Genomic DNA, 72,089 nt, shown 5'->3' with positions numbered 1-72,089 from the left:
CAACAAAATGATTATGACATCATCCAATGATTATGACATCAAATGATTATGACATCATCAAATGATTATGACATCAACAAAATGATTATGACATCATCTAATGATTATGACTTCATCAAATGATTATGACATCAACAAAATGATTATGACATTATCCAATGATTATGACATCAAATGATTATGACATCATCAAATGATTATGACATCAACAAAATTATTATGACATCATCAAATGACTATGACATCAACAAAATGATTATGACATCATCTAATGATTATGACATCAAATGATTATGACATCAACAAAATGATTATGACATCATCTAATGATTATGACATCAAACGATTATGACATCATCAAATGATTATGACATCAACAAAATGATTATGACATCATCAAATGATTATGACATCAACAAAATGATTATGACATCATCTAATGATTATGACATCATCAAATGATTATGACATCAACAAAATTATTATGACATCATCTAATGATTATGACATCATCAAATGATTATGACATCAACAAATTGATTATGACATCATTCAATGATTATGACATCAAATGATTATGACATCAACAAAATGATTATGACATCAACAAAATGATTATGACATCATCTAATGATTATGACATCAACAAATTGATTATGACATCATAAAATGATTATGACACCAACAAGATGATTATGACATCATCAAATGATTATGACATCAACAAAATGATTATGACATCATCAAATGATTCTGACATCAACAAAATGATTATGACATCATCTAATGATTATGACATCATCAAATGATTATGACATCAACAAATGATTCTGACATCAACAAAATGATTATGACATCATCTAATGATTATGACATCATCAAATGATTCTGACATCATCAAATCATTATGACATCAACAAAATGATTATGACATCAACAAAATGATTATGACATCATCAAATGATTATGACATGAACAAAATGATTATGACATCATCTAATGATTATGACATCATCAAATGATTATGACATCAACAAAATGATTATGACATCATCTAATGATTATGACATCAAATGATTATGACATCATCAAATAATTATGACATCAACAAAATGATTATGACATCATCAAATGATTATGACATCAGCAAAATGATTATGACATCATCTAATGATTATGACATCAGCAAATGATTATGACATCAACAAAATGACTATGACATCATCTAATGATTATGACATCATCAAATGATTATGACATCAACAAAATGATTATGACATCATCCATTGATTATGACATCAAATGATTATGACATCATCAAATGATTATGACATCAACAAAATGATTATGACACCATCTAATGATTATGACATCATCAAATGATTATGACATCAACAAAATGATTATGACATCATCTAATGATTATGACATCATCAAATGATTATGAAATAAATAAAATGATTATGACATCATCCAATGATTATGACATCAAATGATTATGACATCAACAAAATGATTATGACATCATCCAATGATTATGACATCAAATGATTATGACATCATCAAATGATTATGACATCAACAAAATGATTATGACATCATCCAATGATTATGACATCAAATGATTATGACATCATCAAATCATTATGACATCAACAAAATGATTATGACATCAACAAAATGATTATGACATCATCAAATGATTATGACATCAACAAAATGATTATGACATCATCTAATGATTATGACTTCATCAAATGATTATGACATCAACAAAATGATTATGACATTATCCAATGATTATGACATCAAATGATTATGACATCATCAAATGATTATGACATCAACAAAATGATTATGACATCATCAAATGACTATGACATCAACAAAATGATTATGACATCATCTAATGATTATGACATCAAATGATTATGACATCAACAAAATGATTATGACATCATCTAATGATTATGACATCAAACGATTATGACATCATCAAATGATTATGACATCAACAAAATGATTATGACATCATCAAATGATTATGACATCAACAAAATGATTATGACATCATCTAATGATTATGACATCATCAAATGATTATGACATCAACAAAATTATTATGACATCATCTAATGATTATGACATCATCAAATGATTATGACATCAACAAAATGATTATGACATCATTCAATGATTATGACATCAAATGATTATGACATCAACAAAATGATTATGACATCAACAAAATGATTATGACATCATCTAATGATTATGAAATCAACAAATTGATTATGACATCATAAAATGATTATGACACCAACAAAATGATTATGACATCATCAAATGATTATGACATCAACAAAATGATTATGACATCATCAAATGATTCTGACATCAACAAAATGATTATGACATCATCCAATGATTATGACATCAAATGATTATGACATCATCAAATGATTATGACATCAACAAAATGATTATGACATCATCTAATGATTATGACTTCATCAAATGATTATGACATCAACAAAATGATTATGACATTATCCAATGATTATGACATCAAATGATTATGACATCATCAAATGATTATGACATCAACAAAATGATTATGACATCATCAAATGACTATGACATCAACAAAATGATTATGACATCATCTAATGATTATGACATCAAATGATTATGACATCAACAAAATGATTATGACATCATCTAATGATTATGACATCAAACGATTATGACATCATCAAATGATTATGACATCAACAAAATGATTATGACATCATCAAATGATTATGACATCAACAAAATGATTATGACATCATCTAATGATTATGACATCATCAAATGATTATGACATCAACAAAATTATTATGACATCATCTAATGATTATGACATCATCAAATGATTATGACATCAACAAAATGATTATGACATCATTCAATGATTATGACATCAAATGATTATGACATCAACAAAATGATTATGACATCAACAAAATGATTATGACATCATCTAATGATTATGACATCAACAAATTGATTATGACATCATAAAATGATTATGACACCAACAAAATGATTATGACATCATCAAATGATTATGACATCAACAAAATGATTATGACATCATCAAATGATTATGACATCAACAAAATGATTATGACATCATCTAATGATTATGACATCATCAAATGATTATGACATCAACAAATGATTCTGACATCAACAAAATGATTATGACATCATCTAATGATTATGACATCATCAAATGATTATGACATCAACAAAATGATTATGACATCATCCAATGATTATGACATCAAATGATTATGACATCATCAAATCATTATGACATCAACAAAATGATTATGACATCAACAAAATGATTATGACATCATCAAATGATTATGACATGAACAAAATGATTATGACATCATCTAATGATTATGACATCATCAAATGATTATGACATCAACAAAATGATTATGACATCATCTAATGATTATGAAATCAAATGATTATGACATCATCAAATAATTATGACATCAACAAAATGATTATGACATCATCAAATGATTATGACATCAGCAAAATGATTATGACATCAACAAAATGATTATGACATCAGCAAATGATTATGACATCAACAAAATGACTATGACATCATCTAATGATTATGACATCATCAAATGATTATGACATGAACAAAATGATTATGACATCATCTAATGATTATGACATCAAATGATTATGACATCAACAAAATGATTATGACATCATCTAATGATTATGACATCAAACGATTATGACATCATCAAATGATTATGACATCAACAAAATGATTATGACATCATCAAATGATTATGACATCAACAAAATGATTATGACATCATCTAATGATTATGACATCATCAAATGATTATGACATCAACAAAATGATTATGACATCATTCAATGATTATGACATCAAATGATTATGACATCAACAAAATGATTATGACATCAACAAAATGATTATGACATCATCTAATGATTATGACATCAACAAATTGATTATGACATCATAAAATGATTATGACACCAACAAAATGATTATGACATCATCAAATGATTATGACATCAACAAAATGATTATGACATCATCAAATGATTCTGACATCAACAAAATGATTATGACATCATCCAATGATTATGACATCAAATGATTATGACATCATCAAATGATTATGACATCAACAAAATGATTATGACATCATCTAATGATTATGACTTCATCAAATGATTATGACATCAACAAAATGATTATGACATTATCCAATGATTATGACATCAAATGATTATGACATCATCAAATGATTATGACATCAACAAAATGATTATGACATCATCAAATGACTATGACATCAACAAAATGATTATGACATCAAATGATTATGACATCAACAAAATGATTATGACATCATCTAATGATTATGACATCAAACGATTATGACATCATCAAATGATTATGACATCAACAAAATGATTATGACATCATCAAATGATTATGACATCAACAAAATGATTATGACATCATCTAATGATTATGACATCATCAAATGATTATGACATCAACAAAATGATTATGACATCATCTAATGATTATGACATCATCAAATGATTATGACATCAACAAAATGATTATGACATCATCAAATGATTATGACATCAACAAAATGATTATGACATCATCAAATGATTATGACATCATCCAATGATTATCACATCAAATGATTATGACATCATCAAATGATTATGACATCAACAAAATTATTATGACATCATCCAATGATTATGACATCATCCAATGATTATGACATCATCAAATCATTATGACATCAACAAAATGATTATGACATCAACAAAATGATTGACATCATCAAATGATTATGACATCAACAAAATGATTATGACATCATCCAATGATTATGACATCAAATGATTATGACATCATCAAATCAATATGACATCAACAAAATGATTATGACATCACCAAAATGATTATGACATCATCTAATGATTATGACATCAGCAAATGATTATGACATCATCAAATGATTATGACATCAACAAAATGATTATGACACCATCTAATGATTATGACATCATCAAATGATTATGACATCAACAAAATGATTATGACACCATCTAATGATTATGACATCATCAAATGATTATGACATCAACAAAATGATTATGACATCATCTAATGATTATGACATCAAATGATTATGACATCAACAAAATGATTATGACATCATCCAATGATTATGACATCATCCAATGATTATGACATCAAATGATTATGACATCAACAAAATGATTATGACATCATCCAATGATTATGACATCAAATGATTATGACATCATCAAATGATTATGACATCAACAAAATCATTATGACATCAACAAAATGATTATGACATCATCAAATTATTATGACATCAACAAAATGATTATGACATCATCTAATGATTATGACTTCATCAAATGATTATGACATCAACAAAATGATTATGACATTATCCAATGATTATGACATCAAATGATTATGACATCATCAAATGATTATGACATCAACAAAATGATTATGACATCATCAAATGACTATGACATCAACAAAATGATTATGACATCATCTAATGATTATGACATCAAATGATTATGACATCAACAAAATGATTATGACATTATCCAATGATTATGACATCAAATGATTATGACATCATCAAATGATTATGACATCAACAAAATGATTATGACATCATCAAATGACTATGACATCAACAAAATGATTATGACATCATCTAATGATTATGACATCAAATGATTATGACATCAACAAAATGATTATGACATCATCTAATGATTATGACATCAAACGATTATGACATCATCAAATGATTATGACATCAACAAAATGATTATGACATCATCAAATGATTATGACATCAACAAAATGATTATGACATCATCTAATGATTATGACATCATCAAATGATTATGACATCAACAAAATGATTATGACATCATTCAATGATTATGACATCAAATGATTATGACATCAACAAAATGATTATGACATCAACAAAATGATTATGACATCATCTAATGATTATGACATCAACAAATTGATTATGACATCATAAAATGATTATGACACCAACAAAATGATTATGACATCATCAAATGATTATGACATCAACAAAATGATTATGACATCATCAAATGATTCTGACATCAACAAAATGATTATGACATCATCCATTGATTATGACATCAAATGATTATGACATCATCAAATGATTATGACATCAACAAAATGATTATGACATCATCTAATGATTATGACTTCATCAAATGATTATGACATCAACAAAATGATTATGACATTATCCAATGATTATGACATCAAATGATTATGACATCATCAAATGATTATGACATCAACAAAATGATTATGACATCATCAAATGACTATGACATCAACAAAATGATTATGACATCAAATGATTATGACATCAACAAAATGATTATGACATCATCTAATGATTATGACATCAAACGATTATGACATCATCAAATGATTATGACATCAACAAAATGATTATGACATCATCAAATGATTATGGCATCAACAAAATGATTATGACATCATCTAATGATTATGACATCATCAAATGATTATGACATCAACAAAATGATTATGACATCATCAAATGATTATGACATCAACAAAATGATTATGACATCATCAAATGAATATGACATCATCCAATGATTATCACATCAAATGATTATGACATCATCAAATGATTATGACATCAACAAAATTATTATGACATCATCCAATGATTATGACATCATCCAATGATTATGACATCATCAAATCATTATGACATCAACAAAATGATTATGACATCAACAAAATGATTGACATCATCAAATGATTATGACATCAACAAAATGATTATGACATCATCCAATGATTATGACATCATCCAATGATTATGACATCAAATGATTATGACATCATCAAATCAATATGACATCAACAAAATGATTATGACATCACCAAAATGATTATGACATCATCTAATGATTATGACATCATCAAATGATTATGACATCAACAAAATGATTATGACATCAACAAAACGATTATGACATCAACAAAATGATTATGACATCATCAAATGATTATGACATCAACAAAATGATTATGACATCATCAAATGATTATGACATCAACAAAATGATTATGACATCATCTAATGATGATGACATCATCAAATGATTATGACATCAACAAAATGATTATGACATCATAGAAATGATTATGACATCATCCAATGATTATGACATCAAACGATTATGACATCATCAAATCATTATGACATCAACAAAATGATTATGACATCAACGAAATGATTATGACATCATAAAATGATTATGACATCAACAAAATGATTATGGCATCATCAAATGATTATGACATCAACAAAATCATTATGACATCATCAAATGATTATGACATCAACAAAATGATTATGACATCATCCAATGATTATGATATCAAATGATTATGACATCATCAAATCATTATGACATCAACAAAATGATTATGACATCAACAAAATGATAATGACATCATAAAATGATTATGACATCAACAAAATGATTATAGCATCATCAAATGATTATGACATCAACAAAATGATTATTACATCAACAAAATGATTATGACATCATCAAATGATTATGACATTAACAAAATGATTATGACATCATCCAATGATTATGACATCAAATGATTATGACATCATCAAATGATTATGACATCAACAAAATGATGATGACATCATCCAATGATTATGACATCATCTAATGATTATGACATCATCAAATCATTATGACATCAACAAAATGATTATGACATCATCTAATGATTGTGACATCATCAAATGATTATGACATCAACAAAATGATTATGACAACATCCCATGATTATGACATCAAATGATTATGACATCATCAAATGATTATGACATCATCAAAATGATTATGACATCATCAAATGATTATGACATCAACAAAATGATTATGACATCAACAAAATGATTATGACATCATCAAATGATTATGACATCAGCAAAATGATTATGACATCATCTAATGATTATGACATCAGCAACTGATTATGACATCAACAAAATGACTATGACATCATCTAATGATTATGACATCATCAAATGATTATGACATCAACAAAATGATTATGACATCATCCATTGATTATGACATCAAATGATTATGACATCATCAAATGATTATGACATCAACAAAATGATTATGACACCATCTAATGATTATGACATCATCAAATGATTATGACATCAACAAAATGATTATGACATCATCTAATGATTATGACATCATCAAATGATTATGAAATCAATAAAATGATTATGACATCATCCAATGATTATGACATCAAATGATTATGACATCATCAAATGATTATGACATCAACAAAATGATTATGACATCATCTAATGATTATGACATCATCAAATGATTATGACATCAAATGATTATGACATCATCAAATGATTATGACATCATCCAATGATTATGACATCAAATGATTATGACATCATCAAATGATTATGACATCAACAAAATGATTATGACATCATCCAATGATTATGACATCAAATGATTATGACATCATCAAATCATTATGACATCAACAAAATGATTATGACATCAACAAAATGATTATGACATCATCAAATGATTATGACATCAACAAAATGATTATGACATCATCTAATGATTATGACATCATCAAATGATTATGACATCAACAAAATGATTATGATATCATCCAATGATTATGACATCAAATGATTATGACATCATCAAATGATTATGACATCAACAAAATGATTATGACATCATCCAATGATTATGACATCAAATGATTATGACATCATCAAATGATTATGACATCAACAAAATGATTATGACATCATCTAATGATTATGACTTCATCAAATGATTATGACATCAACAAAATGATTATGACATTATCCAATGATTATGACATCAAATGATAATGACATCATCAAATGATTATGACATCAACAAAATTATTATGACATCATCAAATGACTATGACATCAACAAAATGATTATGACATCATCTAATGATTATGACATCAAATGATTATGACATCAACAAAATGATTATGACATCATCTAATGATTATGACATCAAACGATTATGACATCATCAAATGATTATGACATCAACAAAATGATTATGACATCATCAAATGATTATGACATCAACAAAATGATTATGACATCATCTAATGATTATGACATCATCAAATGATTATGACATCAACAAAATTATTATGACATCATCTAATGATTATGACATCATCAAATGATTATGACATCAACAAAATGATTATGACATCATTCAATGATTATGACATCAAATGATTATGACATCAACAAAATGATTATGACATCAACAAAATGATTATGACATCATCTAATGATTATGACATCAACAAATTGATTATGACATCATAAAATGATTATGACACCAACAAGATGATTATGACATCATCAAATGATTATGACATCAACAAAATGATTATGACATCATCAAATGATTCTGACATCAACAAAATGATTATGACATCATCTAATGATTATGACATCATCAAATGATTATGACATCAACAAATGATTCTGACATCAACAAAATGATTATGACATCATCTAATGATTATGACATCATCAAATGATTCTGACATCATCAAATCATTATGACATCAACAAAATGATTATGACATCAACAAAATGATTATGACATCATCAAATGATTATGACATGAACAAAATGATTATGACATCATCTAATGATTATGACATCATCAAATGATTATGACATCAACAAAATGATTATGACATCATCTAATGATTATGACATCAAATGATTATGACATCATCAAATAATTATGACATCAACAAAATGATTATGACATCATCAAATGATTATGACATCAGCAAAATGATTATGACATCATCTAATGATTATGACATCAGCAAATGATTATGACATCAACAAAATGACTATGACATCATCTAATGATTATGACATCATCAAATGATTATGACATCAACAAAATGATTATGACATCATCCATTGATTATGACATCAAATGATTATGACATCATCAAATGATTATGACATCAACAAAATGATTATGACACCATCTAATGATTATGACATCATCAAATGATTATGACATCAACAAAATGATTATGACATCATCTAATGATTATGACATCATCAAATGATTATGAAATAAATAAAATGATTATGACATCATCCAATGATTATGACATCAAATGATTATGACATCAACAAAATGATTATGACATCATCCAATGATTATGACATCAAATGATTATGACATCATCAAATGATTATGACATCAACAAAATGATTATGACATCATCCAATTATTATGACATCAAATGATTATGACATCATCAAATCATTATGACATCAACAAAATGATTATGACATCAACAAAATGATTATGACATCATCAAATGATTATGACATCAACAAAATGATTATGACATCATCTAATGATTATGACTTCATCAAATGATTATGACATCAACAAAATGATTATGACATTATCCAATGATTATGACATCAAATGATTATGACATCATCAAATGATTATGACATCAACAAAATGATTATGACATCATCAAATGACTATGACATCAACAAAATGATTATGACATCATCTAATGATTATGACATCAAATGATTATGACATCAACAAAATGATTATGACATCATCTAATGATTATGACATCAAACGATTATGACATCATCAAATGATTATGACATCAACAAAATGATTATGACATCATCAAATGATTATGACATCAACAAAATGATTATGACATCATCTAATGATTATGACATCATCAAATGATTATGACATCAACAAAATTATTATGACATCATCTAATGATTATGACATCATCAAATGATTATGACATCAACAAAATGATTATGACATCATTCAATGATTATGACATCAAATGATTATGACATCAACAAAATGATTATGACATCAACAAAATGATTATGACATCATCTAATGATTATGAAATCAACAAATTGATTATGACATCATAAAATGATTATGACACCAACAAAATGATTATGACATCATCAAATGATTATGACATCAACAAAATGATTATGACATCATCAAATGATTCTGACATCAACAAAATGATTATGACATCATCCAATGATTATGACATCAAATGATTATGACATCATCAAATGATTATGACATCAACAAAATGATTATGACTTCATCTAATGATTATGACTTCATCAAATGATTATGACATCAACAAAATGATTATGACATTATCCAATGATTATGACATCAAATGATTATGACATCATCAAATGATTATGACATCAACAAAATGATTATGACATCATCAAATGACTATGACATCAACAAAATGATTATGACATCATCTAATGATTATGACATCAAATGATTATGACATCAACAAAATGATTATGACATCATCTAATGATTATGACATCAAACGATTATGACATCATCAAATGATTATGACATCAACAAAATGATTATGACATCATCAAATGATTATGACATCAACAAAATGATTATGACATCATCTAATGATTATGACATCATCAAATGATTATGACATCAACAAAATTATTATGACATCATCTAATGATTATGACATCATCAAATGATTATGACATCAACAAAATGATTATGACATCATTCAATGATTATGACATCAAATGATTATGACATCAACAAAATGATTATGACATCAACAAAATGATTATGACATCATCTAATGATTATGACATCAACAAATTGATTATGACATCATAAAATGATTATGACACCAACAAAATGATTATGACATCATCAAATGATTATGACATCAACAAAATGATTATGACATCATCAAATGATTATGACATCAACAAAATGATTATGACATCATCTAATGATTATGACATCATCAAATCATTATGACATCAACAAATGATTCTGACATCAACAAAATGATTATGACATCATCTAATGATTATGACATCATCAAATGATTATGACATCAACAAAATGATTATGACATCATCCAATGATTATGACATCAAATGATTATGACATCATCAAATCATTATGACATCAACAAAATGATTATGACATCAACAAAATGATTATGACATCATCAAATGATTATGACATGAACAAAATGATTATGACATCATCTAATGATTATGACATCATCAAATGATTATGACATCAACAAAATGATTATGACATCATCTAATGATTATGAAATCAAATGATTATGACATCATCAAATAATTATGACATCAACAAAATGATTATGACATCATCAAATGATTATGACATCAGCAAAATGATTATGACATCATCTAATGATTATGACATCAGCAAATGATTATGACATCAACAAAATGACTATGACATCATCTAATGATTATGACATCATCAAATGATTATGACATCAACAAAATGATTATGACATCATCCATTGATTATGACATCAAATGATTATGACATCATCAAATGATTATGACATCAACAAAATGATTATGACACCATCTAATGATTATGACATCATCAAATGATTATGACATCAACAAAATGATTATGACATCATCTAATGATTATGACATCATCAAATGATTATGAAATCAATAAAATGATTATGACATCATCCAATGATTATGACATCAAATGATTATGACATCAACAAAATGATTATGACATCATCCAATGATTATGACATCAAATGATTATGACATCATCAAATGATTATGACATCAACAAAATGATTATGACATCATCCAATGATTATGACATCAAATGATTATGACATCATCAAATCATTATGACATCAACAAAATGATTATGACATCAACAAAATGATTATGACATCATCAAATGATTATGACATCAACAAAATGATTATGACATCATCTAATGATTATGACTTCATCAAATGATTATGACATCAACAAAATGATTATGACATTATCCAATGATTATGACATCAAATGATTATGACATCATCAAATGATTATGACATCAACAAAATGATTATGACATCATCAAATGACTATGACATCAACAAAATGATTATGACATCATCTAATGATTATGACATCAAATGATTATGACATCAACAAAATGATTATGACATCATCTAATGATTATGACATCAAACGATTATGACATCATCAAATGATTATGACATCAACAAAATGATTATGACATCATCAAATGATTATGACATCAACAAAATGATTATGACATCATCTAATGATTATGACATCATCAAATGATTATGACATCAACAAAATTATTATGACATCATCTAATGATTATGACATCATCAAATGATTATGACATCAACAAAATGATTATGACATCATTCAATGATTATGACATCAAATGATTATGACATCAACAAAATGATTATGACATCAACAAAATGATTATGACATCATCTAATGATTATGACATCAACAAATTGATTATGACATCATAAAATGATTATGACACCAACAAAATGATTATGACATCATCAAATGATTATGACATCAACAAAATGATTATGACATCATCAAATGATTCTGACATCAACAAAATGATTATGACATCATCCAATGATTATGACATCAAATGATTATGACATCATCAAATGATTATGACATCAACAAAATGATTATGACATCATCTAATGATTATGACTTCATCAAATGATTATGACATCAACAAAATGATTATGACATTATCCAATGATTATGACATCAAATGATTATGACATCATCAAATGATTATGACATCAACAAAATGATTATGACATCATCAAATGACTATGACATCAACAAAATGATTATGACATCATCTAATGATTATGACATCAAATGATTATGACATCATCCATTGATTATGACATCAAATGATTATGACATCATCAAATGATTATGACATCAACAAAATGATTATGACACCATCTAATGATTATGACATCATCAAATGATTATGACATCAACAAAATGATTATGACATCATCTAATGATTATGACATCATCAAATGATTATGAAATCAATAAAATGATTATGACATCATCCAATGATTATGACATCAAATGATTATGACATCAACAAAATGATTATGACATCATCCAATGATTATGACATCAAATGATTATGACATCATCAAATGATTATGACATCAACAAAATGATTATGACATCATCCAATGATTATGACATCAAATGATTATGACATCATCAAATCATTATGACATCAACAAAATGATTATGACATCAACAAAATGATTATGACATCATCAAATGATTATGACATCAACAAAATGATTATGACATCATCTAATGATTATGACTTCATCAAATAATTATGACATCAACAAAATGATTATGACATTATCCAATGATTATGACATCAAATGATTATGACATCATCAAATGATTATGACATCAACAAAATGATTATGACATCATCAAATGACTATGACATCAACAAAATGATTATGACATCATCTAATGATTATGACATCAAATGATTATGACATCAACAAAATGATTATGACATCATCTAATGATTATGACATCAAACGATTATGACATCATCAAATGATTATGACATCAACAAAATGATTATGACATCATCAAATGATTATGACATCAACAAAATGATTATGACATCATCTAATGATTATGACATCATCAAATGATTATGACATCAACAAAATGATTATGACATCATCTAATGATTATGACATCATCAAATGATTATGACATCAACAAAATGATTATGACATCATTCAATGATTATGACATCAAATGATTATGACATCAACAAAATGATTATGACATCAACAAAATGATTATGACATCATCTAATGATTATGACATCAACAAATTGATTATGACATCATAAAATGATTATGACACCAACAAAATGATTATGACATCATCAAATGATTACGACATCAACAAAATGATTATGACATCATCAAATGATTCTGACATCAACAAAATGATTATGACATCATCTAATGATTATGACATCATCAAATGATTATGACATCAACAAATGATTCTGACATCAACAAAATGATTATGACATCATCTAATGATTATGACATCATCAAATGATTATGACATCAACAAAATGATTATGACATCATCCAATGATTATGACATCAAATGATTATGACATCATCAAATGATTATGACATCAACAAAATGATTATGACATCAACAAAATGATTATGACATCATCAAATGATTATGACATGAACAAAATGATTATGACATCATCTAATGATTATGACATCATCAAATGATTATGACATCAACAAAATGAGTATGACATCATCAAATGATTATGACATCAGCAAAATGATTATGACATCATCTAATGATTATGACATCAGCAAATGATTATGACATCAACAAAATGACTATGACATCATCTAATGATTATGACATCATCAAATGATTATGACATCAACAAAATGATTATGACATCATCCATTGATTATGACATCAAATGATTATGACATCATCAAATGATTATGAAATCAATAAAATGATTATGACATCATCCAATGATTATGACATCAAATGATTATGACATCAACAAAATGATTATGACATCATCCAATGATTATGACATCAAATGATTATGACATCATCAAATGATTATGACATCAACAAAATGATTATGACATCATCCAATGATTATGACATCAAATGATTATGACATCATCAAATCATTATGACATCAACAAAATGATTATGACATCAACAAAATGATTATGACATCATCAAATGATTATGACATCAACAAAATGATTATAACATCATCTAATGATTATGACATCAACAAAATGATTATGACATTATCCAATGATTATGACATCAAATGATTATGACATCATCAAATGATTATGACATCAACAAAATGATTATGACATCATCAAATGACTATGACATCAACAAAATGATTATGACATCATCTAATGATTATGACATCAAATGATTATGACATCAACAAAATGATTATGACATCATCTAATGATTATGACATCAAACGATTATGACATCATCAAATGATTATGACATCAACAAAATGATTATGACATTATCAAATGATTATGACATCAACAAAATGATTATGACATCATCTAATGATTATGACATCATCAAATGATTATGACATCAACAAAATTATTATGACATCATCTAATGATTATGACATCATCAAATGATTATGACATCAACAAAATGATTATGACATCATTCAATGATTATGACATCAAATGATTATGACATCAACAAAATGATTATGACATCAACAAAATGATTATGACATCATCTAATGATTATGACATCAACAAATTGATTATGACATCATAAAATGATTATGACACCAACAAAATGATTATGACATCATCAAATGATTATGACATCAACAAAATGATTATGACATCATCAAATGATTCTGACATCAACAAAATGATTATGACATCATCTAATGATTATGACATCATCAAATGATTATGACATCAACAAATGATTCTGACATCAACAAAATGATTATGACATCATCTAATGATTATGACATCATCAAATGATTATGACATCAACAAAATGATTATGACATCATCCAATGATTGACATCAAATGATTATGACATCATCAAATCATTATGACATCAACAAAATGATTATGACATCAACAAAATGATTATGACATCATCAAATGATTATGACATGAACAAAATGATTATGACATCATCTAATGATTATGACATCATCAAATGATTATGACATCAACAAAATGATTATGACATCATCTAATGATTATGACATCAAATGATTATGACATCATCAAATAATTATGACATCAACAAAATGATTATGACATCATCAAATGATTATGACATCAGCAAAATGATTATGACATCATCTAATGATTATGACATCAGCAAATGATTATGACATCAACAAAATGACTATGACATCATCTAATGATTATGACATCATCAAATGATTATGACATCAACAAAATGATTATGACATCAACAAAATGATTATGACATCATCCATTGATTATGACATCAAATGATTATGACATCATCAAATGATTATGACATCAACAAAATGATTATGACACCATCTAATGATTATGACATCATCAAATGATTATGACATCATCAAATGATTATGAAATCAATAAAATGATTATGACATCATCCAATGATTATGACATCAAATGATTATGACATCAACAAAATGATTATGACATCATCCAATGATTATGACATCAAATGATTATGACATCATCAAATGATTATGACATCAACAAAATGATTATGACATCATCCAATGATTATGACATCAAATGATTATGACATCATCAAATCATTATGACATCAACAAAATGATTATGACATCAACAAAATGATTATGACATCATCAAATGATTATGACATCAACAAAATGATTATGACATCATTTAATGATTATGACATCATCAAATGATTATGACATCAACAAAATGAGTATGATATCATCCAATGATTATGACATCAAATGATTATGACATCATCAAATGATTATGACATCAAATGATTATGACATCATCAAATGATTATGACATCAACAAAATGATTATGACATCATCCAATGATTATGACATCAAATGATTATGACATCATCAAATGATTATGACATCAACAAAATGATTATGACATCATCTAATGATTATGACATCATCAAATGATTATGACATCAACAAAATGATTATGACATCATCCAATGATTATGACATCAAATGACTATGACATCATCAAATGATTATGACATCAACAAAATGATTATGACATCATCAAACGACTATGACATCAACAAAATGATTATGACATCATCTAATGATGATGACATCATCAAATGATTATGACATCAACAAAATGATTATGACATCATATAAATGATTATGACATCATCCAATGATTATGACATCAAACGATTATGACATCATCAAATCATTATGACATCAACAAAATGATTATGACATCAACGAAATGATTATGACATCATGAAATGATTATGACATCAACAAAATGATTATGGCATCATCAAATGATTATGACATCAACAAAATCATTATGACATCATCAAATGATTATGACATCAACAAAATGATTATGACATCATCCAATGATTATGATATCAAATGATTATGACATCATCAAATCATTATGACATCAACAAAATGATTATGACATCAACAAAATGATAATGACATCATAAAATGATTATGACATCAACAAAATGATTATAGCATCATCAAATGATTATGACATCAACAAAATGATTATTACATCAACAAAATGATTATGACATCATCAAATGATTATGACATTAACAAAATGATTATGACATCATCCAATGATTATGACATCAAATGATTATGACATCATCAAATGATTATGACATCAACAAAATGATGATGACATCATCCAATGATTATGACATCATCTAATGATTATGACATCATCAAATCATTATGACATCAACAAAATGATTATGACATCATCTAATGATTGTGACATCATCAAATGATTATGACATCAACAAAATGATTATGACAACATCCCATGATTATGACATCAAATGATTATGACATCATCAAATGATTATGACATCATCAAAATGATTATGACATCATCAAATGATTATGACATCAACAAAATGATTATGACATCATCAAATGATTATGACATCAGCAAAATGATTATGACATCATCTAATGATTATGACATCAGCAACTGATTATGACATCAACAAAATGACTATGACATCATCTAATGATTATGACATCATCAAATGATTATGACATCAACAAAATGATTATGACATCATCCATTGATTATGACATCAAATGATTATGACATCATCAAATGATTATGACATCAACAAAATGATTATGACACCATCTAATGATTATGACATCATCAAATTATTATGACATCAACAAAATGATTATGACATCATCTAATGATTATGACATCATCAAATGATTATGAAATCAATAAAATGATTATGACATCATCCAATGATTATGACATCAAATGATTATGACATCATCAAATGATTATGACATCAACAAAATGATTATGACATCATCTAATGATTATGACATCATCAAATGATTATGACATCAAATGATTATGACATCATCAAATGATTATGACATCATCCAATGATTATGACATCAAATGATTATGACATCATCAAATGATTATGACATCAACAAAATGATTATGACATCATCCAATGATTATGACATCAAATGATTATGACATCATCAAATCATTATGACATCAACAAAATGATTATGACATCAACAAAATGATTATGACATCATCAAATGATTATGACATCAACAAAATGATTATGACATCATCTAATGATTATGACATCATCAAATGATTATGACATCAACAAAATGATTATGATATCATCCAATGATTATGACATCAAATGATTATGACATCATCAAATGATTATGACATCAACAAAATGATTATGACATCATCCAATGATTATGACATCAAATGATTATGACATCATCAAATGATTATGACATCAACAAAATGATTATGACATCATCTAATGATTATGACTTCATCAAATGATTATGACATCAACAAAATGATTATGACATTATCCAATGATTATGACATCAAATGATAATGACATCATCAAATGATTATGACATCAACAAAATTATTATGACATCATCAAATGACTATGACATCAACAAAATGATTATGACATCATCTAATGATTATGACATCAAATGATTATGACATCAACAAAATGATTATGACATCATCTAATGATTATGACATCAAACGATTATGACATCATCAAATGATTATGACATCAACAAAATGATTATGACATCATCAAATGATTATGACATCAACAAAATGATTATGACATCATCTAATGATTATGACATCATCAAATGATTATGACATCAACAAAATTATTATGACATCATCTAATGATTATGACATCATCAAATGATTATGACATCAACAAAATGATTATGACATCATTCAATGATTATGACATCAAATGATTATGACATCAACAAAATGATTATGACATCAACAAAATGATTATGACATCATCTAATGATTATGACATCAACAAATTGATTATGACATCATAAAATGATTATGACACCAACAAGATGATTATGACATCATCAAATGATTATGACATCAACAAAATGATTATGACATCATCAAATGATTCTGACATCAACAAAATGATTATGACATCATCTAATGATTATGACATCATCAAATGATTATGACATCAACAAATGATTCTGACATCAACAAAATGATTATGACATCATCTAATGATTATGACATCATCAAATGATTCTGACATCATCAAATCATTATGACATCAACAAAATGATTATGACATCAACAAAATAATTATGACATCATCAAATGATTATGACATGAACAAAATGATTATGACATCATCTAATGATTATGACATCATCAAATGATTATGACATCAACAAAATGATTATGACATCATCTAATGATTATGACATCAAATGATTATGACATCATCAAATAATTATGACATCAACAAAATGATTATGACATCATCAAATGATTATGACATCAGCAAAATGATTATGACATCATCTAATGATTATGACATCAGCAAATGATTATGACATCAACAAAATGACTATGACATCATCTAATGATTATGACATCATCAAATGATTATGACATCAACAAAATGATTATGACATCATCCATTGATTATGACATCAAATGATTATGACATCATCAAATGATTATAACATCAACAAAATGATTATGACACCATCTAATGATTATGACATCATCAAATGATTATGACATCAACAAAATGATTATGACATCATCTAATGATTATGACATCATCAAATGATTATGAAATAAATAAAATGATTATGACATCATCCAATGATTATGACATCAAATGATTATGACATCAACAAAATGATTATGACATCATCCAATGATTATGACATCAAATGATTATGACATCATCAAATGATTATGACATCAACAAAATGATTATGACATCATCCAATTATTATGACATCAAATGATTATGACATCATCAAATCATTATGACATCAACAAAATGATTATGACATCAACAAAATGATTATGACATCATCAAATGATTATGACATCAACAAAATGATTATGACATCATCTAATGATTATGACTTCATCAAATGATTATGACATCAACAAAATGATTATGACATTATCCAATGATTATGACATCAAATGATTATGACATCATCAAATGATTTTGACATCAACAAAATGATTATGACATCATCAAATGACTATGACATCAACAAAATGATTATGACATCATCTAATGATTATGACATCAAATGATTATGACATCAACAAAATGATTATGACATCATCTAATGATTATGACATCAAACGATTATGACATCATCAAATGATTATGACATCAACAAAATGATTATGACATCATCAAATGATTATGACATCAACAAAATGATTATGACATCATCTAATGATTATGACATCATCAAATGATTATGACATCAACAAAATTATTATGACATCATCTAATGATTATGACATCATCAAATGATTATGACATCAACAAAATGATTATGACATCATTCAATGATTATGACATCAAATGATTATGACATCAACAAAATGATTATGACATCAACAAAATGATTATGACATCATCTAATGATTATGAAATCAACAAATTGATTATGACATCATAAAATGATTATGACACCAACAAAATGATTATGACATCATCAAATGATTATGACATCAACAAAATGATTATGACATCATCAAATGATTCTGACATCAACAAAATGATTATGACATCATCCAATGATTATGACATCAAATGATTATGACATCATCAAATGATTATGACATCAACAAAATGATTATGACATCATCTAATGATTATGACTTCATCAAATGATTATGACATCAACAAAATGATTATGACATTATCCAATGATTATGACATCAAATGATTATGACATCATCAAATGATTATGACATCAACAAAATGATTATGACATCATCAAATGACTATGACATCAACAAAATGATTATGACATCATCTAATGATTATGACATCAAATGATTATGACATCAACAAAATGATTATGACATCATCTAATGATTATGACATCAAACGATTATGACATCATCAAATGATTATGACATCAACAAAATGATTATGACATCATCAAATGATTATGACATCAACAAAATGATTATGACATCATCTAATGATTATGACATCATCAAATGATTATGACATCAACAAAATTATTATGACATCATCTAATGATTATGACATCATCAAATGATTATGACATCAACAAAATGATTATGACATCATTCAATGATTATGACATCAACAAAATGATTATGACATCAACAAAATGATTATGACATCATCTAATGATTATGACATCAACAAATTGATTATGACATCATAAAATGATTATGACACCAACAAAATGATTATGACATCATCAAATGATTATGACATCAACAAAATGATTATGACATCATCAAATGATTATGACATCAACAAAATGATTATGACATCATCTAATGATTATGACATCATCAAATGATTATGACATCAACAAATGATTCTGACATCAACAAAATGATTATGACATCATCTAATGATTATGACATCATCAAATGATTATGACATCAACAAAATGATTATGACATCATCCAATGATTATGACATCAAATGATTATGACATCATCAAATCATTATGACATCAACAAAATGATTATGACATCAACAAAATGATTATGACATCATCAAATGATTATGACATGAACAAAATGATTATGACATCATCTAATGATTATGACATCATCAAATGATTATGACATCAACAAAATGATTATGACATCATCTAATGATTATGAAATCAAATGATTATGACATCATCAAATAATTATGACATCAACAAAATGATTATGACATCATCTAATGATTATGACATCAGCAAATGATTATGACATCAACAAAATGACTATGACATCATCTAATGATTATGACATCATCAAATGATTATGACATCAACAAAATGATTATGACATCATCCATTGATTATGACATCAAATGATTATGACATCATCAAATGATTATGACATCAACAAAATGATTATGACACCATCTAATGATTATGACATCATCAAATGATTATGACATCAACAAAATGATTATGACATCATCTAATGATTATGACATCATCAAATGATTATGACATCAACAAAATGATTATGACATCATCCAATGATTATGACATCAAATGATTATGACATCATCAAATCATTATGACATCAACAAAATGATTATGACATCAACAAAATGATTATGACATCATCAAATGATTATGACATCAACAAAATGATTATGACATCATCTAATGATTATGACTTCATCAAATGATTATGACATCAACAAAATGATTATGACATTATCCAATGATTATGACATCAAATGATTATGACATCATCAAATGATTATGACATCAACAAAATGATTATGACATCATCAAATGACTATGACATCAACAAAATGATTATGACATCATCTAATGATTATGACATCAAATGATTATGACATCAACAAAATGATTATGACATCATCTAATGATTATGACATCAAACGATTATGACATCATCAAATGATTATGACATCAACAAAATGATTATGACATCATCAAATGATTATGACATCAACAAAATGATTATGACATCATCTAATGATTATGACATCATCAAATGATTATGACATCAACAAAATTATTATGACATCATCTAATGATTATGACATCATCAAATGATTATGACATCAACAAAATGATTATGACATCATTCAATGATTATGACATCAAATGATTATGACATCAACAAAATGATTATGACATCAACAAAATGATTATGACATCATCTAATGATTATGACATCATCAAATTGATTATGACATCATAAAATGATTATGACACCAACAAAATGATTATGACATCATCAAATGATTATGACATCAACAAAATGATTATGACATCATCAAATGATTCTGACATCAACAAAATGATTATGACATCATCCAATGATTATGACATCAAATGATTATGACATCATCAAATGATTATGACATCAACAAAATGATTATGACATCATCTAATGATTATGACTTCATCAAATGATTATGACATCAACAAAATGATTATGACATTATCCAATGATTATGACATCAAATGATTATGACATCATCAAATGATTATGACATCAACAAAATGATTATGACATCATCAAATGACTATGACATCAACAAAATGATTATGACATCATCTAATGATTATGACATCAAATGATTATGACATCATCCATTGATTATGACATCAAATGATTATGACATCATCAAATGATTATGACATCAACAAAATGATTATGACACCATCTAATGATTATGACATCATCAAATGATTATGACATCAACAAAATGATTATGACATCATCTAATGATTATGACATCATCAAATGATTATGAAATCAATAAAATGATTATGACATCATCCAATGATTATGACATCAAATGATTATGACATCAACAAAATGATTATGACATCATCCAATGATTATGACATCAAATGATTATGACATCATCAAATGATTATGACATCAACAAAATGATTATGACATCATCCAATGATTATGACATCAAATGATTATGACATCATCAAATCATTATGACATCAACAAAATGATTATGACATCAACAAAATGATTATGACATCATCAAATGATTATGACATCAACAAAATGATTATGACATCATCTAATGATTATGACTTCATCAAATAATTATGACATCAACAAAATGATTATGACATTATCCAATGATTATGACATCAAATGATTATGACATCATCAAATGATTATGACATCAACAAAATGATTATGACATCATCAAATGACTATGACATCAACAAAATGATTATGACATCATCTAATGATTATGACATCAAATGATTATGACATCAACAAAATGATTATGACATCATCTAATGATTATGACATCAAACGATTATGACATCATCAAATGATTATGACATCAACAAAATGATTATGACATCATCAAATGATTATGACATCAACAAAATGATTATGACATCATCTAATGATTATGACATCATCAAATGATTATGACATCAACAAAATGATTATGACATCATCTAATGATTATGACATCATCAAATGATTATGACATCAACAAAATGATTATGACATCATTCAATGATTATGACATCAAATGATTATGACATCAACAAAATGATTATGACATCAACAAAATGATTATGACATCATCTAATGATTATGACATCAACAAATTGATTATGACATCATAAAATGATTATGACACCAACAAAATGATTATGACATCATCAAATGATTACGACATCAACAAAATGATTATGACATCATCAAATGATTCTGACATCAACAAAATGATTATGACATCATCTAATGATTATGACATCATCAAATGATTATGACATCAACAAATGATTCTGACATCAACAAAATGATTATGACATCATCTAATGATTATGACATCATCAAATGATTATGACATCAACAAAATGATTATGACATCATCCAATGATTATGACATCAAATGATTATGACATCATCAAATGATTATGACATCAACAAAATGATTATGACATCAACAAAATGATTATGACATCATCAAATGATTATGACATGAACAAAATGATTATGACATCATCTAATGATTATGACATCATCAAATGATTATGACATCAACAAAATGAGTATGACATCATCAAATGATTATGACATCAGCAAAATGATTATGACATCATCTAATGATTATGACATCAGCAAATGATTATGACATCAACAAAATGACTATGACATCATCTAATGATTATGACATCATCAAATGATTATGACATCAACAAAATGATTATGACATCATCCATTGATTATGACATCAAATGATTATGACATCATCAAATGATTATGAAATCAATAAAATGATTATGACATCATCCAATGATTATGACATCAAATGATTATGACATCAACAAAATGATTATGACATCATCCAATGATTATGACATCAAATGATTATGACATCATCAAATGATTATGACATCAACAAAATGATTATGACATCATCCAATGATTATGACATCAAATGATTATGACATCATCAAATCATTATGACATCAACAAAATGATTATGACATCAACAAAATGATTATGACATCATCAAATGATTATGACATCAACAAAATGATTATAACATCATCTAATGATTATGACATCAACAAAATGATTATGACATTATCCAATGATTATGACATCAAATGATTATGACATCATCAAATGATTATGACATCAACAAAATGATTATGACATCATCAAATGACTATGACATCAACAAAATGATTATGACATCATCTAATGATTATGACATCAAATGATTATGACATCAACAAAATGATTATGACATCATCTAATGATTATGACATCAAACGATTATGACATCATCAAATGATTATGACATCAACAAAATGATTATGACATTATCAAATGATTATGACATCAACAAAATGATTATGACATCATCTAATGATTATGACATCATCAAATGATTATGACATCAACAAAATTATTATGACATCATCTAATGATTATGACATCATCAAATGATTATGACATCAACAAAATGATTATAACATCATCTAATGATTATGACATCAACAAAATGATTATGACATTATCCAATGATTATGACATCAAATGATTATGACATCATCAAATGATTATGACATCAACAAAATGATTATGACATCATCAAATGACTATGACATCAACAAAATGATTATGACATCATCTAATGATTATGACATCAAATGATTATGACATCAACAAAATGATTATGACATCATCTAATGATTATGACATCAAACGATTATGACATCATCAAATGATTATGACATCAACAAAATGATTATGACATTATCAAATGATTATGACATCAACAAAATGATTATGACATCATCTAATGATTATGACATCATCAAATGATTATGACATCAACAAAATTATTATGACATCATCTAATGATTATGACATCATCAAATGATTATGACATCAACAAAATGATTATGACATCATTCAATGATTATGACATCAAATGATTATGACATCAACAAAATGATTATGACATCAACAAAATGATTATGACATCATCTAATGATTATGACATCAACAAATTGATTATGACATCATAAAATGATTATGACACCAACAAAATGATTATGACATCATCAAATGATTATGACATCAACAAAATGATTATGACATCATCAAATGATTCTGACATCAACAAAATGATTATGACATCATCTAATGATTATGACATCATCAAATGATTATGACATCAACAAATGATTCTGACATCAACAAAATGATTATGACATCATCTAATGATTATGACATCATCAAATGATTATGACATCAACAAAATGATTATGACATCATCCAATGATTGACATCAAATGATTATGACATCATCAAATCATTATGACATCAACAAAATGATTATGACATCAACAAAATGATTATGACATCATCAAATGATTATGACATGAACAAAATGATTATGACATCATCTAATGATTATGACATCATCAAATGATTATGACATCAACAAAATGATTATGACATCATCTAATGATTATGACATCAAATGATTATGACATCATCAAATAATTATGACATCAACAAAATGATTATGACATCATCAAATGATTATGACATCAGCAAAATGATTATGACATCATCTAATGATTATGACATCAGCAAATGATTATGACATCAACAAAATGACTATGACATCATCTAATGATTATGACATCATCAAATGATTATGACATCAACAAAATGATTATGACATCAACAAAATGATTATGACATCATCCATTGATTATGACATCAAATGATTATGACATCATCAAATGATTATGACATCAACAAAATGATTATGACACCATCTAATGATTATGACATCATCAAATGATTATGACATCATCAAATGATTATGAAATCAATAAAATGATTATGACATCATCCAATGATTATGACATCAAATGATTATGACATCAACAAAATGATTATGACATCATCCAATGATTATGACATCAAATGATTATGACATCATCAAATGATTATGACATCAACAAAATGATTATGACATCATCCAATGATTATGACATCAAATGATTATGACATCATCAAATCATTATGACATCAACAAAATGATTATGACATCAACAAAATGATTATGACATCATCAAATGATTATGACATCAACAAAATGATTATGACATCATTTAATGATTATGACATCATCAAATGATTATGACATCAACAAAATGAGTATGATATCATCCAATGATTATGACATCAAATGATTATGACATCATCAAATGATTATGACATCAAATGATTATGACATCATCAAATGATTATGACATCAACAAAATGATTATGACATCATCCAATGATTATGACATCAAATGATTATGACATCATCAAATGATTATGACATCAACAAAATGATTATGACATCATCTAATGATTATGACATCATCAAATGATTATGACATCAACAAAATGATTATGACATCATCCAATGATTATGACATCAAATGACTATGACATCATCAAATGATTATGACATCAACAAAATGATTATGACATCATCAAATGATTATGACATCAACAAAATGATTATGACATCATCTAATGATTATGACATCATCAAATGATTATGACATCAACAAAATTATTATGACATCATCTAATGATTATGACATCATCAAATGATTATGACATCAACAAAATGATTATGACATCATTCAATGATTATGACATCAAGTGATTATGACATCAACAAAATGATTATGACATCAACAAAATGATTATGACATCATCTAATGATTATGACATCATCAAATGATTATGACATCAACAAAATGATTATGTCATCATCCAAAGATTATGACATCAAATGATTATGACATCATCAAATGATTATGACATCAACAAAATGATTATGACATCATCCGATGATTATGACATCAAATGATTATGACATCATCAAATGATTATGACATCAACAAAATGAATATGACATCATCCAATGATTATGACATCAAATGACTATGATATCATCTAATGATTATGACATCATCAAATGATTATGACATCAACAAAATTATTATGACATCAAATGATTATGACATGATCTAATGATTATGACATCATCAAATGATTATGACATCAACAAAATGAATATGACATCATCCAATGATTATGACATCATCAAATCATTATGACATCAACAAAATGATTATGACATCATCCACTGATTATGACATCAACAAAATGATTATGGCATCATCAAATGATTATGACATCAACAAAATGGTTATGGCATCATCAAATGATTATGACATCAACAAAATGATTATGACATCATCAAATTATTATGACATCATCCAATGATTATCACATCAAATGATTATGACATCAACAAATGATTATGACATCAACAAAATTATTATGACATCATCCAATGATTATGACATCATCCAATGATTATGACATCATCAAATCATTATGACATCAACAAAATGATTATGACATCAACAAAATGATTATGACATCATCAAATGACTATGACATCAACAAAATGATTATGACATCATCTAATGATTATGACATCAAATGATTATGACATCAACAAAATGATTATGACATCATCTAATGATTATGACATCAAACGATTATGACATCATCCAATGATTATCACATCAAATGATTATGACATCATCAAATGATTATGACATCAACAAAATTATTATGACATCATCCAATGATTATGACATCATCCAATGATTATGACATCATCAAATCATTATGACATCAACAAAATGATTATGACATCAACAAAATGATTATGACATCATCAAATGACTATGACATCAACAAAATGATTATGACATCATCTAATGATTATGACATCAAATGATTATGACATCAACAAAATGATTATGACATCATCAAATGATTATGACATCAACAAAATGATTATGACATAATCTAATGATTATGACATCATCAAATGATTATGACATCAACAAAATTATTATGACATCATCTAATGATTATGACATCATCAAATGATTATGACATCAACAAAATGATTATGACATCATTCAATGATTATGACATCAAATGATTATGACATCAACAAAATGATTATGACATCAACAAAATGATTATGACATCATCTAATGATTATGACATCAACAAATTGATTATGACATCAACAAAATGATTATGACATCATCAAATGATTATGACATCAACAAAATGATTATGACATCATCTAATGATTATGACATCATCAAATGATTATGACATCAACAAAATTATTATGACATCATCTAATGATTATGACATCATCAAATGATTATGACATCAACAAAATGATTATGACATCATTCAATGATTATGACATCAAATGATTATGACATCAACAAAATGATTATGACATCAACAAAATGATTATGACATCATCTAATGATTATGAAATCAACAAATTGATTATGACATCATAAAATGATTATGACACCAACAAAATGATTATGACATCATCAAATGATTATGACATCAACAAAATGATTATGACATCATCAAATGATTCTGACATCAACAAAATGATTATGACATCATCCAATGATTATGACATCAAATGATTATGACATCATCAAATGATTATGACATCAACAAAATGATTATGACATCATCTAATGATTATGACTTCATCAAATGATTATGACATCAACAAAATGATTATGACATTATCCAATGATTATGACATCAAATGATTATGACATCATCAAATGATTATGACATCAACAAAATGATTATGACATCATCAAATGACTATGACATCAACAAAATGATTATGACATCATCTAATGATTATGACATCAAATGATTATGACATCATCCATTGATTATGACATCAAATGATTATGACATCATCAAATGATTATGACATCAACAAAATGATTATGACACCATCTAATGATTATGACATCATCAAATGATTATGACATCAACAAAATGATTATGACATCATCTAATGATTATGACATCATCAAATGATTATGAAATCAATAAAATGATTATGAAATCATCCAATGATTATGACATCAAATGATTATGACATCAACAAAATGATTATGACATCATCCAATGATTATGACATCAAATGATTATGACATCATCAAATGATTATGACATCAACAAAATGATTATGACATCATCCAATGATTATGACATCAAATGATTATGACATCATCAAATCATTATGACATCAACAAAATGATTATGACATCAACAAAATGATTATGACATCATCAAATGATTATGACATCAACAAAATGATTATGACATCATCTAATGATTATGACTTCATCAAATGATTATGACATCAACAAAATGATTATGACATTATCCAATGATTATGACATCAAATGATTATGACATCATCAAATGATTATGACATCAACAAAATGATTATGACATCATCAAATGACTATGACATCAACAAAATGATTATGACATCATCTAATGATTATGACATCAAATGATTATGACATCAACAAAATGATTATGACATCATCTAATGATTATGACATCAAACGATTATGACATCATCAAATGATTATGACATCAACAAAATGATTATGACATCATCAAATGATTATGACATCAACAAAATGATTATGACATCATCTAATGATTATGACATCATCAAATGATTATGACATCAACAAAATGATTATGACATCATCTAATGATTATGACATCATCAAATGATTATGACATCAACAAAATGATTATGACATCATTCAATGATTATGACATCAAATGATTATGACATCAACAAAATGATTATGACATCAACAAAATGATTATGACATCATCTAATGATTATGACATCAACAAATTGATTATGACATCATAAAATGATTATGACAAAAACAAAATGATTATGACATCATCAAATGATTATGACATCAACAAAATGATTATGACATCATCAAATGATTCTGACATCAACAAAATGATTATGACATCATCTAATGATTATGACATCATCAAATGATTATGACATCAACAAATGATTCTGACATCAACAAAATGATTATGACATCATCAAATGATTATGACATCATCTAATGATTATGACATCATCAAATGATTATGACATCAACAAAATGATTATGACATCATCCAATGATTATGACATCAAATGATTATGACATCATCAAATCATTATGACATCAACAAAATGATTATGACATCAACAAAATGATTATGACATCATCAAATGATTATGACATGAACAAAATGATTATGACATCATCTAATGATTATGACATCATCAAATGATTATGACATCAACAAAATGATTATGACATCATCTAATGATTATGACATCAAATGATTATGACATCATCAAATAATTATGACATCAACAAAATGAGTATGACATCATCAAATGATTATGACATCAGCAAAATGATTATGACATCATCTAATGATTATGACATCAGCAAATGATTATGACATCAACAAAATGACTATGACATCATCTAATGATTATGACATCATCAAATGATTATGACATCAACAAAATGATTATGACATCATCCATTGATTATGACATCAAATGATTATGACATCATCAAATGATTATGACATCAACAAAATGATTATGACACCATCTAATGATTATGACATCATCAAATGATTATGACATCAACAAAATGATTATGACATCATCTAATGATTATGACATCATCAAATGATTATGAAATCAATAAAATGATTATGACATCATCCAATGATTATGACATCAAATGATTATGACATCAACAAAATGATTATGACATCATCCAATGATTATGACATCAAATGATTATGACATCATCAAATGATTATGACATCAACAAAATGATTATGACATCATCCAATGATTATGACATCAAATGATTATGACATCATCAAATCATTATGACATCAACAAAATGATTATGACATCAACAAAATGATTATGACATCATCAAATGATTATGACATCAACAAAATGATTATGACATCATCTAATGATTATGACTTCATCAAATGATTATGACATCAACAAAATGATTATGACATTATCCAATGATTATGACATCAAATGATTATGACATCATCAAATGATTATGACATCAACAAAATGATTATGACATCATCAAATGACTATGACATCAACAAAATGATTATGACATCATCTAATGATTATGACATCAAATGATTATGACATCAACAAAATGATTATGACATCATCTAATGATTATGACATCAAACGATTATGACATCATCAAATGATTATGACATCAACAAAATGATTATGACATCATCTAATGATTATGACATCATCAAATGATTATGACATCAACAAAATTATTATGACATCATCTAATGATTATGACATCATCAAATGATTATGACATCAACAAAATGATTATGACATCATTCAATGATTATGACATCAAATGATTATGACATCAACAAAATGATTATGACATCAACAAAATGATTATGACATCATCTAATGATTATGACATCAACAAATTGATTATGACATCATAAAATGATTATGACACCAACAAAATGATTATGACATCATCAAATGATTATGACATCAACAAAATGATTATGACATCATCAAATGATTCTGACATCAACAAAATGATTATGACATCATCTAATGATTATGACATCATCAAATGATTATGACATCAACAAAATGATTATGACATCATCCAATGATTGACATCAAATGATTATGACATCATCAAATCATTATGACATCAACAAAATGATTATGACATGAACAAAATGATTATGACATCATCTAATGAGTATGACATCATCAAATGATTATGACATCAACAAAATGATTATGACATCATCTAATGATTATGACATCAAATGATTATGACATCATCAAATAATTATGTCATCAACAAAATGATTATGACATCATCAAATGATTATGACATCAGCAAAATGATTATGACATCATCTAATGATTATGACATCAGCAAATGATTATGACATCAACAAAATGACTATGACATCATCTAATGATTATGACATCATCAAATGATTATGACATCAACAAAATGATTATGACATCAACAAAATGATTATGACATCATCCATTGATTATGACATCAAATGATTATGACATCATCATATGATTATGACATCAACAAAATGATTATGACACCATCTAATGATTATGACATCATCAAATGATTATGACATCAACAAAATGATTATGACATCATCTAATGATTATGACATCATCAAATGATTATGAAATCAATAAAATGATTATGACATCATCCAATGATTATGACATCAAATGATTATGACATCAACAAAATGATTATGACATCATCCAATGATTATGACATCAAATGATTATGACATCATCAAATGATTATGACATCAACAAAATGATTATGACATCATCCAATGATTATGACATCAAATGATTATGACATCATCAAATCATTATGACATCAACAAAATGATTATGACATCAACAAAATGATTATGACATCATCAAATGATTATGACATCAACAAAATGATTATGACATCATTTAATGATTATGACATCATCAAATGATTATGACATCAACAAAATGATTATGATATCATCCAATGATTATGACATCAAATGATTATGACATCATCAAATGATTATGACATCAACAAAATGATTATGACATCATCCAATGATTATGACATCAAATGATTATGACATCATCAAATGATTATGACATCAACAAAATGATTATGACATCATCTAATGATTATGACATCATCAAATGATTATGACATCAACAAAATGATTATGACATCATCCAATGATTATGACATCAAATGGCTATGACATCATCAAATGATTATGACATCAACAAAATGATTATGACATCATCTAATGATTATGACATCAAATGATTATGACATCAACAAAATGATTATGACATCATCTAATGATTATGACATCAAACGATTATGACATCATCAAATGATTATGACATCAACAAAATGATTATGACATCATCTAATGATTATGACATCATCAAATGATTATGACATCAACAAAATTATTATGACATCATCTAATGATTATGACATCATCAAATGATTATGACATCAACAAAATGATTATGACATCATTCAATGATTATGACATCAAGTGATTATGACATCAACAAAATGATTATGACATCAACAAAATGATTATGACATCATCTAATGATTATGACATCATCAAATGATTATGACATCAACAAAATGATTATGTCATCATCCAAAGATTATGACATCAAATGATTATGACATCATCAAATGATTATGACATCAACAAAATGATTATGACATCATCCGATGATTATGACATCAAATGATTATGACATCATCAAATGATTATGACATCAACAAAATGAATATGACATCATCCAATGATTATGACATCAAATGACTATGATATCATCTAATGATTATGACATCATCAAATGATTATGACATCAACAAAATGATTATGACATCAAATGATTATGACATGATCTAATGATTATGACATCATCAAATGATTATGACATCAACAAAATGAATATGACATCATCCAATGATTATGACATCATCAAATCATTATGACATCAACAAAATGATTATGACATCATCCACTGATTATGACATCAACAAAATGATTATGGCATCATCAAATGATTATGACATCAACAAAATGATTATGGCATCATCAAATGATTATGACATCAACAAAATGATTATGACATCATCAAATGATTATGACATCATCCAATGATTATCACATCAAATGATTATGACATCATCAAATGATTATGACATCAACAAAATTATTATGACATCATCCAATGATTATGACATCATCCAATGATTATGACATCATCAAATCATTATGACATCAACAAAATGATTATGACATCAACAAAATGATTGACATCATCAAATGATTATGACATCAACAAAATGATTATGACATCATCCAATGATTATGACATCAAATGATTATGACATCATCAAATCAATATGACATCAACAAAATGATTATGACATCACCAAAATGATTATGACATCATCTAATGATTATGACATCATCAAATGATTATGACATCAACAAAATGATTATGACATCAACAAAACGATTATGACGTCAACAAAATGATTATGACATCATCAAATGATTATGACATCAACAAAATGATTATGACATCATCAAATGATTATGACATCAACAAAATGATTATGACATCATCTAATGATGATGACATCATCAAATGATTATGACATCAACAAAATGATTATGACATCATCCAATGATTATGACATCATCCAATGATTATGACATCAAATGATTATGACATCATCAAATCTTTATGACATCAACAAAATGATTATGACATCAACGAAATGATTATCACATCATAAAATGATTATGACATCAACAAAATGATTATGGCATCATCAAATGATTATGACATCAACAAAATCATTATGACATCATCAAATGATTATGACATCAACAAAATGATTATGACATCATCCAATGATTATGATATCAAATCATTATGACATCAACAAAATGATTATGACATCAACAAAATGATAATGACATCATAAAATGATTATGACATCAACAAAATGATTATAGCATCATCAAATGATTATGACATCAACAAAATGATTATTACATCAACAAAATGATTATGACATCATCAAATGATTATGACATTAACAAAATGATTATGACATCATCCAATGATTATGACATCAAATGATTATAACATCATCAAATGATTATGACATCAACAAAATGATGATGACATCATCCAATGATTATGACATCATCTAATGATTATGACATCATCAAATCATTATGACATCAACAAAATGATTATGACATCATCTAATGATTATGACATCATCAAATGATTATGACATCAACAAAATGATTATGACAACATCCCATGATTATGACATCAAATGATTATGACATCATCAAATGATTATGACATCATCAAAATGATTATGACATCATCAAATGATTATGACATCAACAAAATGATTATGACATCAACAAAATGATTATGACATCATCAAATGATTATGACATCAGCAAAATGATTATGACATCATCTAATGATTATGACATCAGCAACTGATTATGACATAAACAAAATGACTATGACATAATCTAATGATTATGACATCATCAAATGATTATGACATCAACAAAATGATTATGACATCATCCATTGATTATGACATCAAATGATTATGACATCATCAAATGATTATGACATCAACAAAATGATTATGACACCATCTAATGATTATGACATCATCAAATGATTATGACATCAACAAAATGATTATGACATCATCTAATGATTATGACATCATCAAATGATTATGAAATCAATAAAATGATTATGACATCATCCAATGATTATGACATCAAATGATTATGACATCATCAAATGATTATGACATCAACAAAATGATTATGACATCATCCAATGATTATGACATCAAATGATTATGACATCATCAAATGATTATGACATCAACAAAATGATTATGACATCATCCAATGATTATGACATCAAATGATTATGACATCATCAAATCATTATGACATCAACAAAATGATTATGACATCAACAAAATGATTATGACATCATCAAATGATTATGACATCAACAAAATGATTATGACATCATCTAATGATTATGACATCATCAAATGATTATGACATCAACAAAATGATTATGATATCATCCAATGATTATGACATCAAATGATTATGACATCATCAAATGATTATGACATCAACAAAATGATTATGACATCATCCAATGATTATGACATCAAATGATTATGACATCATCAAATGATTATGACATCAACAAAATGATTATGACATCATCAAATGACTATGACATCAACAAAATGATTATGACATCATCTAATGATTATGACATCAAATGATTATGACATCAACAAAATTATTATGACATCATCTAATGATTATGACATCAAACGATTATGACATCATCAAATGATTATGACATCAACAAAATGATTATGACATCATCAAATGATTATGACATCAACAAAATGATTATGACATCATCTAATGATTATGACATCATCAAATGATTATGACATCAACAAAATTATTATGACATCATCTAATGATTATGACATCATCAAATGATTATGACATCAACAAAATGATTATGACATCATTCAATGATTATGACATCAAATGATTATGACATCAACAAAATGATTATGACATCAACAAAATGATTATGACATCATCTAATGATTATGACATCAACAAATTGATTATGACATCATAAAATGATTATGACACCAACAAAATGATTATGACATCATCAAATGATTATGACATCAACAAAATGATTATGACATCATCAAATGATTCTGACATCATCAAATGATTATGACATCAACAAATGATTCTGACATCAACAAAATGATTATGACATCATCTAATGATTATGACATCATCAAATGATTATGACATCAACAAAATGATTATGACATCATCCAATGATTATGACATCAAATGATTATGACATCATCAAATCATTATGACATCAACAAAATGATTATGACATCAACAAAATGATTATGACATCATCAAATGATTATGACATGAACAAAATGATTATGACATCATCTAATGATTATGACATCATCAAATGATTATGACATCAACAAAATGATTATGACATCATCTAATGATTATGACATCAAATGATTATGACATCATCAAATAATTATGACATCAACAAAATGATTATGACATCATCAAATGATTATGACATCAGCAAAATGATTATGACATCATCTAATGATTATGACATCAGCAAATGATTATGACATCAACAAAATGACGATGACATCATCTAATGATTATGACATCATCAAATGATTATGACATCAACAAAATGATTATGACATCATCCATTGATTATGACATCAAATGATTATGACATCATCAAATGATTATGACATCAACAAAATGATTATGACACCATCTAATGATTATGACATCATCAAATGATTATGACATCAACAAAATGATTACGACATCATCTAATGATTATGACATCATCAAATGATTATGAAATCAATAAAATGATTATGACATCATCCAATGATTATGACATCAAATGATTATGACATCAACAAAATGATTATGACATCATCTAATGATTATGACATCATCAAATGATTATGACATCAACAAAATGATTACGACATCATCTAATGATTATGACATCATCAAATGATTATGAAATCAATAAAATGATTATGACATCAACAAAATGATTGACATCATCAAATGATTATGACATCAACAAAATGATTATGACATCATCCAATGATTATGACATCAAATGATTATGACATCATCAAATCAATATGACATCAACAAAATGATTATGACATCACCAAAATGATTATGACATCATCTAATGATTATGACATCATCAAATGATTATGACATCAACAAAATGATTATGACATCAACAAAACGATTATGACGTCAACAAAATGATTATGACATCATCAAATGATTATGACATCAACAAAATGATTATGACATCATCAAATGATTATGACATCAACAAAATGATTATGACATCATCTAATGATGATGACATCATCAAATGATTATGACATCAACAAAATGATTATGACATCATCCAATGATTATGACATCATCCAATGATTATGACATCAAATGATTATGACATCATCAAATCTTTATGACATCAACAAAATGATTATGACATCAACGAAATGATTATGACATCATAAAATGATTATGACATCAACAAAATGATTATGGCATCATCAAATGATTATGACATCAACAAAATCATTATGACATCATCAAATGATTATGACATCAACAAAATGATTATGACATCATCCAATGATTATGATATCAAATCATTATGACATCAACAAAATGATTATGACATCAACAAAATGATAATGACATCATAAAATGATTATGACATCAACAAAATGATTATAGCATCATCAAATGATTATGACATCAACAAAATGATTATTACATCAACAAAATGATTATGACATCATCAAATGATTATGACATTAACAAAATGATTATGACATCATCCAATGATTATGACATCAAATGATTATAACATCATCAAATGATTATGACATCAACAAAATGATGATGACATCATCCAATGATTATGACATCATCTAATGATTATGACATCATCAAATCATTATGACATCAACAAAATGATTATGACATCATCTAATGATTATGACATCATCAAATGATTATGACATCAACAAAATGATTATGACAACATCCCATGATTATGACATCAAATGATTATGACATCATCAAATGATTATGACATCATCAAAATGATTATGACATCATCAAATGATTATGACATCAACAAAATGATTATGACATCAACAAAATGATTATGACATCATCAAATGATTATGACATCAGCAAAATGATTATGACATCATCTAATGATTATGACATCAGCAACTGATTATGACATAAACAAAATGACTATGACATAATCTAATGATTATGACATCATCAAATGATTATGACATCAACAAAATGATTATGACATCATCCATTGATTATGACATCAAATGATTATGACATCATCAAATGATTATGACATCAACAAAATGATTATGACACCATCTAATGATTATGACATCATCAAATGATTATGACATCAACAAAATGATTATGACATCATCTAATGATTATGACATCATCAAATGATTATGAAATCAATAAAATGATTATGACATCATCCAATGATTATGACATCAAATGATTATGACATCATCAAATGATTATGACATCAACAAAATGATTATGACATCATCCAATGATTATGACATCAAATGATTATGACATCATCAAATGATTATGACATCAACAAAATGATTATGACATCATCCAATGATTATGACATCAAATGATTATGACATCATCAAATCATTATGACATCAACAAAATGATTATGACATCAACAAAATGATTATGACATCATCAAATGATTATGACATCAACAAAATGATTATGACATCATCTAATGATTATGACATCATCAAATGATTATGACATCAACAAAATGATTATGATATCATCCAATGATTATGACATCAAATGATTATGACATCATCAAATGATTATGACATCAACAAAATGATTATGACATCATCAAATGACTATGACATCAACAAAATGATTATGACATCATCTAATGATTATGACATCAAATGATTATGACATCAACAAAATTATTATGACATCATCTAATGATTATGACATCAAACGATTATGACATCATCAAATGATTATGACATCAACAAAATGATTATGACATCATCAAATGATTATGACATCAACAAAATGATTATGACATCATCTAATGATTATGACATCATCAAATGATTATGACATCAACAAAATTATTATGACATCATCTAATGATTATGACATCATCAAATGATTATGACATCAACAAAATGATTATGACATCATCCATTGATTATGACATCAAATGATTATGACATCATCAAATGATTATGACATCAACAAAATGATTATGACACCATCTAATGATTATGACATCATCAAATGATTATGACATCAACAAAATGATTATGACATCATCTAATGATTATGACATCATCAAATGATTATGAAATCAATAAAATGATTATGACATCATCCAATGATTATGACATCAAATGATTATGACATCATCAAATGATTATGACATCAACAAAATGATTATGACATCATCCAATGATTATGACATCAAATGATTATGACATCATCAAATGATTATGACATCAACAAAATGATTATGACATCATCCAATGATTATGACATCAAATGATTATGACATCATCAAATCATTATGACATCAACAAAATGATTATGACATCAACAAAATGATTATGACATCATCAAATGATTATGACATCAACAAAATGATTATGACATCATCTAATGATTATGACATCATCAAATGATTATGACATCAACAAAATGATTATGATATCATCCAATGATTATGACATCAAATGATTATGACATCATCAAATGATTATGACATCAACAAAATGATTATGACATCATCCAATGATTATGACATCAAATGATTATGACATCATCAAATGATTATGACATCAACAAAATGATTATGACATCATCAAATGACTATGACATCAACAAAATGATTATGACATCATCTAATGATTATGACATCAAATGATTATGACATCAACAAAATTATTATGACATCATCTAATGATTATGACATCAAACGATTATGACATCATCAAATGATTATGACATCAACAAAATGATTATGACATCATCAAATGATTATGACATCAACAAAATGATTATGACATCATCTAATGATTATGACATCATCAAATGATTATGACATCAACAAAATTATTATGACATCATCTAATGATTATGACATCATCAAATGATTATGACATCAACAAAATGATTATGACATCATTCAATGATTATGACATCAAATGATTATGACATCAACAAAATGATTATGACATCAACAAAATGATTATGACATCATCTAATGATTATGACATCAACAAATTGATTATGACATCATAAAATGATTATGACACCAACAAAATGATTATGACATCATCAAATGATTATGACATCAACAAAATGATTATGACATCATCAAATGATTCTGACATCAACAAAATGATTATGACATCATCTAATGATTATGACATCATCAAATGATTATGACATCAACAAATGATTCTGACATCAACAAAATGATTATGACATCATCTAATGATTATGACATCATCAAATGATTATGACATCAACAAAATGATTATGACATCATCCAATGATTATGACATCAAATGATTATGACATCATCAAATCATTATGACATCAACAAAATGATTATGACATCAACAAAATGATTATGACATCATCAAATGATTATGACATCAACAAAATGACGATGACATCATCTAATGATTATGACATCATCAAATGATTATGACATCAACAAAATGATTATGACATCATCCATTGATTATGACATCAAATGATTATGACATCATCAAATGATTATGACATCAACAAAATGATTATGACACCATCTAATGATTATGACATCATCAAATGATTATGACATCAACAAAATGATTACGACATCATCTAATGATTATGACATCATCAAATGATTATGAAATCAATAAAATGATTATGACATCATCCAATGATTATGACATCAAATGATTATGACATCAACAAAATGATTATGACATCATCCAATGATTATGACATCAAATGATTATGACATCATCAAATGATTATGACATCAACAAAATGATTATGACATCATCCAATGATTATGACATCAAATGATTATGACATCATCAAATCATTATGACATCAACAAAATGATTATGACATCAACAAAATGATTATGACATCATCAAATGATTATGACATCAACAAAATGATTATGACATAATTTAATGATTATGACATCATCAAATGATTATGACATCAACAAAATGATTATGATATCATCCAATGATTATGACATCAAATGATTATGACATCATCAAATGATTATGACATCAACAAAATGATTATGACATCATCCAATGATTATGACATCATCCAATGATTATGACATCAAATGATTATGACATCATCAAATGATTATGACATCAACAAAATGATTATGACATCATCTAATGATTATGACATCATCAAATGATTATGACATCAACAAAATGATTATGACATCATCCAATGATTATGAAATCAAATGACTATGACATCATCAAATGATTATGACATCAACAAAATGATTATGACATCATCAAATGACTATGACATCAACAAAATGATTATGACATCATCTAATGATTATGACATCAAATGATTATGACATCAACAAAATGATTATGACATCATCTAATGATTATGACATCAAACGATTATGACATCATCAAATGATTATGACATCAACAAAATGATTATGACATCATCAAATGATTATGACATCAACAAAATGATTATAACATCATCTAATGATTATGACATCATCAAATGATTATGACATCAACAAAATTATTATGACATCATCTAATGATTATGACATCATCAAATGATTATGACATCAACAAAATGATTATGACATCATTCAATGATTATGACATCAAATGATTATGACATCAACAAAATGATTATGACATCAACAAAATGATTATGACATCATCTAATGATTATGACATCATCAAATGATTATGACATCAACAAAATGATTATGACATCATCCAATGATTATGACATCAAATGATTATGACATCATCAAATGATTATGACATCAACAAAATGATTATGTCATCATCCAAAGATTATGACATCAAATGATTATGACATCATCAAATGATTATGACATCAACAAAATGATTATGACATCATCCGATGATTATGACATCAAATGATTATGACATCATCAAATGATTATGACATCAACAAAATGAATATGACATCATCCAATGATTATGACATCAAATGACTATGATATCATCTAATGATTATGACATCATCAAATGATTATGACATCAACAAAATGATTATGACATCAAATGATTATGACATGATCTAATGATTATGACATCATCAAATGATTATGACATCAACAAAATGAATATGACATCATCCAATGATTATGACATCATCAAATGATTATGACATCAACAAAATGATTATGACATCATCCACTGATTATGACATCAACAAAATGATTATGGCATCATCAAATGATTATGACATCAACAAAATGATTATGGCATCATCAAATGATTATGACATCAACAAAATGATTATGACATCATCAAATGATTATGACATCATCCAATGATTATCACATCAAATGATTATGACATCATCAAATGATTATGACATCAACAAAATTATTATGACATCATTTAATGATTATGACATCATCAAATGATTATGACATCAACAAAATGATTATGATATCATCCAATGATTATGACATCATCAAATGATTATGACATCATCAAATGATTATGACATCAACAAAATGATTATGACATCATCCAATGATTATGACATCAAATGATTATGACATCATCAAATGATTATGACATCAACAAAATGATTATGACATCATCTAATGATTATGACATCATCAAATGATTATGACATCAACAAAATGATTATGACATCATCCAATGATTATGACATCAAATGACTTTGACATCATCAAATGATTATGACATCAACAAAATGATTATGACATCATCAAATGACTATGACATCAACAAAATGATTATGCCATCATCTAATGATTATGACATCATCAAATGATTATGACATCAACAAAATTATTATGACATCATCTAATGATTATGACATCATCAAATGATTATGACATCAACAAAATGATTATGACATCATTCAATGATTATGACATCAAATGATTATGACATCAACAAAATGATTATGACATCAACAAAATGATTATGACATCATCTAATGATTATGACATCATCAAATGATTATGACATCAACAAAATGATTATGACATCATCCAATGATTATGACATCAAATGATTATGACATCATCAAATGATTATGACATCAACAAAATGAATATGACATCATCTAATGATTATGACATCAAATGACTATGACATCATCTAATGATTATGACATCATCAAATGATTATGACATCATCAAAATGATTATGACATCAAATGATTATGACATGATCTAATGATTATGACATCATCAAATGATTATGACATCAACAAAATGAATATGACATCATCCAATGATTATGACATCAAATGATTATGACGTCATCAAATGATTATGACATCAACAAAATGAATATGACATCATCAAATGATTATGACATCAACAAAATGATTATGACATCATCCAATGATTATGACATCAAATGATTATGACATCATCAAATGATTATGACATCAACAAAATGAATATGACATCATCCAATGATTATGACATCAAATGACTATGATATCATCTAATGATTATGACATCATCAAATGATTATGACATCAACAAAATGATTATGACATCAAATGATTATGACATGATCTAATGATTATGACATCATCAAATGATTATGACATCAACAAAATGAATATGACATCATCCAATGATTATGACATCATCAAATCATTATGACATCAACAAAATGATTATGACATCATCCACTGATTATGACATCAACAAAATGATTATGGCATCATCAAATGATTATGACATCAACAAAATGATTATGGCATCATCAAATGATTATGACATCAACAAAATGATTATGACATCATCAAATGATTATGACATCATCCAATGATTATCACATCAAATGATTATGACATCATCAAATGATTATGACATCAACAAAATTATTATGACATCATCCAATGATTATGACATCATCCAATGATTATGACATCATCAAATCATTATGACATCAACAAAATGATTATGACATCAACAAAATGATTGACATCATCAAATGATTATGACATCAACAAAATGATTATGACATCATCCAATGATTATGACATCAAATGATTATGACATCATCAAATCAATATGACATCAGCAAAATGATTATGACATCACCAAAATGATTATGACATCATCTAATGATTATGACATCATCAAATGATTATGACATCAACAAAATGATTATGACATCAACAAAACGATTATGACGTCATCAAAATGATTATGACATCATCAAATGATTATGACATCAACAAAATGATTATGACATCATCAAATGATTATGACATCAACAAAATGATTATGACATCATCTAATGATGATGACATCATCAAATGATTATGACATCAAATGATTATGACATCATCAAATCTTTATGACATCAACAAAATGATTATGACATCAACGAAATGATTATGACATCATAAAATGATTATGACATCAACAAAATGATTATGGCATCATCAAATGATTATGACATCAACAAAATCATTATGACATCATCAAATGATTATGACATCAACAAAATGATTATGACATCATCCAATGATTATGATATCAAATCATTATGACATCAACAAAATGATTATGACATCAACAAAATGATAATGACATCATAAAATGATTATGACATCAACAAAATGATTATAGCATCATCAAATGATTATGACATCAACAAAATGATTATTACATCAACAAAATGATTATGACATCATCAAATGATTATGACATTAACAAAATGATTATGACATCATCCAATGATTATGACATCAAATGATTATAACATCATCAAATGATTATGACATCAAATGATTATAACATCATCAAATGATTATGACATCATCAAATCATTATGACATCAACAAAATGATTATGACATCATCTAATGATTATGACATCATCAAATGATTATGACATCAACAAAATGATTATGACAACATCCCATGATTATGACATCAAATGATTATGACATCATCAAATGATTATGACATCATCAAAATGATTATGACATCATCAAATGATTATGACATCAAAAAATGATTATGACATCAACAAAATGATTATGACATCATCAAATGATTATGACATCAGCAAAATGATTATGACATCATCTAATGATTATGACATCAGCAACTGATTATGACATAAAAAAAGGACTATGACATAATCTAATGATTATGACATCATCAAATGATTATGACATCAACAAAATGATTATGACATCATCCATTGATTATGACATCAAATGATTATGACATCATCAAATGATTATGACATCAACAAAATGATTATGACACCATCTAATGATTATGACATCATCAAATGATTATGACATCAACAAAATGATTATGACATCATCTAATGATTATGACATCATCAAATGATTATGAAATCAATAAAATGATTATGACATCATCCAATGATTATGACATCAAATGATTATGACATCATCAAATGATTATGACATCAACAAAATGATTATGACATCATCCAATGATTATGACATCAAATGATTATGACATCATCAAATGATTATGACATCAACAAAATGATTATGACATCATCCAATGATTATGACATCAAATGATTTTGACATCATCAAATCATTATGACATCAACAAAATGATTATGACATCAACAAAATGATTATGACATCATCAAATGATTATGACATCAACAAAATGATTATGACATCATCTAATGATTATGACATCATCAAATGATTATGACATCAACAAAATGATTATGATATCATCCAATGATTATGACATCAAATGATTATGACATCATCAAATGATTATGACATCAACAAAATGATTATGACATCATCCAATGATTATGACATCAAATGATTATGACATCATCAAATGATTATGACATCAACAAAATGATTATGACATCATCAAATGACTATGACATCAACAAAATGATTATGACATCATCTAATGATTATGACATCAAATGATTATGACATCAACAAAATGATTATGACATCATCTAATGATTATGACATCAAACGATTATGACATCATCAAATGATTATGACATCAACAAAATGATTATGACATCATCAAATGATTATGACATCAACAAAATGATTATGACATCATCTAATGATTATGACATCATCAAATGATTATGACATCAACAAAATGATTATGACATCATCTAATGATTATGACATCATCAAATGATTATGACATCATTCAATGATTATGACATCAAATGATTATGACATCAACAAAATGATTATGACATCAGCAAAATGATTATGACATCATCTAATGATTATGACATCAACAAATTGATTATGACATCATAAAATGATTATGACACCAACAAAATGATTATGACATCATCAAATGATTATGACATCAACAAAATGATTATGACATCATATAATGATTATGACATCATCAAATGATTATGACATCAACAAATGATTCTGACATCAACAAAATGATTATGACATCATCTAATGATTATGACATCATCAAATGATTATGACATCAACAAAATGATTATGACATCATCCAATGATTATGACATCAAATGATTATGACATCATCAAATCATTATGACATCAACAAAATGATTATGACATCAACAAAATGATTATGACATCATCAAATGATTATGACATGAACAAAATGATTATGACATCATCTAATGATTATGACATCATCAAATGATTATGACATCAACAAAATGATTATGACATCATCTAATGATTATGACATCAAATGATTATGACATCATCAAATAATTATGACATCAACAAAATGATTATGACATCATCAAATGATTATGACATCAGCAAAATGATTATGACATCATCTAATGATTATGACATCAGCAAATGATTATGACATCAACAAAATGACGATGACATCATCTAATGATTATGACATCATCAAATGATTATGACATCAACAAAATGATTATGACATCATCCATTGATTATGACATCAAATGATTATGACATCATCAAATGATTATGACATCAACAAAATGATTATGACACCATCTAATGATTATGACATCATCAAATGATTATGACATCAACAAAATGATTATGACATCATCTAATGATTATGACATCATCAAATGATTATGAAATCAATAAAATGATTATGACATCATCCAATGATTATGACATCAAATGATTATGACATCAACAAAATGATTATGACATCATCCAATGATTATGACATCAAATGATTATGACATCATCAAATGATTATGACATCAACAAAATGATTATGACATCATCCAATGATTATGACATCAAATGATTATGACATCATCAAATCATTATGACATCAACAAAATGATTATGACATCAACAAAATGATTATGACATCATCAAATGGTTATGACATCAACAAAATGATTATGACATCATTTAATGATTATGACATCATCAAATGATTATGACACCAACAAAATGATTATGATATCATCCAATGATTACACTGGTCAACAGCATTTTTGGTGCCAAAGATATTTCATCGAATTTAGGGTATTTTTGGGGTGCTGATTCTGAATATGTCATCAGTTTTGCCAGATTGGCTCAAGTTTTTGAGATTTTTGGTATCTTATTTATAGCACTTGTTGGTAAATGCGACGCATCATCTCATTAATTTCTTTGGATTAGTACTTGAACTGAGCAGTTCTCAATATAGTTTTGTGTTAATTAGTGTTCTAAAAGTTTGTTCATAGCTTGATTTTTGCACTAACTTTATGTTGTTGTCTGTTTTCCAGTGAAAAGCATGAACTCATCAAGAAGAAGTTGTCTTAACGATCCAGACTCATTCTGTTACATTTGTGGTGAATACACACTGCCAAAACATAGAAGAAACATAACAGACTTCGTAAAAAAAGTGTATTTTGCCTATTTTGGGGTTATGCTTGGGGACCAAGACAAGTTTTGGGCACCACACATAGTGTGCAAAGCATGTATCGAATTATTACGAAAATGGAGCAAAGGACAAAGAAAAAGCTTCAAATTTGGTGTTCCAATGGTGTGGAGAGAGCCAAAAAATCATCATGATGACTGTTATTTATGGTAAACACAGGTACAGGCACATCTTCACAATGAGGGACAGGCCTTCTTGCAGATTCCATGTTACTCCCATTTTCGTTTCTTATGCTTATTGAATCCTTGCACTTGCACTGCACAGAAATAACAGTCATCATGATGATTTTTTGGCTCTCTCCACACCATTGGAACACCAAATTTGAAGCTTTTTCTTTGTCCTTTGCTCCATTTTCGTAATAATTCGATACATGCTTTGCACACTATGTGTGGTGCCCAAAACTTGTCTTGGTCCCCAAGCATAACCCCAAAATAGGCAAAATACACTTTTTTTACGAAGTCTGTTATGTTTCTTCTATGTTTTGGCAGTGTATATTCACCACAAATGTAACAGAATGAGTCTGGATCGTTAAGACAACTTCTTCATGATGAGTTCATGCTTTTCACTGGAAAACAGACAACAACATAAAGTTAGTGCAAAAATCAAGCTATGAACAAACTTTTAGAACACTAATTAACACAAAACTATATTGAGAACTGCTCAGTTCAAGTACTAATCCAAAGAAATTAATGAGATGATGCGTCGCATTTACCAACAAGTGCTATAAATAAGATACCAAAAATCTCAAAAACTTGAGCCAATCTGGCAAAACTGATGACATATTCAGAATCAGCACCCCAAAAATACCCCAAATTCATTAAAATATTTTGGACACCAGAAAAAAAAATTTTTTTCGTTGACCTGTGTTATGACATCAAATGATTATGACATCATCAAATGATTATGACATCAACAAAATGATTATGACATCATCCAATGATTATGACATCAAATGATTATGACATCATCAAATGATTATGACATCAACAAAATGATTATGACATCATCTAATGCTTATGACATCATCAAATGATTATGACATCAACAAAATGATTATGACATCATCCAATGATTATGACATCAAATGACTATGACATCATCAAATGATTATGACATCAACAAAATGATTATGACATCATCAAATGACTATGACATCAACAAAATGATTATGACATCATCTAATGATTATGACATCAAATGATTATGACATCAACAAAATGATTATGACATCATCTAATGATTATGACATCAAAAGATTATGACATCATCAAATGATTATGACATCAACAAAATGATTATGACATCATCAAATGATTATGACATCAACAAAATGATTATGACATCATCTAATGATTATGACATCATCAAATGATTATGACATCAACAAAATTATTATGACATCATCTAATGATTATGACATCATCAAATGATTATGACATCAACAAAATGATTATGACATCATTCAATGATTATGACATCAAATGATTATGACATCAACAAAATGATTATGACATCAACAAAATGATTATGACATCATCTAATGATTATGACATCATCAAATGATTATGACATCAACAAAATGATTATGACATCATCCAATGATTATGACATCAAATGATTATGACATCATCAAATGATTATGACATCAACAAAATGATTATGTCATCATCCAAAGATTATGACATCAAATGATTATGACATCATCAAATGATTATGACATCAACAAAATGATTATGACATCATCCGATGATTATGACATCAAATGATTATGACATCATCAAATGATTATGACATCAACAAAATGAATATGACATCATCCAATGATTATGACATCAAATGACTATGATATCATCTAATGATTATGACATCATCAAATGATTATGACATCAACAAAATGATTATGACATCAAATGATTATGACATCAACAAAATGATTATGACATCATCTAATGATTATGACATCAAATGATTATGACATCAACAAAATGATTATGACATCATCTAATGATTATGACATCAAACGATTATGACATCATCAAATGATTATGACATCAACAAAATGATTATGACATCATCAAATGATTATGACATCAACAAAATGATTATGACATCATCTAATGATTATGACATCATCAAATGATTATGACATCAACAAAATTATTATGACATCATCTAATGATTATGACATCATCAAATGATTATGACATCAACAAAATGATTATGACATCATTCAATGATTATGACATCAAATGATTATGACATCAACAAAATGATTATGACATCAACAAAATGATTATGACATCATCTAATGATTATGAAATCAACAAATTGATTATGACATCATAAAATGATTATGACACCAACAAAATGATTATGACATCATCAAATGATTATGACATCAACAAAATGATTATGACATCATCAAATGATTCTGACATCAACAAAATGATTATGACATCATCCAATGATTATGACATCAAATGATTATGACATCATCAAATGATTATGACATCAACAAAATGATTATGACATCATCTAATGATTATGACTTCATCAAATGATTATGACATCAACAAAATGATTATGACATTATCCAATGATTATGACATCAAATGATTATGACATCATCAAATGATTATGACATCAACAAAATGATTATGACATCATCAAATGACTATGACATCAACAAAATGATTATGACATCATCTAATGATTATGACATCAAATGATTATGACATCAACAAAATGATTATGACATCATCTAATGATTATGACATCAAACGATTATGACATCATCAAATGATTATGACATCAACAAAATGATTATGACATCATCAAATGATTATGACATCAACAAAATGATTATGACATCATCTAATGATTATGACATCATCAAATGATTATGACATCAACAAAATTATTATGACATCATCTAATGATTATGACATCATCAAATGATTATGACATCAACAAAATGATTATGACATCATTCAATGATTATGACATCAACAAAATGATTATGACATCAACAAAATGATTATGACATCATCTAATGATTATGACATCAACAAATTGATTATGACATCATAAAATGATTATGACACCAACAAAATGATTATGACATCATCAAATGATTATGACATCAACAAAATGATTATGACATCATCAAATGATTATGACATCAACAAAATGATTATGACATCATCTAATGATTATGACATCATCAAATGATTATGACATCAACAAATGATTCTGACATCAACAAAATGATTATGACATCATCTAATGATTATGACATCATCAAATGATTATGACATCAACAAAATGATTATGACATCATCCAATGATTATGACATCAAATGATTATGACATCATCAAATCATTATGACATCAACAAAATGATTATGACATCAACAAAATGATTATGACATCATCAAATGATTATGACATGAACAAAATGATTATGACATCATCTAATGATTATGACATCATCAAATGATTATGACATCAACAAAATGATTATGACATCATCTAATGATTATGAAATCAAATGATTATGACATCATCAAATAATTATGACATCAACAAAATGATTATGACATCATCTAATGATTATGACATCAGCAAATGATTATGACATCAACAAAATGACTATGACATCATCTAATGATTATGACATCATCAAATGATTATGACATCAACAAAATGATTATGACATCATCCATTGATTATGACATCAAATGATTATGACATCATCAAATGATTATGACATCAACAAAATGATTATGACACCATCTAATGATTATGACATCATCAAATGATTATGACATCAACAAAATGATTATGACATCATCTAATGATTATGACATCATCAAATGATTATGACATCAACAAAATGATTATGACATCATCCAATGATTATGACATCAAATGATTATGACATCATCAAATCATTATGACATCAACAAAATGATTATGACATCAACAAAATGATTATGACATCATCAAATGATTATGACATCAACAAAATGATTATGACATCATCTAATGATTATGACTTCATCAAATGATTATGACATCAACAAAATGATTATGACATTATCCAATGATTATGACATCAAATGATTATGACATCATCAAATGATTATGACATCAACAAAATGATTATGACATCATCAAATGACTATGACATCAACAAAATGATTATGACATCATCTAATGATTATGACATCAAATGATTATGACATCAACAAAATGATTATGACATCATCTAATGATTATGACATCAAACGATTATGACATCATCAAATGATTATGACATCAACAAAATGATTATGACATCATCAAATGATTATGACATCAACAAAATGATTATGACATCATCTAATGATTATGACATCATCAAATGATTATGACATCAACAAAATTATTATGACATCATCTAATGATTATGACATCATCAAATGATTATGACATCAACAAAATGATTATGACATCATTCAATGATTATGACATCAAATGATTATGACATCAACAAAATGATTATGACATCAACAAAATGATTATGACATCATCTAATGATTATGACATCATCAAATTGATTATGACATCATAAAATGATTATGACACCAACAAAATGATTATGACATCATCAAATGATTATGACATCAACAAAATGATTATGACATCATCAAATGATTCTGACATCAACAAAATGATTATGACATCATCCAATGATTATGACATCAAATGATTATGACATCATCAAATGATTATGACATCAACAAAATGATTATGACATCATCTAATGATTATGACTTCATCAAATGATTATGACATCAACAAAATGATTATGACATTATCCAATGATTATGACATCAAATGATTATGACATCATCAAATGATTATGACATCAACAAAATGATTATGACATCATCAAATGACTATGACATCAACAAAATGATTATGACATCATCTAATGATTATGACATCAAATGATTATGACATCATCCATTGATTATGACATCAAATGATTATGACATCATCAAATGATTATGACATCAACAAAATGATTATGACACCATCTAATGATTATGACATCATCAAATGATTATGACATCAACAAAATGATTATGACATCATCTAATGATTATGACATCATCAAATGATTATGAAATCAATAAAATGATTATGACATCATCCAATGATTATGACATCAAATGATTATGACATCAACAAAATGATTATGACATCATCCAATGATTATGACATCAAATGATTATGACATCATCAAATGATTATGACATCAACAAAATGATTATGACATCATCCAATGATTATGACATCAAATGATTATGACATCATCAAATCATTATGACATCAACAAAATGATTATGACATCAACAAAATGATTATGACATCATCAAATGATTATGACATCAACAAAATGATTATGACATCATCTAATGATTATGACTTCATCAAATAATTATGACATCAACAAAATGATTATGACATTATCCAATGATTATGACATCAAATGATTATGACATCATCAAATGATTATGACATCAACAAAATGATTATGACATCATCAAATGACTATGACATCAACAAAATGATTATGACATCATCTAATGATTATGACATCAAATGATTATGACATCAACAAAATGATTATGACATCATCTAATGATTATGACATCAAACGATTATGACATCATCAAATGATTATGACATCAACAAAATGATTATGACATCATCAAATGATTATGACATCAACAAAATGATTATGACATCATCTAATGATTATGACATCATCAAATGATTATGACATCAACAAAATGATTATGACATCATCTAATGATTATGACATCATCAAATGATTATGACATCAACAAAATGATTATGACATCATTCAATGATTATGACATCAAATGATTATGACATCAACAAAATGATTATGACATCAACAAAATGATTATGACATCATCTAATGATTATGACATCAACAAATTGATTATGACATCATAAAATGATTATGACACCAACAAAATGATTATGACATCATCAAATGATTACGACATCAACAAAATGATTATGACATCATCAAATGATTCTGACATCAACAAAATGATTATGACATCATCTAATGATTATGACATCATCAAATGATTATGACATCAACAAATGATTCTGACATCAACAAAATGATTATGACATCATCTAATGATTATGACATCATCAAATGATTATGACATCAACAAAATGATTATGACATCATCCAATGATTATGACATCAAATGATTATGACATCATCAAATGATTATGACATCAACAAAATGATTATGACATCAACAAAATGATTATGACATCATCAAATGATTATGACATGAACAAAATGATTATGACATCATCTAATGATTATGACATCATCAAATGATTATGACATCAACAAAATGAGTATGACATCATCAAATGATTATGACATCAGCAAAATGATTATGACATCATCTAATGATTATGACATCAGCAAATGATTATGACATCAACAAAATGACTATGACATCATCTAATGATTATGACATCATCAAATGATTATGACATCAACAAAATGATTATGACATCATCCATTGATTATGACATCAAATGATTATGACATCATCAAATGATTATGAAATCAATAAAATGATTATGACATCATCCAATGATTATGACATCAAATGATTATGACATCAACAAAATGATTATGACATCATCCAATGATTATGACATCAAATGATTATGACATCATCAAATGATTATGACATCAACAAAATGATTATGACATCATCCAATGATTATGACATCAAATGATTATGACATCATCAAATCATTATGACATCAACAAAATGATTATGACATCAACAAAATGATTATGACATCATCAAATGATTATGACATCAACAAAATGATTATAACATCATCTAATGATTATGACATCAACAAAATGATTATGACATTATCCAATGATTATGACATCAAATGATTATGACATCATCAAATGATTATGACATCAACAAAATGATTATGACATCATCAAATGACTATGACATCAACAAAATGATTATGACATCATCTAATGATTATGACATCAAATGATTATGACATCAACAAAATGATTATGACATCATCTAATGATTATGACATCAAACGATTATGACATCATCAAATGATTATGACATCAACAAAATGATTATGACATTATCAAATGATTATGACATCAACAAAATGATTATGACATCATCTAATGATTATGACATCATCAAATGATTATGACATCAACAAAATTATTATGACATCATCTAATGATTATGACATCATCAAATGATTATGACATCAACAAAATGATTATAACATCATCTAATGATTATGACATCAACAAAATGATTATGACATTATCCAATGATTATGACATCAAATGATTATGACATCATCAAATGATTATGACATCAACAAAATGATTATGACATCATCAAATGACTATGACATCAACAAAATGATTATGACATCATCTAATGATTATGACATCAAATGATTATGACATCAACAAAATGATTATGACATCATCTAATGATTATGACATCAAACGATTATGACATCATCAAATGATTATGACATCAACAAAATGATTATGACATTATCAAATGATTATGACATCAACAAAATGATTATGACATCATCTAATGATTATGACATCATCAAATGATTATGACATCAACAAAATTATTATGACATCATCTAATGATTATGACATCATCAAATGATTATGACATCAACAAAATGATTATGACATCATTCAATGATTATGACATCAAATGATTATGACATCAACAAAATGATTATGACATCAACAAAATGATTATGACATCATCTAATGATTATGACATCAACAAATTGATTATGACATCATAAAATGATTATGACACCAACAAAATGATTATGACATCATCAAATGATTATGACATCAACAAAATGATTATGACATCATCAAATGATTCTGACATCAACAAAATGATTATGACATCATCTAATGATTATGACATCATCAAATGATTATGACATCAACAAATGATTCTGACATCAACAAAATGATTATGACATCATCTAATGATTATGACATCATCAAATGATTATGACATCAACAAAATGATTATGACATCATCCAATGATTGACATCAAATGATTATGACATCATCAAATCATTATGACATCAACAAAATGATTATGACATCAACAAAATGATTATGACATCATCAAATGATTATGACATGAACAAAATGATTATGACATCATCTAATGATTATGACATCATCAAATGATTATGACATCAACAAAATGATTATGACATCATCTAATGATTATGACATCAAATGATTATGACATCATCAAATAATTATGACATCAACAAAATGATTATGACATCATCAAATGATTATGACATCAGCAAAATGATTATGACATCATCTAATGATTATGACATCAGCAAATGATTATGACATCAACAAAATGACTATGACATCATCTAATGATTATGACATCATCAAATGATTATGACATCAACAAAATGATTATGACATCAACAAAATGATTATGACATCATCCATTGATTATGACATCAAATGATTATGACATCATCAAATGATTATGACATCAACAAAATGATTATGACACCATCTAATGATTATGACATCATCAAATGATTATGACATCATCAAATGATTATGAAATCAATAAAATGATTATGACATCATCCAATGATTATGACATCAAATGATTATGACATCAACAAAATGATTATGACATCATCCAATGATTATGACATCAAATGATTATGACATCATCAAATGATTATGACATCAACAAAATGATTATGACATCATCCAATGATTATGACATCAAATGATTATGACATCATCAAATCATTATGACATCAACAAAATGATTATGACATCAACAAAATGATTATGACATCATCAAATGATTATGACATCAACAAAATGATTATGACATCATTTAATGATTATGACATCATCAAATGATTATGACATCAACAAAATGAGTATGATATCATCCAATGATTATGACATCAAATGATTATGACATCATCAAATGATTATGACATCAAATGATTATGACATCATCAAATGATTATGACATCAACAAAATGATTATGACATCATCCAATGATTATGACATCAAATGATTATGACATCATCAAATGATTATGACATCAACAAAATGATTATGACATCATCTAATGATTATGACATCATCAAATGATTATGACATCAACAAAATGATTATGACATCATCCAATGATTATGACATCAAATGACTATGACATCATCAAATGATTATGACATCAACAAAATGATTATGACATCATCAAATGATTATGACATCAACAAAATGATTATGACATCATCTAATGATTATGACATCATCAAATGATTATGACATCAACAAAATTATTATGACATCATCTAATGATTATGACATCATCAAATGATTATGACATCAACAAAATGATTATGACATCATTCAATGATTATGACATCAAGTGATTATGACATCAACAAAATGATTATGACATCAACAAAATGATTATGACATCATCTAATGATTATGACATCATCAAATGATTATGACATCAACAAAATGATTATGTCATCATCCAAAGATTATGACATCAAATGATTATGACATCATCAAATGATTATGACATCAACAAAATGATTATGACATCATCCGATGATTATGACATCAAATGATTATGACATCATCAAATGATTATGACATCAACAAAATGAATATGACATCATCCAATGATTATGACATCAAATGACTATGATATCATCTAATGATTATGACATCATCAAATGATTATGACATCAACAAAATTATTATGACATCAAATGATTATGACATGATCTAATGATTATGACATCATCAAATGATTATGACATCAACAAAATGAATATGACATCATCCAATGATTATGACATCATCAAATCATTATGACATCAACAAAATGATTATGACATCATCCACTGATTATGACATCAACAAAATGATTATGGCATCATCAAATGATTATGACATCAACAAAATGGTTATGGCATCATCAAATGATTATGACATCAACAAAATGATTATGACATCATCAAATTATTATGACATCATCCAATGATTATCACATCAAATGATTATGACATCAACAAATGATTATGACATCAACAAAATTATTATGACATCATCCAATGATTATGACATCATCCAATGATTATGACATCATCAAATCATTATGACATCAACAAAATGATTATGACATCAACAAAATGATTATGACATCATCAAATGACTATGACATCAACAAAATGATTATGACATCATCTAATGATTATGACATCAAATGATTATGACATCAACAAAATGATTATGACATCATCTAATGATTATGACATCAAACGATTATGACATCATCCAATGATTATCACATCAAATGATTATGACATCATCAAATGATTATGACATCAACAAAATTATTATGACATCATCCAATGATTATGACATCATCCAATGATTATGACATCATCAAATCATTATGACATCAACAAAATGATTATGACATCAACAAAATGATTATGACATCATCAAATGACTATGACATCAACAAAATGATTATGACATCATCTAATGATTATGACATCAAATGATTATGACATCAACAAAATGATTATGACATCATCAAATGATTATGACATCAACAAAATGATTATGACATAATCTAATGATTATGACATCATCAAATGATTATGACATCAACAAAATTATTATGACATCATCTAATGATTATGACATCATCAAATGATTATGACATCAACAAAATGATTATGACATCATTCAATGATTATGACATCAAATGATTATGACATCAACAAAATGATTATGACATCAACAAAATGATTATGACATCATCTAATGATTATGACATCAACAAATTGATTATGACATCAACAAAATGATTATGACATCATCAAATGATTATGACATCAACAAAATGATTATGACATCATCTAATGATTATGACATCATCAAATGATTATGACATCAACAAAATTATTATGACATCATCTAATGATTATGACATCATCAAATGATTATGACATCAACAAAATGATTATGACATCATTCAATGATTATGACATCAAATGATTATGACATCAACAAAATGATTATGACATCATCTAATGATTATGAAATCAACAAATTGATTATGACATCATAAAATGATTATGACACCAACAAAATGATTATGACATCATCAAATGATTATGACATCAACAAAATGATTATGACATCATCAAATGATTCTGACATCAACAAAATGATTATGACATCATCCAATGATTATGACATCAAATGATTATGACATCATCAAATGATTATGACATCAACAAAATGATTATGACATCATCTAATGATTATGACTTCATCAAATGATTATGACATCAACAAAATGATTATGACATTATCCAATGATTATGACATCAAATGATTATGACATCATCAAATGATTATGACATCAACAAAATGATTATGACATCATCAAATGACTATGACATCAACAAAATGATTATGACATCATCTAATGATTATGACATCAAATGATTATGACATCATCCATTGATTATGACATCAAATGATTATGACATCATCAAATGATTATGACATCAACAAAATGATTATGACACCATCTAATGATTATGACATCATCAAATGATTATGACATCAACAAAATGATTATGACATCATCTAATGATTATGACATCATCAAATGATTATGAAATCAATAAAATGATTATGAAATCATCCAATGATTATGACATCAAATGATTATGACATCAACAAAATGATTATGACATCATCCAATGATTATGACATCAAATGATTATGACATCATCAAATGATTATGACATCAACAAAATGATTATGACATCATCCAATGATTATGACATCAAATGATTATGACATCATCAAATCATTATGACATCAACAAAATGATTATGACATCAACAAAATGATTATGACATCATCAAATGATTATGACATCAACAAAATGATTATGACATCATCTAATGATTATGACTTCATCAAATGATTATGACATCAACAAAATGATTATGACATTATCCAATGATTATGACATCAAATGATTATGACATCATCAAATGATTATGACATCAACAAAATGATTATGACATCATCAAATGACTATGACATCAACAAAATGATTATGACATCATCTAATGATTATGACATCAAATGATTATGACATCAACAAAATGATTATGACATCATCTAATGATTATGACATCAAACGATTATGACATCATCAAATGATTATGACATCAACAAAATGATTATGACATCATCAAATGATTATGACATCAACAAAATGATTATGACATCATCTAATGATTATGACATCATCAAATGATTATGACATCAACAAAATGATTATGACATCATCTAATGATTATGACATCATCAAATGATTATGACATCAACAAAATGATTATGACATCATTCAATGATTATGACATCAAATGATTATGACATCAACAAAATGATTATGACATCAACAAAATGATTATGACATCATCTAATGATTATGACATCAACAAATTGATTATGACATCATAAAATGATTATGACAAAAACAAAATGATTATGACATCATCAAATGATTATGACATCAACAAAATGATTATGACATCATCAAATGATTCTGACATCAACAAAATGATTATGACATCATCTAATGATTATGACATCATCAAATGATTATGACATCAACAAATGATTCTGACATCAACAAAATGATTATGACATCATCAAATGATTATGACATCATCTAATGATTATGACATCATCAAATGATTATGACATCAACAAAATGATTATGACATCATCCAATGATTATGACATCAAATGATTATGACATCATCAAATCATTATGACATCAACAAAATGATTATGACATCAACAAAATGATTATGACATCATCAAATGATTATGACATGAACAAAATGATTATGACATCATCTAATGATTATGACATCATCAAATGATTATGACATCAACAAAATGATTATGACATCATCTAATGATTATGACATCAAATGATTATGACATCATCAAATAATTATGACATCAACAAAATGAGTATGACATCATCAAATGATTATGACATCAGCAAAATGATTATGACATCATCTAATGATTATGACATCAGCAAATGATTATGACATCAACAAAATGACTATGACATCATCTAATGATTATGACATCATCAAATGATTATGACATCAACAAAATGATTATGACATCATCCATTGATTATGACATCAAATGATTATGACATCATCAAATGATTATGACATCAACAAAATGATTATGACACCATCTAATGATTATGACATCATCAAATGATTATGACATCAACAAAATGATTATGACATCATCTAATGATTATGACATCATCAAATGATTATGAAATCAATAAAATGATTATGACATCATCCAATGATTATGACATCAAATGATTATGACATCAACAAAATGATTATGACATCATCCAATGATTATGACATCAAATGATTATGACATCATCAAATGATTATGACATCAACAAAATGATTATGACATCATCCAATGATTATGACATCAAATGATTATGACATCATCAAATCATTATGACATCAACAAAATGATTATGACATCAACAAAATGATTATGACATCATCAAATGATTATGACATCAACAAAATGATTATGACATCATCTAATGATTATGACTTCATCAAATGATTATGACATCAACAAAATGATTATGACATTATCCAATGATTATGACATCAAATGATTATGACATCATCAAATGATTATGACATCAACAAAATGATTATGACATCATCAAATGACTATGACATCAACAAAATGATTATGACATCATCTAATGATTATGACATCAAATGATTATGACATCAACAAAATGATTATGACATCATCTAATGATTATGACATCAAACGATTATGACATCATCAAATGATTATGACATCAACAAAATGATTATGACATCATCTAATGATTATGACATCATCAAATGATTATGACATCAACAAAATTATTATGACATCATCTAATGATTATGACATCATCAAATGATTATGACATCAACAAAATGATTATGACATCATTCAATGATTATGACATCAAATGATTATGACATCAACAAAATGATTATGACATCAACAAAATGATTATGACATCATCTAATGATTATGACATCAACAAATTGATTATGACATCATAAAATGATTATGACACCAACAAAATGATTATGACATCATCAAATGATTATGACATCAACAAAATGATTATGACATCATCAAATGATTCTGACATCAACAAAATGATTATGACATCATCTAATGATTATGACATCATCAAATGATTATGACATCAACAAAATGATTATGACATCATCCAATGATTGACATCAAATGATTATGACATCATCAAATCATTATGACATCAACAAAATGATTATGACATGAACAAAATGATTATGACATCATCTAATGAGTATGACATCATCAAATGATTATGACATCAACAAAATGATTATGACATCATCTAATGATTATGACATCAAATGATTATGACATCATCAAATAATTATGTCATCAACAAAATGATTATGACATCATCAAATGATTATGACATCAGCAAAATGATTATGACATCATCTAATGATTATGACATCAGCAAATGATTATGACATCAACAAAATGACTATGACATCATCTAATGATTATGACATCATCAAATGATTATGACATCAACAAAATGATTATGACATCAACAAAATGATTATGACATCATCCATTGATTATGACATCAAATGATTATGACATCATCATATGATTATGACATCAACAAAATGATTATGACACCATCTAATGATTATGACATCATCAAATGATTATGACATCAACAAAATGATTATGACATCATCTAATGATTATGACATCATCAAATGATTATGAAATCAATAAAATGATTATGACATCATCCAATGATTATGACATCAAATGATTATGACATCAACAAAATGATTATGACATCATCCAATGATTATGACATCAAATGATTATGACATCATCAAATGATTATGACATCAACAAAATGATTATGACATCATCCAATGATTATGACATCAAATGATTATGACATCATCAAATCATTATGACATCAACAAAATGATTATGACATCAACAAAATGATTATGACATCATCAAATGATTATGACATCAACAAAATGATTATGACATCATTTAATGATTATGACATCATCAAATGATTATGACATCAACAAAATGATTATGATATCATCCAATGATTATGACATCAAATGATTATGACATCATCAAATGATTATGACATCAACAAAATGATTATGACATCATCCAATGATTATGACATCAAATGATTATGACATCATCAAATGATTATGACATCAACAAAATGATTATGACATCATCTAATGATTATGACATCATCAAATGATTATGACATCAACAAAATGATTATGACATCATCCAATGATTATGACATCAAATGGCTATGACATCATCAAATGATTATGACATCAACAAAATGATTATGACATCATCTAATGATTATGACATCAAATGATTATGACATCAACAAAATGATTATGACATCATCTAATGATTATGACATCAAACGATTATGACATCATCAAATGATTATGACATCAACAAAATGATTATGACATCATCTAATGATTATGACATCATCAAATGATTATGACATCAACAAAATTATTATGACATCATCTAATGATTATGACATCATCAAATGATTATGACATCAACAAAATGATTATGACATCATTCAATGATTATGACATCAAGTGATTATGACATCAACAAAATGATTATGACATCAACAAAATGATTATGACATCATCTAATGATTATGACATCATCAAATGATTATGACATCAACAAAATGATTATGTCATCATCCAAAGATTATGACATCAAATGATTATGACATCATCAAATGATTATGACATCAACAAAATGATTATGACATCATCCGATGATTATGACATCAAATGATTATGACATCATCAAATGATTATGACATCAACAAAATGAATATGACATCATCCAATGATTATGACATCAAATGACTATGATATCATCTAATGATTATGACATCATCAAATGATTATGACATCAACAAAATGATTATGACATCAAATGATTATGACATGATCTAATGATTATGACATCATCAAATGATTATGACATCAACAAAATGAATATGACATCATCCAATGATTATGACATCATCAAATCATTATGACATCAACAAAATGATTATGACATCATCCACTGATTATGACATCAACAAAATGATTATGGCATCATCAAATGATTATGACATCAACAAAATGATTATGGCATCATCAAATGATTATGACATCAACAAAATGATTATGACATCATCAAATGATTATGACATCATCCAATGATTATCACATCAAATGATTATGACATCATCAAATGATTATGACATCAACAAAATTATTATGACATCATCCAATGATTATGACATCATCCAATGATTATGACATCATCAAATCATTATGACATCAACAAAATGATTATGACATCAACAAAATGATTGACATCATCAAATGATTATGACATCAACAAAATGATTATGACATCATCCAATGATTATGACATCAAATGATTATGACATCATCAAATCAATATGACATCAACAAAATGATTATGACATCACCAAAATGATTATGACATCATCTAATGATTATGACATCATCAAATGATTATGACATCAACAAAATGATTATGACATCAACAAAACGATTATGACGTCAACAAAATGATTATGACATCATCAAATGATTATGACATCAACAAAATGATTATGACATCATCAAATGATTATGACATCAACAAAATGATTATGACATCATCTAATGATGATGACATCATCAAATGATTATGACATCAACAAAATGATTATGACATCATCCAATGATTATGACATCATCCAATGATTATGACATCAAATGATTATGACATCATCAAATCTTTATGACATCAACAAAATGATTATGACATCAACGAAATGATTATCACATCATAAAATGATTATGACATCAACAAAATGATTATGGCATCATCAAATGATTATGACATCAACAAAATCATTATGACATCATCAAATGATTATGACATCAACAAAATGATTATGACATCATCCAATGATTATGATATCAAATCATTATGACATCAACAAAATGATTATGACATCAACAAAATGATAATGACATCATAAAATGATTATGACATCAACAAAATGATTATAGCATCATCAAATGATTATGACATCAACAAAATGATTATTACATCAACAAAATGATTATGACATCATCAAATGATTATGACATTAACAAAATGATTATGACATCATCCAATGATTATGACATCAAATGATTATAACATCATCAAATGATTATGACATCAACAAAATGATGATGACATCATCCAATGATTATGACATCATCTAATGATTATGACATCATCAAATCATTATGACATCAACAAAATGATTATGACATCATCTAATGATTATGACATCATCAAATGATTATGACATCAACAAAATGATTATGACAACATCCCATGATTATGACATCAAATGATTATGACATCATCAAATGATTATGACATCATCAAAATGATTATGACATCATCAAATGATTATGACATCAACAAAATGATTATGACATCAACAAAATGATTATGACATCATCAAATGATTATGACATCAGCAAAATGATTATGACATCATCTAATGATTATGACATCAGCAACTGATTATGACATAAACAAAATGACTATGACATAATCTAATGATTATGACATCATCAAATGATTATGACATCAACAAAATGATTATGACATCATCCATTGATTATGACATCAAATGATTATGACATCATCAAATGATTATGACATCAACAAAATGATTATGACACCATCTAATGATTATGACATCATCAAATGATTATGACATCAACAAAATGATTATGACATCATCTAATGATTATGACATCATCAAATGATTATGAAATCAATAAAATGATTATGACATCATCCAATGATTATGACATCAAATGATTATGACATCATCAAATGATTATGACATCAACAAAATGATTATGACATCATCCAATGATTATGACATCAAATGATTATGACATCATCAAATGATTATGACATCAACAAAATGATTATGACATCATCCAATGATTATGACATCAAATGATTATGACATCATCAAATCATTATGACATCAACAAAATGATTATGACATCAACAAAATGATTATGACATCATCAAATGATTATGACATCAACAAAATGATTATGACATCATCTAATGATTATGACATCATCAAATGATTATGACATCAACAAAATGATTATGATATCATCCAATGATTATGACATCAAATGATTATGACATCATCAAATGATTATGACATCAACAAAATGATTATGACATCATCCAATGATTATGACATCAAATGATTATGACATCATCAAATGATTATGACATCAACAAAATGATTATGACATCATCAAATGACTATGACATCAACAAAATGATTATGACATCATCTAATGATTATGACATCAAATGATTATGACATCAACAAAATTATTATGACATCATCTAATGATTATGACATCAAACGATTATGACATCATCAAATGATTATGACATCAACAAAATGATTATGACATCATCAAATGATTATGACATCAACAAAATGATTATGACATCATCTAATGATTATGACATCATCAAATGATTATGACATCAACAAAATTATTATGACATCATCTAATGATTATGACATCATCAAATGATTATGACATCAACAAAATGATTATGACATCATTCAATGATTATGACATCAAATGATTATGACATCAACAAAATGATTATGACATCAACAAAATGATTATGACATCATCTAATGATTATGACATCAACAAATTGATTATGACATCATAAAATGATTATGACACCAACAAAATGATTATGACATCATCAAATGATTATGACATCAACAAAATGATTATGACATCATCAAATGATTCTGACATCATCAAATGATTATGACATCAACAAATGATTCTGACATCAACAAAATGATTATGACATCATCTAATGATTATGACATCATCAAATGATTATGACATCAACAAAATGATTATGACATCATCCAATGATTATGACATCAAATGATTATGACATCATCAAATCATTATGACATCAACAAAATGATTATGACATCAACAAAATGATTATGACATCATCAAATGATTATGACATGAACAAAATGATTATGACATCATCTAATGATTATGACATCATCAAATGATTATGACATCAACAAAATGATTATGACATCATCTAATGATTATGACATCAAATGATTATGACATCATCAAATAATTATGACATCAACAAAATGATTATGACATCATCAAATGATTATGACATCAGCAAAATGATTATGACATCATCTAATGATTATGACATCAGCAAATGATTATGACATCAACAAAATGACGATGACATCATCTAATGATTATGACATCATCAAATGATTATGACATCAACAAAATGATTATGACATCATCCATTGATTATGACATCAAATGATTATGACATCATCAAATGATTATGACATCAACAAAATGATTATGACACCATCTAATGATTATGACATCATCAAATGATTATGACATCAACAAAATGATTACGACATCATCTAATGATTATGACATCATCAAATGATTATGAAATCAATAAAATGATTATGACATCATCCAATGATTATGACATCAAATGATTATGACATCAACAAAATGATTATGACATCATCTAATGATTATGACATCATCAAATGATTATGACATCAACAAAATGATTACGACATCATCTAATGATTATGACATCATCAAATGATTATGAAATCAATAAAATGATTATGACATCAACAAAATGATTGACATCATCAAATGATTATGACATCAACAAAATGATTATGACATCATCCAATGATTATGACATCAAATGATTATGACATCATCAAATCAATATGACATCAACAAAATGATTATGACATCACCAAAATGATTATGACATCATCTAATGATTATGACATCATCAAATGATTATGACATCAACAAAATGATTATGACATCAACAAAACGATTATGACGTCAACAAAATGATTATGACATCATCAAATGATTATGACATCAACAAAATGATTATGACATCATCAAATGATTATGACATCAACAAAATGATTATGACATCATCTAATGATGATGACATCATCAAATGATTATGACATCAACAAAATGATTATGACATCATCCAATGATTATGACATCATCCAATGATTATGACATCAAATGATTATGACATCATCAAATCTTTATGACATCAACAAAATGATTATGACATCAACGAAATGATTATGACATCATAAAATGATTATGACATCAACAAAATGATTATGGCATCATCAAATGATTATGACATCAAC

The sequence above is a fragment of the Dendrobates tinctorius genome, unplaced genomic scaffold, assembly GCF_039654945.1.
Source record: "Dendrobates tinctorius isolate UK_male_01 unplaced genomic scaffold, ASM3965494v1 ptg000019l, whole genome shotgun sequence".
NCBI classification, from domain to species: Eukaryota; Metazoa; Chordata; class Amphibia; order Anura; family Dendrobatidae; genus Dendrobates; species Dendrobates tinctorius.
This window is presented reverse-complemented; position numbering follows the sequence as displayed.